At 43.7% G+C, this 71680-nt stretch overlaps 6 protein-coding genes across 6 annotated transcripts; 5 read left to right on the forward strand and 1 right to left on the reverse strand.

The window, feature by feature from the left end:
* The first annotated feature begins 5675 nt into the window (after positions 1 to 5675).
* LOC144265904 (olfactory receptor 5AR1-like) lies at positions 5676 to 7342 on the forward strand. Its single transcript, XM_077818962.1, has 2 exons — positions 5676 to 5718; positions 6333 to 7342. The coding sequence occupies exons 1-2, from the start codon at positions 5676 to 5678 to the stop codon at positions 7340 to 7342; spliced, it is 1053 nt and encodes a 350-aa protein (XP_077675088.1).
* A 10605-nt stretch (positions 7343 to 17947) lies between these two features.
* Positions 17948 to 18886, reverse strand: LOC144266362 (olfactory receptor-like protein OLF1). Its single transcript, XM_077819820.1, has one exon. The coding sequence runs from the start codon at positions 18884 to 18886 to the stop codon at positions 17948 to 17950; it is 939 nt and encodes a 312-aa protein (XP_077675946.1).
* A 10345-nt stretch (positions 18887 to 29231) lies between these two features.
* LOC144266413 (olfactory receptor 5AR1-like) lies at positions 29232 to 30170 on the forward strand. The gene has a single exon (XM_077819868.1). It carries the CDS (start codon positions 29232 to 29234, stop codon positions 30168 to 30170), a length of 939 nt encoding a protein of 312 aa, XP_077675994.1.
* A 13075-nt stretch (positions 30171 to 43245) lies between these two features.
* LOC144266625 (olfactory receptor 8U9-like) lies at positions 43246 to 44178 on the forward strand. Its single transcript, XM_077820067.1, has one exon. It carries the CDS (start codon positions 43246 to 43248, stop codon positions 44176 to 44178), a length of 933 nt encoding a protein of 310 aa, XP_077676193.1.
* A 4397-nt stretch (positions 44179 to 48575) lies between these two features.
* On the forward strand, positions 48576 to 49487 carry LOC144265905 (olfactory receptor 5AS1-like). Its single transcript, XM_077818963.1, has one exon. The coding sequence runs from the start codon at positions 48576 to 48578 to the stop codon at positions 49485 to 49487; it is 912 nt and encodes a 303-aa protein (XP_077675089.1).
* Positions 49488 to 59054: 9567 nt separating this feature from the next.
* Positions 59055 to 59993, forward strand: LOC144266804 (olfactory receptor 5W2-like). The gene has a single exon (XM_077820327.1). The coding sequence runs from the start codon at positions 59055 to 59057 to the stop codon at positions 59991 to 59993; it is 939 nt and encodes a 312-aa protein (XP_077676453.1).
* Positions 59994 to 71680: the final 11687 nt, after the last annotated feature.

Below are 71680 nucleotides of genomic sequence, written 5' to 3' on the forward strand. Positions count from 1 at the left end.
CTGTAGTTACTGGAGGAAATTAGGCAGTGAAACTTTGTACGGATGTTAAAAGAAGGTGTTATAAAAAGAAAATTCTTGGTTTCTTTGCAGCCATTCCTTTGAAGAAAGGACACATTTCTCTGGAAGAATTTCTGTAAATAATCCAGGAAAAGGTTATTTAAGTGAAATCATTTAACTGTGAACAAGTTAGTCAAATTAGCTAAAAAACACTCCTGGTGTGTACAATCTTTGTTTTATAAGTTTAAGATAAATTGGTGTTGTTTTCAAATTGTAAAACCCAAAAATACTTTTGCCAGACAAAAGAAACTAGTGTTGTATTTAGCATTTAATCCTTAAGGTGACTTAATGCTTTACACAATTTAAAATGTTTTTAAATAAAGACCAAAGTTGTGGTTCCAGCAGGACAGTCAAAGCCAGAAAAATGGAAAAAGATTTTAAATCTGTTTTGGTAACTTGTCTATAAAACAAATATAAAACAAATACAGGAAAATATGGGGAGTAATTCCTCAGTTTTGCCTGCAATCAGCAAGGGTATTTGTAAAAAAAAGTATATTTTAAGCAATACTGCCAACAGTGTGTAATCTACCGGCAACATAGTGTTGGTAAAGCTGTCAAGGTTAGGCAGGCAGCACATCCCCCTTCCTGGGGACCTTCTGTAAATATTCAAATGGATTTTATTTAAATGCCTAAATGTTGTAATTATAAGTATGTTAGTTTTAGTTCATGTATTTTCCAACTGCGTTGAGGCCTTTCCCTATAAAAAGGCAGAGGCGAAGAGTGTTGTAAAACTTTGTTTAAGGATTTTGTACCACAATTTGGCATATCTGTGAGTAGCAACAGTGATAGTGGACCCAATGTTATTGAACAAATTTTAAGAAGTTATGTGTAGCTTTACAGATCCGACACAATCTCCACTGCCCCCACCACTCGCAGTTTGCTGGGACAGTAAAACATCAAAATGGGATTCTGAAAAATAAACTGGCCAAGATCTGTGCTAAAACAAATTTAAAGTTGCCAAATGCCCTCCCATTAGCATTAATGAATATGAGGGCCACTCCCAATCGAAAGACTGGACTTAGCCCTCGTGAAATTCTAACAGGGCACCCGATGTGACTACTGGCTGTGCCCCCACTGGCCCTGGCTCAGATGGACAGTCATTTAATGGATGACACAATGCTTAATTATTGTCAGGCACTAACAAAATGTGTTAGGTCTGTTTATATACAGCAGCCTTGCCACTCGCTGAAACCAGGAGTTTCCAGGAGCTATATAGAGGTCCATCAGCAAGGAACTGCCCTGGCCCCATGCTGAAAGACCCTTATCAAGTCCTGTTAATAATCAACACCTCTGTGAAGTGCCAAGAATTGACTACCTGCCCATGTTTCTCACTGTAATGGCTCTCCGACTGATGATCAGTCTATCTTTCCTTCTGGCGTTGTTGCTCCTTCTGGACAGCAGGAGTGAAGGACCAAGTGAAAAGCTGGTACCCTCTCCCTTATCCACTGACAAAACTACTGTGCATTTGGACTTTGCTAGAAGAACCAAACCATTACAGGGTGATATGCTAGTCACCTCTCTCCTGCATAATGCCAAAGCACGGCTGTTCCAAGAAAGAAGAAGAAACACTCACTCTGCTGAAACCACCAAAGTCCAGGGATTCCTGACTACAAAGGACATTAAGAATTGGACATGATGGAAAAGACAAAGTATTATTTACTGGCAAGGATGGAGTTGTGGACACTTTGCTTGGGAATGTGGCACTACTTGGTATTTGGGGTTTCTCCTGGGGGGCCGCAAAATGTGCCGTTGAGCAAATACCCTGGGGATGGACTGTCCTCCCTATTTGCCTCCCAGACAATGGATATCCAAAATGCCTTGCTACCACAACCATGAACCCCACCATCCCTTCCTCCATTAACCTCACCACCACCCCCACAACCTACCCAAATATACACGATACCCTATATTCAAATGAAACCCAATGGTCAAAACCTTCGCATTTCAGTGATTTATGGAAATTTTGCTTGGAGAAATCATTTTTTTAAGGTTCAGAACCATTCATATGAGAGAATGATTGAGTGGAGAACAGATGGGTTGGTGGAAATAGAAATATATGATATCACTACAACTGAGCCCCAAAGTCAGAAATTAAAATTAATGGGGCCCATAGCTGGACAAAGATGATGGCCATTCCTGGAGTTTGTAGAATAATAGATAAAAAAAGGCCCTTACTGTTATTTAATCACCCAACTGGTAATTAATCAAACAAATACCCCAAAAGTTTGTTCTGCTGCTGAAAAAATTACCAGTACTGAAAATGTCCCAGTAATCAACCATTGGCCTGTGCCCTATTGTAATATACCCCATCCTAGGCTATTGATGTGATGCGTCTCAGTCTTTTCGGGAAGGTGTTTAGCCAACAGATGTGGTCTAATACTTCTCAAGGGAGAGATGTGTCAGTGTGTTGGGACACCGATGGACTGTAATTCATGCTACACTAGGGATTGTAAAATTTACACCACCCTTATCCATTTTTCAGATTACCTCTATATATCCTAATTGTTCAAAAGGAGCTGCCATTCGGTTGGCACAACAACGCACCTGGGTTTCCTCTAGAAAGAAGAGGGACTTGGCTGGACACCTATGGGATGGTGAAAATCGCGTAGCTGCAATCTGGAATATCCATAAAGGTCAGCAACACGAGGAAAAATTGGGACAGTTGGAAAAAGCCACGGACCTTATTACTGGAGCACAGCTAGCCCAGGTTCAGGCTGGTGTTAGTGAATGATACGTTATATCCACCCTTAGTTCAATGACCCAAAAGCTGTTAACAGAAATGGTACTAGGTATCACCAATGCTGGAAAGGCATTGCAGTGGGATCTGGCTTGTTCAGAGGTTCATAATTTTCTGAATGACCAGCTTAAGGCCATTCAGAAGGATCTTCAACATCAGGCATGGCCTACTGCCCTTACAAATACCTCAGGAGTTCCATGTAATCTGTGGCCATGGAGACATACTTGGAGATTTTCTGAATGGAGATGCAGACGTTCACAGTGCTCCTTCCAAGCATACGGGCCACTCGGAGGGGTCTGGGCTCCCACCTGCTGAATCCTGCTTGGTCCATGGGGAGGATGCATGTGGGATTGGACAATTCACTGAGACATTTGGGAACTTGAACTACCTGGTATGCCCAACCGATTAGTAGTCAGTGCTCCTGGAATAACGCCAGACATTTGGGAAGGGATTGGAAGCCAGTGGACACTCTGGCCATTAGAGCCCCCTCAGCTCCAGTATGCATGTAAACTAAAACCAGGAGAAGTTGTCACTGTTCATGACAACATTTGTTGGGAGGGTATGGGACACGGGACTATCCTGCCAGGATGCCTACTTTTCCAAGCTAATAATAGTTGCATGCATCTTGAAACCACCATCTTGAATGATGTACATTGTAATCTCACCACAGCCGCAGGCAATCATATAATTCATTGGCCTGCAGATAAAACTCTGCAATTAGCCCTTCGGTTCCAGATACCCTTTAACTGGACTGCTTTAGTACCTGACCAATTCCAAAATTTGCTTTCAATCCTACCAGAGGTTTAGAAAATTTCCAAATTACAGGGACAAATTCACATGCTCCAAAATATATATCAAGCCAAAAAGAATGCCTTTAATACTGCCTATAGAATGTCTACTTTGTGTACCCAGACAAATGTATTGTGTTTCGTGGCTAAAGCTATACAACAATCCCAACCACATCATATTATCCCCATGGGAATGCTGTTGCTTTTATCGCTGTTTAGCATAGGGCTATGTTCTTGTTGCTGTAAGAAATGTATTTATCATTGCCTATCCAGCCCTAGACCTGCCAACCTCAGTGCAAGGAAGCAGGTGGCACTCATGATTGTAAATGAAATGTGTGACACAGTTTGGGCAGAAGAACAGGAGGACCAAAAGGAGAAAATTAACAGGCTCATGGCTATAGAAGTATAGGCCCAATTAATGGTGCCAAAAAGGCACCAAAGGGGGGAATGTGAAGGAACATCTAGTAGGCCTAAACTAATAGGCCAAAAACTATGGTCAAACTAACTGTGTATATGAAGCATAAGGAGAGAGTGAGGAAAATTCCATTAAGGGGCAATTGTAACACCACAGCTTAAGAAACGTAACCATAACCTCTAAAAGTTTTTAAAAAACCCATTAACCGCAAAGGAAACACCAGTCAATAACAGGAAAAGCTTGTTTTGCTAAACTCCAAGTAAGGCAAACCTACTGTTAAAGCTTGCACTATCTGCCAAAAAAGGAAAATGTTGTTGAAGGAAGTGGTTTAACAAATTGTGGTTTTCAGCAATATAAGCTTCTGTATTTCTGTTTACGCCAGGGCAGCTCCAGCTGACTCTCCCTGTATGAGCATGCATGAAGAAAGGAGCCTCAGGTTTGTTCTGGTCCAAACACAACACGTGGTTAATTTCCCACCACACAGTTTAGAAACAAAATTAAGTAGAACACACATTTCTTTGTTTACGACAGAGAGGTTTGCCAGCCTCAGTTTGGAACATGTATTAATAACACGACACAATGTAATCTTCTAACTTCATAAACATTATCAACAATATTAACATTTACAATGACAGCAAGACTAGTTTTAGTTAACTCGTAGACTTATTTAGCATCTTACAGCTGAGCTCTGTGTGCAGACAATATGCATGCAATAGGGATAGTTTTGTGAACTGCAGAACTCTGTAGCATGCTGTGGTCTCCTCCTGAGCTCCTCTGGTCAACATGTGGTCTCCATCAAGCAAAATGAGTGAACCTACCTTTCCTACTTTGGGGAGAAACCTATCAACAGAAGGGCATAAGATACTCTGGTGATTGGCATCCTATAAATAGCTACATAATTTGGAGTGCCAGGACAATGAGGTGATTCTGAAACCAGGAATGCTTGTGAAGATATCAGCTATGGATGCCAATAATTAGTATGTTTCACTTGTATCTAACTTTCAGTTCCTTTGATTTCAAATGTGTTGCTAAGGCTGGCTGAAATTTTTTCTTGAGAAGTCTTTTTTGATGGGAAATTGGATTTTCAGTTCAACTACTTTTTGCATAAAATTATTTTTTTCCCTGGAAATTATGAGCTTTCCATCAAAAAAGCCAAACTTCCCTCCTCCCTAAACCATGGCTGTGGGACTTTGGTGATGTTCCAGGGCAGTTCAACAAGAGGAGAGACCATCATGCATCATGGGGGATGTAGTCCAGCATGGGAGCCTGGCCTATGGAAGAGATTGGTGGTGTGTGGTGTCTGAGCACCCCCGTGCTATATCTGAGTCAAAATATTTTAGTGAAAAGATTTTGGTCTCCAGAAGAAATACCCTTTGTGGATCAGCTCTACACAGTACTCGGCTTGCACTGAAAACAGCAGGATGAAATATACCCCTAACCTGAAACTCTGTAACTCTGGTAGTAATTGCATCATTTTATAACACAGTAGGAAGGAGTGGGACAAATTAATCCCCAGGGCACCAATTACACCAAGGTGGCTTTGGTTCACGGAATGGATTAATTAGGTGTTATGGCTGTCTGAGCTCAGGTATTCCCAATTGCTTCAGGAATCATGTGCCATAGATCACACATCTCATTATAAAATTTCCCGAATGCTCCAAACTGGTGATTTCTATCGATGGGGAAATGCCACCACATCTCTCTCTCTCTCTTCTCAGCAGGTACGTGCTATTCTCCTGAATTACAGTGACACACACACACACTCAGACACCATGGGGATCAGCAGGTATTGAATTCCAGACCTCCAGCATTTAATGCCTCAGCCCCAGCTCCTACCCCTTCAGCAAAAGGAGCAACCTCCTTGGTTGGAAAAAATAGGCAATTACATAGTCACTGAAGCCAGGGCTTCCCATGATGTCGCTGGGTTTTCATACAGGCTCCAGTAAATGCCAAAAAGGTTAATTAGCACAGTAAACAAGCTTAACCCCAAATGGACATGTCAAGCCACAGAGCTCCCCTTGCCCAAAGAGGGTGGAAAGATTGACACTCCTTTACTCTCAACCCTTTTTTAGCTAAGGAATAATCCCTTCACACTGATTTTCTCACAGCAGAGTCACAAGTCATTGTTTTCTGTTTGGATGAGTGAACAGGAGTGTTTGTGTGGGGGGCACGATTAACCTGAACTGTATTGTATTTGCACCGTGTATGTATCTTATCGAACACCTGGAATGACCAGCTGTGAACATCTGGCTCTGTGGACTAAGCCCTTCCCTGAGAGGGTACTGATGTCCATTAAGAAACTGATCTCCATTTATCTTCACTTATTTCATTACAGAGAAGGGACAGGTCTTCCGCACCATTCATCTGCCCACATCTCTGAAGCAGCCTGATCTGTGTTCAGAGGTGATAGAAAAGGAAAATCACTCAGATGTGACTGAGTTCATTCTCTCAGGACTGACAGATCATCCAGAGCTGCAGGTCCCCCTGTTTGTGGTGTTCCTACTGATTTATGGTATCACCCTGGTGGGGAATGGGGGGATGATCTTGATAATCAGGACTGACCCCCAACTCCACGCCCCCATGTACTTTTTCCTCAGGAATTTGTCTTTCTGTGACCTCTGCTTTTCCTTGACAATTTCCCCTAAGATGCTGCTGAATTTCTTAGCCGAGAGGAAAAGCATTTCTTATATTTCCTGCGCTGTGCAAATGTCTCTCTCTATCGTTTTCGCAGATGTTGAGTGCCTCTTGCTGGCTGTGATGGCATATGACCGTTATGTGGCCATCTGTAACCCACTGCTCTATACGGTCATCATGTCCAGGCAGCTTTGTAACCAGCTGGTGGCTGGGGTGTACTCTGTGGGGATTGTGGATTCAATGATATACACGTGTTGTACATTTCGGTTGTCATTCTGCAGCTCCAACATCATCAATCATTTCTTCTGTGACATCCCCCCGCTGCTGGCGCTCTCCTGTTCTGACACCCACATCAATGAGATTATGATGTTTGCTTTCACGTTGTGCTTTACAGTGAGCATCTTTGTGACCATCCTCCTCTCCTATGTCTATATCACCTCCACTATTCTGCAGATCCGCTCCGCCGAGGGCCGGCGCAAAGCCTTCTCCACCTGCTCTTTCCACTTGACCTCTGTGGTCCTGTTTTATGGCACCCAACTCTTCATGTATTTAAGTCCCACCTCCAGCTTTTCAATGGACACGGACAAAATAGTCTCAGTGTTTTACACATTGGTGATCCCCATGTTGAACCCCCTCATCTACAGCCTGAGGAATATGGAGGTGAAGGACTCCGTGAGGAGAGCAATGAATAAACTGCTAACCAATTCTTGAATCTCTTTAACTCAGTCCTGGTTTAGTGATGGGGAGTGGAAACAGGTAAATTCAATTCCCATCCCATTACAATGTAATTTAGCAGAACCTGTGGGCGTATTGTTCATTATTATATTATTAATTATTATTATTATTATTATTATTAATTTGTTTGTATACCAACAAGGCCTCTAGGCCCCAACTAAAATCAGGGCTTTGTTAGGCTATTACCCCATCAAAATTCCAGGAGGCATCTGTTGCAGATGTGTGAATATTTGTGACGGGCTTCTGTAGAACTGATCAATAAAATTGTTTTTAATTGTTCATTTTAGTAATATAACTTCAAAAATAAAGTTTTATGAATGCAACTACATTCATTCATAAAACCAGATACCCCAATAACTGGCTAATTGAGTTTCACTTTCAATCCAATTGCTGCTTATATCGCTGAAACTTACACTGTTTCAACATTGTAACGTCTTCTAACTGTTTGCCATTCCTTACACTTGTCCATATTGTAACACAAACTCCATTTTAACTTGTCCCAAACTCCATTTTAAAATGCTCACTCTCTTTTGTAAAAGTTTGCTGCAACCTTCATTTTTGCAAAACCCTGCTGTAATCTTATTGGGGAATTTAGATGTGTGAATGATGAATATATGTATGGATGATGGAATCAACCTCCAGCCCCAGCCTGTCCTGATGAAATAAAGTGTAAACGCCAATGGCTGAAGATGCAGACAACAGCCCTGACAAAGCAAGAAGAGTCCACCCTCAAAAGAAAAGAACAAAAGTACAATTGAAGAAACATCAAAGCCAGTTCCTAGGCTGAAAGTCATGTCTGCAACTGACGGGTGATCAATCACACCGAACCCAGAGGCAGCGTGACAGAACAAGACCTATAGACTCTGGATTCAAACTAAAGCCTACAAAAAGGATGGGTGAGATGGATCACTTTGGAGGGTAACATTCTGCTGCCAACATGGAAGGGCATTGGTGCATGCCCAACAGAGCCCCAGTTCTTCCTTGTGCCTGGCTTTCCTGGCCAGTTAGCCGTCAGAAGCTACAAACCCAGGCCACGAAATCAAGTTACATTCAGGACTGATAACTAACTAGCAGCTGCAGAACATTTGATGTGTGTGTTTGTAAATATATATACATAGGTATTAGATATTATTTATCGGTCAGAAATCAAATTGTGTTATAATAAAAATGGCAACTTGTCTTGTCCCCTGAAAGGATCCGGGATAGTTTTCTGCTTTGTAGTGGGTTTGGTTCTGATATGCAGTTGCAAGTATGAAGTGTGTGGTTTCCATGGCTTAACCAAAGGGAGTTTTGCATCTTCCACCCTCCTGATATTCCGCAGCCCTTTATGTCCTCTGTGGGGTTCTTGTGTAGATTTTCGCCAGGATTGTGTCCATTCTTGTGGAGGAGAAAGGTGAGTTCCATCAAAATGGCCTTTATTTTAAGTTAAGGGAGTAACAAAGCAAGTAAGAACAAGGGTAACATATCCAAAAGAGAACATGTTGTGTGTGCGTCCACTGTGAGAATCTGCAATGAACTGAATATAAAATTATATGAAAAGGGTGAGTTTTCTCTAGCACATAAATTAAAGAGAAAGAAAAAGTCATATCAGAGACTAGTTGTTTATACTACATCAGCAGGTTAGCTATGAGGTCTTACTCTTAGTTCTGCACGTAAGTCCTATGGACTCTGAAGAATAGGGATTCTGGGAACTGTACAGCTCGGGTTACGGAGAGTGAGAAATGGCTAGAGCTGGGCCAATAGTTGATTTTTGAGTTCATGGGTGGTTACAAAAAATTGAAAAACAAATTCACTTCAACCTGAACCAAATCTGAAAATTCCTCAAATGTTTGGCAAATTGAAAACATTGACAGAAATGTCCTGTGGGGTGGAAGGAACTATTTAGCATGACCAGAAATGGAACATTTCATTTCCTTCCTGGATACTTTTTGATGTAAATACAAAGACAATGTAGGGCCAGACTGACAAAATGAATGGGAATGGAAGAGACGGTAAAGGTGCTGCTTCCCCTGTAGACTTTAAATGAGTGATTAGATCACTCCTGTGGGAAGTGGGAGATCCCGGTCAATCCCCCCTCTGTCTGATGGGGAGAAACAATTTGAAAGTGGGTCTCCCACATTTCTGGACAGGATCCTGGTGACTGGGCTATGTTCTGTCCTGCATCGTTCTCAGGACTGGTCTACGCTACGTGTGTAAATTGATCTAAGTTATGCTGCTTCAAGTTGACTAATTTAGTCTGACTTACAGCAGTGTCCACATCTTGCTATGTCAACCGGAGAGTTGTATAACTGAAGTAGTGTAACACAGATCATCTGACAATGTTAGATCAGCCCTTAGGAAGATCTATGATGGAACATAGTATTGGGGGTGGGGGGGGGTGGAGTACAGACTTCAACAGGTGAGCGCTCTCCTATTGACTTAGCATGTCTTCCCCAGACCTGTTCAATCAATACCATTTCATCAATTGCAGTAGTCCCGATTGAGCCAGTTGTGTAGATATGGCCTCTGTCTCTCCTGTTGAAACTGTTGCATTGTGGATAAAACAAAGGAAGAATCACAGGGCCAGAAAGAGAGAATGACTCTACAGACAAGTAGTTTGGGGCACCGACGTGCTCAACTTCATGTCTCTGTTCCAATGTTTTTTTTAATTAGTTTTCCACCTTAGAACAACTTTGAAAGGAGAGATTGAGAGCAACCCAGACTGGAATAGTACATCACTCAGGGGCTGGGATGCTTTCTGGAAATACAGGAAAACCAAGTTTATATTTTTGCCCAGCACTGGACAGAAGGGGGAATTGAACCTGGATCTCCCACCTCACAGGTGAACAGCCTAACTATTGAGCTAAAAATTACAAAGAGAGGGAGCATCACCACCTCCTACCAGTGGCTGCTTTGCGACCGGCACCTAAATCCTCCTCCCCCACAAACATTGTTTTGGGACAAGGCTATTAGGAGACTTTCTAACACATTTGTGAATAGTTTCAGGTCAACCCCAACAGCATTGTTTTTCACAATAAATTATTCATAAATCTAATAGTGAAAAGTGCAAGGTCATGCATTTAGGGATTAATAACAAGAATTTTTGTTATAAACTGGGGAAGCATCACTTGGAAGAAACAGAAAAGGAGAAGGACCTCGTAGCATTGGTTCAACGCAGAATGACTGAGCCCACAAGGTGATATGGCTGTGAAAAAAGCTAATGCGGTCTTGGGATGCATCAGGCGAGGTATTTCCAGTAGAGATACGGAGGTGTTAGTGCCGTTATCCAAGGTACTGGTGAGACCTCCTCTCGAGTATTGTGTGCAGTTCTGGTCTCCCATGTTTAAGAAAGATGAATTCAAACTGGAACAGGTACAGAGAAATGCTACTAGGATGATCCGAGGAATGGAAAACCTGTCTTATGAAAGAAGACTCAAGGAGCTTGGCTTGTTCAGCCAAACCAAAAGAAGGCTGAGGGGAGATATGATTGCTCTCTGTAAATATATCAGAGGGATAAATACCACAGAGGGAGAAGAAGTCTTTAAGCTCACTACCAATGTGGAAACAAGAACAAATAGATAAAAACTAGCATCAGGAAGTTTAGACTTGAAATTAGACGGACGTTTCTAACCATCAGAGGAGTGAAGTTCTGGAATAGCCTTCGAGGGGAAGCAGTGGGTGCAAAAGAAATATCTGGCTTTAAGATAAGTTTATGGAAGGGATGATATGATAGGCTAGCCTAATTTTGGCAATTAATTGATCTTCAACTCTTAGTGGTAAATATGCCCAATGGCCTGTGATGGGATGTTAGATTGGGTGGGATCTGAGTTAGTACAAAGAATTCTTTCCTGGGTGCCTGGCTGATGAGTCTTGCCCACTTGCTCAGGGTTTACCTGATCACCATATTTGGGGTCGGGAAGGAATTTTCCTCCAGGGCAGATTGTCAGAGGCCCTGGGGGGTTTTCACCTTCCTCTGCAGCGTGGGGCCTGGGTCACTTGCTGGAGGATTCTCTTCACCTCAAAGACTTTCAACCGTGATTTGAGGATTTCAATAGTTCAGACAGAGGTTAGAGGTTTGTTACAGGAGCGGGTGGGTGAGATTCTTTGGCCTGTGTTGTACAGGAGGTGAGACTAGACATTGATAATGGTCCTTTCTGACCTGAAAGTCTATGATTCTATGATTAGTCAGGAAAAAAATCACCCATTTCTAGATACTTTCATGTCCCAACGCTGGGAATTTCCTTTAAGAGACTCTTGGAGAGGTGACCAGCACATGAAGTGGAATACAGTCACCTCAGTTACAGCGCAGGCAGGATGCTGTGGGCAAGCTCATGTGGGAGGAAACTGACATGCTCTGCTGTATGGTGGATCTAATGCAGGAAAGGCAGCAAGACCACAGACTGTTGCTGCAGCCCCTGAATAACAGCCCTCCCTCCTCCCCAAGTTCCATAGCCTCCTCACCCAGATGCCCAGGAACACGAGGGGAGGGGGAGGCTACAGGGACCCACACAGTCAACCCCAGAGGATTGCACAAGCAGCAGAAAAATGGCATATCCTAAATGTTGATTTGGTTTCTGTACTTGTCCTTCCCTCCTCCTCCACCCCCCTAACCCAATACCTCCCTCCCCCATCTAGCTTCTGATTTCTCTCAATGTTTTGTTCAACAAATAATGAAGAAAGGTTTTTAAACAATTGTGACTATATTTCCTTTCATATATATAGAGGGGGTGGGTAACTTTAAGAGAAACAGACACAACTCTCACACCGTACCCTGGCCAGACATGAAACTGGCTTTCAAAGCTTCTCTGATGTGCAGCACACCCTGCTGAGCTCTTCTAATCGCCCTGGTGTCTGGCTGTGCAAAACTGGCCACCAGGCGAGTTGCCTCAACCTCCCACCCTGCCATAAATGACTCCTACTTACTCTCATAGATATTGTGGAGCACACCACAAGCAGCAATTACAATTGGAATATTGGGGGTGCTGATATCTAACCGAGTCAGTAAACTGCACCAGCATGCTTTCAAATGTCAAAACGCACATTCTGCCACCATTCTGCACTTGCTCAGTCTGTAGTTGAACAGCTCCTGACTACTGTCCAGGCTGCCTGTGTACGGCTTCATGAGCCATGGCATTAAGGGGTAGGCTGGGTCCCCGAGGATAACTATGGGCATTTCAACATCCCCAACAGTAATTTTTTGGTCTGGGAAGTAAGTTACTTCCTGCAGCTGTTCAAACAGACCAGAGTTCCTGAAGATGCAAGTGCCGTGCACCTTTCCCGGTCATCCCACGTTGATGTCATTGATGCTTGCAGCACCATGGAAAAGTACCCCTTTAGGTTTATGTACTGGCCGCCCCAGTGTTCCGGGGCCAAGATAGGGATATGAGGTCCATCTATCGCCCGCCGCAGTTAGGGAACCCCAGCACATTAAAGCCATTCACAATGGTCTGCACATTTCCCAAAGTCACTACCCTTGATAGCAGCTGGTCAATGATTGTGTTGGCTACTTGCAGCACAGCAGGCCCCACAGTGGATTTCCCCACTCCAAACTCATTCCGGACTGACCGGTAGCAGTCAGGCATTGCAAGCTTCCACAGGGCTATGGCCACTCGCTTCTCAACTGTGAGGGCTGCTCTCATTTTGGTGTCTTTGCACTCAGGGCAGGGGACAGCAAGTCACAAAGTTCCATGAAAGTGGCCCTATGCATATGAAATTTTCTCAGCCACTGGGAATCATCCCATACCTGCAACACTATGTGTTCCCACAGTCTGTAGTTGTTTCCCAGGCCCAGAATTGACGTTCCACAGCATGAACCTGGCCCAAAACCACCACAATCTCCCAATCACCACATGCCGTGCTGTCTGTGTCCATGTCCTCGTCCTCATCAATATAGTAATCACGCTGTCATCGCTTCCTCACTCGGTTTTGCAGGTACTGCACATACTGCTGGATAATGCGCAAGGTATTTACAATGGTCAAAACTGCAGCGGAGATCTGATCGGGCTCCATGGCTATGGCGCCTGCATGGATAATCCTGAAAAAAGGGCGCGAAACGTAGTAGAGCAGAATGGCAGCAGAAGCTGTGCTGTTCAGTTCACGGTAGCCGAAGAACGGCGGAAAATGGTTGTCTTCTGTAGCTTTCACGGACGTGGGAGCCCAGGACAGACAACATGGAGAAGCTCAGAAGCATGGCAATAGCGGGAGAGCAGAGTTGGCGGTGCAAGCTGTGTTGCTCGGTTCATGATGGTAGAGCAGAGTTGGCAGCAGAAGCGTTTGATGAGGAAGAGAAAGAGTAGATAGTAAAGATTACATAGGAAAATGAGAGATGGATTCATAGTAGCAAGAGAGCAGCAGTGCACTGCCTGCTGAAAGCAGTATGGTGTCTGCATGCCAAGAAGGCGTGAAACAATTGTCTGCCGTAGCTTTCTGAGACACACACCCAGAAACACCCGCGAGAATGTTTTTGGCCCATCATGAACTGGGAGCTTAACCCAGTATTCCAGTGGGCGGCGGGGACTGTGGGAACTGTGGGATAGCTACCCACAGTGCACCGCTCCAACATTCTATGCTAGCCTGGGTACTGTGGACTCAATCCACTGAATTCACGCTCTTTGGCGGGGATGCAGAAGACCAAACGTATAAAATAGCTTCAGAAAATTCGAATAGAATAATTTTGAAATAATTTCATACTGTAGACATACCCTTAGTTAACAGAGACTTTCCCAGTGCCCAGTGTTCAGCCTTTCTGGTCAGTCTGCAACTTCGGCAGTTCTAGCTTCTTCTGGTCTTCACTCTTACTTATTTTTCTTATTTTTCCATCCCTATTTCCCTTACCTGAAAGAAGCAAACAAAAAATAACAAACCGGTAACCACTTTGTCTGTTCTTCACCCACCACACCCAAAACTCACTTAAAATCACTACCAATTTCTCAAACAATCAGCAGTGCACAGATCCTGCTCCACAAAAGCTTACATACTCTTGTGGGTGGAAACCCCTTCCCCCAGAAGAGAGATGGGGTGCAATGTCACACTCTGTTTCACAGACTATAAATTATAGGAAACAAATAAAATAAACAGAAGAATCGGGAGGGAGCTGACATGTTCAGAGATATTTTGGAGCAGCATCTGTAGAGATGCTGCAGAGATCTTCTGTGTTAACCACCAGTTTGGGGAGTATCCTCCTTTTTGCAGCCTGCCCTGACCTTGGCATTTTTACTGACGACTGACCCAGGTACTTCCGAGTCACAGGAGGCAGGGAAGCCAGGAGGAGGAGTGATGAGCATGACTTCCAGATGAAGAAGGGGCACAGTGTTTCCTGGGCACAGATCTGGAGTGACAAACTCCAGAGTTTCTGAACAGAAAGAAGGGGGTACCACTTAGGAGAAGGGGGCACTAACATGCCCTGGAGCACTGATAATACCATCCAAGCCCGCACACCTGTGCGGGATAATTTCCGCTACCATAGTGAAGAAGGGAAGAGTCATCACTGGGCCAACCAGGGATCTCCTTGCGGGGAGCTGATTACTACAGAGTCCTTGTGCATCTGCAGCTGTGCATCACTGCATGGGCCCATCCCTGTGGTAGCCTCATGCTTTCATGCCAATCGAACACTCCTGCCTCTCGGAGAAGTGGATTAACTACATCGATGGAAAAAAACCCTTCCATCAATGTGGGACGCATCTACACTATGGCGCTGCTGCACATCATAGCTGTGTCAATGTAAAGGCCTAAGTATAGACATTCCCTGACTCAGTGTGGGATATTTCCCCCTTCCTATAAAAGCTATTTTTCCATCCTTATCCTGTCACTCTTCTCCCTCCCTTGATAAAGCTCTTTCCTTCTTTTGATAGGTAAATATTTTCAGAAAAGTTAAAATTTCTCTTCTCAGAATAATTCCTTCCTTTCCCTCCCATGAATGGCGTAATTCTTTCATTAACCGAGTTACTGCCTCTCGGAGACATGGATTAACTACATTGAAGGAAAAACCCTTCCATCAATGTGGAAAGCATCTACACTCTGGCTCTCCTGCACACCATATGTGAGCCAAGTAATGGCTTTAGTATAGACATTCTCTGAATCGATGGGGGAGTTTCCCCTGTCCTATCAAAGCTATTTTTCTCTCCTCTTCCAGTTACTCTTCTCCCTCCCTTGGTAAAGCTCTTTCCTTCTTCTGTTAAGTAAATATGTTCAGAAACATTGAATTTTTCTCCTCTAAGGATAATTCCTTCCTTCCCCTCCCATGGATGGCTCACTGTCATTTCAATTAAAGGCTGAAATGCTCTGAAACTGACTTGTTTGCCTATCACTTCCTTGTACCTCTTTGTTTTTCCTCCCTTCCCTTAAAATGAGTTGAGTACATGCTCAGAACCCTAAAATCAGCCTAAGAGTCGAATCTTTCCCTGTTTGCTAGCCACACCAGCATTATCCTTCATACTTCTGGAGCTGCTTCCATGCATGGCAGAGGTTAAATTTGGCTTTGATGACTTTGATATTTACTCCCTGGAGCATCTTTGCTCCCAGGACAACAGGTGTGCACAGCAAAGGCAATTAATGTTGTTGTTGTATCTTTCCCTGTGGAAATGGAAAATAAAGAGCCAGAGCATCAGCTGGCCTGAATTGCTGTCTCTCCCATGAGGTCTTTTTAATATGATACAAAACTGAGTTAAAAGTATTCCACTTTATTTGTTGGTCACCTGTCCAAATGTCTCTTTAAGTAATTTCCCAGCACTGGGACACAAAGGTGTCTATAAATGGGTGAAATTTCTTCTGGACTAATAATTTATTGTCGAAAACAATACCGTTTGGATTGACCTGAAACTATTCACAAATGTGTTACAAATACTCCTAATAGCTTTGTCCCAAAACAATGTGTGTGTGCGGGGGTAGGATTTAGGTGTCAGTCGCAACGCAGTCACCGTAGGGGGCGGTAGTGGTCCTTCCCTTTGGAATTTTTAGCCCAATAGTTGGGGTGGTCACCTGTGAGGTGGGAGATCCAGGTTCAATCCCCCCCTCTGTCCAGTGCTGGGCAAAGTTCTGTGTGGCATGGCACTCTATATGCTTTATGAAAATATGCTCATGAATGTGATGTAACTGAAATATGCTTTATGCTAAGTGCCCCATGTAACATATCATTATAAAGGTTATAATCCATTAAGTGTGTTCATCCTGTTTGTTCACATAGATTATTTTTATATCTGGAATTAGGAGAATAAGGTATAAATTTGTATTACTGATGTAGACATTTTAAGTGGAGGCCATTAAGGGTGCTTCAGAATCAATGAACTGTGAATGGCTCTGTTTACCTGCAAGCCTTCCTGTGTACCTGTGGGCCAACCCAAGAAGAATGGAGACTGGGGTCTTACAGTGACATGTGACCATGTCACCTGATACTGAAATCCATTTTGAAGCTGGTACTTTTCCAGAGGGGGGTGGAATTCCAAAAAAGGATTCCTGCCTTAGGGAAGTTCTATTCAAGTGTGGAAGGCAAACAATGAGTGTCTTCAGCTGGCTTCCCCACCCCACGGAGATACCTGCAAGCACCTGGAAACAAAAGGACTGTAACCACAGGAACATGTGAGAACAGGCTGGACCCAAGTCAGAAAAGGCATCTGACCAGAGAATGATTTTACCTCAAGTAACAATTGGGATAGGAAGTTAACATTTGTAACTGTTTTCTGAGTGTATTAAGTTTATCCTTGCATGTTTTGTTTTATTTTGCTTTGTGACTAATTTTGTTCTCTCTGTTATTTCTTAAAGCCCCTTAAATCCTACTTTTTATACTGAATACAATCACTTTTATTTATTTATAAATTCAGTGCAAGTATTTGTAACCTGGGGGGCAAACAGATGCACATATCTCTCTTGCAGTGATATAGAGGGCAAACATTTATCATTTTACCCTGTATAACCTTTATACAGAGTAAAATGGATTAGTTTGGGGTTTAGATCCCATTGGGAGCTGGGTGTCTGCATGCTGGAGTCAGGTATCCTGCTGACCTGGTTTCAGTCTAGATCTGCAGTTTTGGGGGTGTGGCCCAGACCCTCAGTCTGTGTTGCACCAGGCTAGCATGTCTGGCTCAAAAACTCAGGGTTCTGGGGGACCAGGCTGTAAGGGAAAATGGGCTCATAGGTAATTTCAGCACATGAGGTGACATTCCCAATGAGGGTCTCTGTGACCGAATCTGTCACACTCTGGACTTGGGTTTCCTTCATTTCCAGAAAGCATCCCAGCCCCTGAGCTCTTGGTGCTATTCCAGTCTGGGCTGCTCTCGCCTTTCAAAGTTGTTCAGCTGTGGATAACTAATTAAATAACCCTTGGAAAAGAGACTTGCAATTGAGCATCTCACACTCTAGGTGGATGCCCCTAACACCAGCTTATAAAATCATTCTCTCTTTCTGGCCCTGTGAGTCTCCTTGTGTTCTATCCACTGATTTCAGCTGTGGTCTGCGGACCTTGTTGGAATATAAACAAATTAAGAATAAAAACAATACCATAATGAACAGTACTACCACGGGCTCTGCAAAATTATATTACAATTGTCTTTGAATTGAATTCACCTGTTTCCACTCCCCATCACTAAACCAGTACACAGTTAAACAGATTCAAGAATTGGTTAGGAGTTTGTTCATTGCTTTTCTTAGGGAATCCTTCACCTCCGTGTTTCTCAGGCTGTAGATGAGGGGGTTCAACATTGGGATCACCAGCATGTAAAACACTGAGGCCACTTTGTCTGTGTTCATTGAATAGCTGGAGGTGGGACGTAAATATATGAAGAGGAGGGTGCCAAAATACAGGGCAACAGAGGTCAAGTGGAAAGTGCAGGTGGAGAAAGCTTTGCGTCGACCCTCAGCGGAGTGGATCTTCAGGATGGTGGAGATGATATAGACAAAGGAGAGGAGGACAGTCAGAAAGCTGATCACTTGAATGCAGCATGTAAAAGCAAAGATCAAAATCTCATTGATGTGGGTATCAGAACAGGAGAGCGCCAACAATGGTGGGATGTCACAGAAGAAATGATTGATGATGTTGGAGCTGCAGAATGACAGCCGAAATGTACAACACGTGTTTATCATTGAATCCACCACCCCCACAGCGTACACCCCAGCCACCAGCTGGTTACAAAGCTGCCTGGACATAGTGACTGTATAGAGCAGTGGGTTACAGATGGCCACATAACGGTCATACTCCATCACAGCCAGCAAAAGGCACTCAACATCTGCAAAAATGATGCAGAGATACAGTTGCACAGCGCAGGCAGTGTAAGAAATGTTTTTACTCTCGGCTAAGAAATTCAACAGCATCTTAGGGGAAATTATCAAGGAAAAGCAGAGGTCACAGAAAGACAAATTCCTGAGGAAAATGTACATGGGGGTGTGGAGTCGGGGATCAATTGTGATTAACAAGATCATCCCACCATTCCCCACCAGGGTGACACCATAAATCAGTAGGAACACCGCAAACAGGGGGACCTGTAGCTCCGGACGATCTGTCAGTCCTGAGAGAATGAACTCAGTCACCTCCGAGTGATTTCCCTCTTCCATCACCTCTGAACAGAGATCAGGCAGCTACAGAGATGTGGGCAGGTGGATGGTGAGAAAAACCTGTCCCTTCTCTGTAATGAGGTAAGTGAAGATAAATGGAGAACAGTTTCTTAATGGACATCAGTACCAGCTCCAGGAAGGGCTTAGTCCACAGAGCCAGATGTTCACAGAGGGTCATTCCAGGTGTTCGATAAAATGCACACGCTGTGCAAACACAGTGACATGCAGGTTAATTATGCCCCCCACACAAATACTGCTGTTCACTCACTGGAACAGAAAACAATGACTTGTGACTCTGCTGTTGGAGAATCAGTCTAAAGAGATTATTCCTTATCTAAAGAAGGGGTGAGAGTAAAGGAGTGTCAATCTTTCCACCCTCTTTGGGCAAGGGGAGCTATGTGGCTTAGCATGTCAGTTTGGGTTTGTCATAAATATAAAGGGAAGGGTAAACCCCTTTAAAATCCCTTATGGCCAGAGGAAAATCCTCTCACCAGGGTTAAGAAGCTAAAGGTAACCTCGCTGGCACCTGACCAAAATGACAAATAAGGAGACAAGATACTTTCAAAAGCCGGGAGGACGGAGAAAAACAAAGCGTCTGTGTCTGTGTTTAACCTAAGCTGGTAAAAGTAAGCTTAGGAGGTTTTCATGCAGTTCCCCACATCTGTACCCTAGAGTTCAGAGTGGGGAAGGAACCTTGACATGATGTGGGGACCTGCATGAAAACCTCCTAAGCTTACTTTTACCAGCTTAGGTTAAAACTTCCCCAAGGTACACATCAATTTTACCCTTTGCCCTCGGATTTCCACTGCCACCACCAAACTTTATCTGGGTTTACTGGGAAACTTAGTTTGGACACGTCTTTCCACCCAAAATCCTCCCAACCCTTGTACCCCACTTCCTGGGGAAGGTTTGGTGAAAAATCCTCACCAATTTGCATAGGTGACCACAGACCCAAACCCTTGGATCTGAGAACAATGAAAAAGCATTCCGTTTTCTTGCAAGAAGATTTTTAATAGAAGTAAAGGAATCACCTCTGTAAAATCAGGATGGTGAATACCTTACAGGGTAATTAGATTCAAAACATAGAGAATCCCTCTAGGCAAAACTTTAAGTTACAAAAAGACACACAGACTGGAATATTCATTCTATTCAGCACAGCTATTTTCTCAGCCATTTAAAGAAATCATAATCTAACACATACCTAGCTAGATTACTTACTAAAAGTTCTAAGACTCCATTCCTGTTCTTTCTCCTGCAAAAGCAGCATACAGACAGACATAGACCCTTTGTTTTTCTCTGTCCTCCCAGCTTTTGAAAGTATGTTGTCTCCTCATTGGTCATTTTGGTCAGGTTCCAGTGAGGTTACCTTTAGCTTCTTGACCCTTTACATGTGAGAGGATTTTTCCTCTGGCCAGGAGGGATTTTAAAGGGGTTTACCCTTCCCTTTATATTTATGACAGGGTTAAAGTTGTTTACTGCGCTAATTAGTCTTTTTGGTATTTACTCGAGCCTGTATGAAAACCCAAAGACAGAATGGGAAGCCCTGGCTTCAGTGACGAGGTAATTGCCTATTTTTTTCCAAACAAGGAGGTTCCTCCTTTAGCTGAAGGGGTCGGAGTTGGGGCTGAGGCTTTCGGTGCTGGAGGTGTGGAATTCAATAGCTGCTGATCCCCATGGTATCTGCGTGTGTGTGTGACTGTAATTCCGGACAATAGCACGTACCTGCTGATAAGAGACAGAGAGATGTGGTGTCATTTACTCCTCGACAGAAACTGCCTCTTTGGACCATTTGGGAAGTTTTATACTGAGATGTGTGATCTATGGGACATGATTCCTGAAGCAACTGGGAATACCTGAGCTCAGAGAGCCAAAACACGTAATTAATGAATTCAGTAAACTAAAGCCATCCTCGGTGTAATTGGTGCCCTGGGGATTAATTTGACCTACTTTTTCTTACTGTGTTATTAAATGATGCAGTTTCTACCAGAGTTACAGAGTATGAGGTTTGGGGTATATTTCATCCTGCTGTTTTCAATGCAAGCTGGGTAGTGCGTAGAGCTGATCCATAAAGGAGCTTTTTTTTTTCTGGAGACCAAAATCTTTTTGCTAAAAACTTAATATTTCAACTCAGATATACCATTGGGTACGTCAGATATCACACACCACCAATCTCTTGCATGGGCCAGGCTCCCAGACTGGACTACATCCCCCATGATGCATGATGGTCTCTCCTCTTGCTGAACGGCTCTGGAAGATCATCAGAATCCCACAGCCATGATTTAAAGAGGAGGGAAGATTGGCTTTTTGGATGGAAAGCTGATCATTTCCAGGAAAAAAAGTAATTTCATGGAAAAAATAGTTGAATTGAAAATCCAATTTCCCATCAAAATCTTCTCAAGAAAAGTTTTCAACCAGCCTTAGCAACACATTTGGAATCAAAGGAACTGAAAGTTAGATTCAGGTGAAACATACTAATTATTTGCAGCCATAACTGATATCTTCACTGCCATTCCTGGTTTCAGAATCACCTCATTGTCCAGGCCCCACTACATGAAATGTAAAACCTGTAAGATATGTAAGAGTACTCCAGATTATCGAGCTATTTATGGCATGCCAATCAACATGGTATCTTACGTCCTTCCATTTCTAGGTTACTCCCCAAAGTAGGAAAGATAGGTTCATTCATTTGGCTTGATGGAGACCACATGATGATCAGAGGAGTTCAGGAGGACACCACAACATGCTCCGGACTTCTGCAGTTCACAAAACTATCCCTCTTGCATGCATATTATCTGCACACAGAGCTCAGTTTAAGATGATAAGTCAAATAAAAATAGTCATGCTCTCATCACAAATATTTATACATTTTCTTTTATAATGTATGTGAAGATATAAGATTACACTGCATCATATTATTCATACATGTTCCAAACTGAGGCTGGCAAACTTGTCTGTCTTAAACAAACAAACGTGTGATCTGCTTAATTTTGTATCTAAACAGTAACCAGAGTCATTAAGCAGGAAGGGAAACAAAGGTAGCCCAAAAAGGTGAGGAAAAAGCAGAAGGGAACATCCTTCTACATAGAGTTTTTCTCTTCCGGGAAACAGGTGGAAATGTTTGTGTTAGGAGAAAAACTTGATGTTCCAAGTCAGCTATATTCTTTAGTATAATCCACTGGGAAAGGGGTTACAAAGAATGTACACAAAGTCCTGCTTCCCTGAACACCACTAGAAACAACCAACAACCAGCAATCTCTGTATTCAGAAACTCCAAAGTCTGTCACTCCAGGTCTGTGCCCAGGAAACGCTCTGCCCCTACTTCCTCTAGGAGTCATGCTCATAACTCCTCCTCCTGCCTTTCTGCCTCCTGTGACCCGGAGGTGCCTGGGGCAGCCCTCACTGAAAACGCCATGGTCAGGGCAGACTGCAAAAAGGAGGATGCTCCCCAAACTGGTGGTTAACACTCAATATCTCTGCAGCATCTCTGCAGATGCTGCCACAAAGTATCTCCGAGCAGGCCAGTTCCCTTCTGATTCTTTTGTTAATTTTATTTATTTCCTGTAATTTATAGTCCGTGAAACAGAATGTGACATTGCACCCCATAATTCTCTATAGAATTAGGCTCATGGCTGTAAATATGACATAACTGGAATATGTTTTATGCTAGATAGGCTATGTTACATATCTCGTCAAATCTTATGATCTACTGCTTGCATGCATGTATAATTTTTTAATCAAAGTTATGAATATTGGCTATTTACTTGTTTGAGATTAAGTAGCCTCAGTGAAGCAGTTGGTCAGCTTCTTGAGAAAAGACTATTCTCTGTAAGTGCCCAATCAAGAAACACTTAAGCTAACAATGACCTTTGAGAGATGCCAGTCCACATGTCAGCTTTCCGGGGAATGTGGCTTCGGCCTGTAAGTAACTGAGTCGTGCATGGACATGTGACTTGCCATGTGACTCCAAAACTCCATCTTGGAGCTGGATTCTGCAGAGGAGAAGGGAAGGGGTTTCCACCCATGAGAGAGAGAGAGTATATAACCCCTTGTGGAAATCCCTCCATTTTGTCTTCAGCTGTCACAAAAGGTAGTCTTTTTGGTCCAAGGAGATGCCTGAAAAAAACTGGAAAAAAGGACAGTAACTACAGGGGTGTGATTGATTGCTGGACCCAGACAAGGAGGAAGTGTAGTCTGTAAGAGAGGCTTATTGCAACATCTTTGAGGGTGACATTTACCTGCATTTAGTTTTTTACTGTATTAGGTTTAGACTGACGTGTTTTATTTTATTTTGTCTGGTAATTCATTTTCTTCTGTCTGTTATTACTTGGAACCACTTCAATTCTACTTTCTGTATTTAATAAAATCACTTTTTACTTATTAATTAACCTAGAGTATTTATTAACACCTGTCAGGGATGGTCTAGATAATACTCAGTTCTGGTGTGAGTGCAGGGGAGGGGAATAGATGACCTCTCATTTCCCTTCCAGTCCTATGAGTCTATGATCGCACAAGAAACCCTGCACTGGGAGGAGGGGAGACGCCTTCCAGAGCACTGGGCAGTGTAAGGGACACACATCTGCCAACACTTGATATTCAGCTTCACTGTAACCCCCACAACACGCACACACAGAGTGCCTGATGAACACCAAACACACACACATACAACATGACACTGAGCTCAATCAGAATACAGAATAATCTCTACTGGGAAGCTAGGATAGCTGCAATATTTCCAACTTGCCTGAACAAAGAGAAGAGAAGCAGATTCTGCTGCCCTGGCAAGGAGATAGGACTGGAATTCCCTACTGGTCTTTTCCATTGGTAGCTTCTCTGAGGCCTGGTTTATGCTTAAAAATTAGATCAACCGATCTCCGTCGCACAGGGCTGAGAAACGTTTCGTACCATGTTCAATGAAGTTAGGTTGTACTGACCCTCAGTGTAATTCTTCCTTTGACCTACCTATTGTCTCTCGGGGACATGGATTCACTACATGGAAGGAAAAACCATTCCATGACTGTGGAAAGCATCTACACTGTGGAGCTGCTGCACACCATAGCTGAGTCAATGTAACGGCCTTAGTATCAACATTCCCTGACTTGATGGGGGATTTCCCCCTTCCCATTAAAGCGATTTTTCTCTCCTTTTCTATCATTCTTCTCCCTCCCTTATAAAGCTCTTTCCTTCTTTTGATGGGTAAATCTGTTCAGAAATTTTTACTCTCAGCATAATTCCTTCCTTCCCCTCCCATGAATGTCATTTCAATTAAAGGCTGAAATCCTCTGAAACTGACTTGTTTGCCCATGACTTGGTGGTACCTCTTTCTTTTTCCTCCCTTCACTTACAATCAGTTAAGAGGGATGGAAGCAGTACCTGCTCAGAACCGTAAATTCAGAGTCAAATCTTTCCCTGTTTGCTAACCACACCGATGTTACCCTTAATACCTCTGGAACTACTTCCTTGGCAGGAGAGGTTAAATTTGGCTTTGATGACTTTCAGATTTGATCCCTGGAGCATCTTTGCTCCCAGAAAAACAGGTGTGCACAGCACATGCAATTAATGTTGTTGCCATGTCTTTCCTTGTGGAAATGGAACACAGACGGGCAGATCATCAGCTGGCCTGGATCACTGTCTCTCCCGTGAGGTCATTTTAGCATGAAAAAACCTGAATTGACTGTATTCAACTTTATTTGTTGTTCACCTCTCCAAACATCTCTTTAAGTAATTTCCCAGGGTTGGGACAAAAGGTGTCTAGAAAGGAGTGAATTTATTCTGGACTAATCATTTAGTGTCAAAACCAATACTGTTTGGATTGACCTGAAACTCTTTACAAATGTGTTACAAATATGCCTAATAGCTTTGTGCCAAAACACTGTGTGTGTGCTGGGGGAAGATTTAGATGCCGGTCACAAAGCAGCCACTGCAGGAGGCGGTGGTGGGCCTTCTCTTTGGAATTTTTAGCCCAAGAGTTGGGGTGTTCACCTCTGAGGTGGGAGATCCAGGTTCAATTTCCCCTTCTGTCCAGTGCTGGGCAAAGCTCTGTGTGACATTGCACTCCATATGCTTTCTGAAAATATGCTTCTGACCAGTTGGGAAATCTAGTCCTATCTCCCTGCCAGGGCAGCAGAATCCCCTTCAATTCTTTTTGTTCAGGCAAGTTGGAAATATTGCAGCTGTCCCAGCTTCCCAGTAGAGATTATTCTGCATTCTCATTGAGCTCAGTGTCAGGCTGTGTGTGTGTCTTTGGTGCACAGTTGGCATTGAGTGTGTTGTATGCAGTGGGCAATGTGTGTGTTCTGTGTAGTGGGCACTCTCTGTGTGTGTTTACTGGTCATTATGTGTGTGTGTGTGCTTGGTGTGCAGTGAGCATTATGTGTGTTCATGTGTTGGGGGGTACAGTGGAGATGAATGTCAAATAGAGGCAGGTGCGTTTCCCTTGCCCTTCCCAGTGCTCAGACTGGCGTCCCCCTTCCTCCCAGTGCAAGGCTTCTTGTAAGATCATAGAATCATAGGACTGGAAGGGACCCGAGAGGTCATCTAGTCCACTTCCTTGCACTCATGGCAGTGATAAATATTATCTAGACCATCCCTGACTGGTGTTTGTCTAACCTGCTCTTAAAAATCTCCAATGGTGAAGATTCTACAACCTTCTTAGGCAAGTTATTCCAGTGCATAGCCACCCTCACTGTTGGGATGTTTTTCCTAATGTCCAACCTAAACCGTCGTTTCTGCAATTGAAGTCCATCGGTTCTTGTCCTATCCTGTCCCCCCACCCCAACACTTTGCTTTGAGTTTTATTCCTAAACTCTGTTTCACAGATTACAAATAATAGGAAATAAATAAAATTAAGAAAAGAATAATCGGGACAGAGCTGGGATGCTCGGAGATATTTTGCTACATCTTCGCAGATCTTCAGTGTTAACCTACTTGTTTGGGGAATATCCTCCTTTTAGCAGCCTGGCCTGCCCTTGGCATTTTCAATGAGGACTGCCCCAGCCACCTCCGGATCACAGGAAGGAGAAAGCCAGAAGGAGGATTATGATCATGAGTTTTAGAGGAAGTAGGGGCATAGTGTTTCCTGTGCACAGACCTGGAGTGATGGACTTGGGAGTTTCTGAATACAGAGATTGTTGGCTGTAGGTTTTTTCTACAGGTATTCAGGGAATCAGGACTTTGTGTACACTCTTTGTAACCCCTCTTCCAAAGATTATAGCAAAGAATATAGCTTACTTGGATCATCAATTTTTCCTCCTAATACAATCGAATCCTGCAATGCCTCAAAGGTTGGCACCACTTAGGAGAAGGGGGCACCGGTACGCTCCAGAGCACGGATAATACCAGGAAAGCCTGAACACACATAGGGGATAATTTCTGCTACCATAGTGAAGAAGGGAAGAATCATCTCTGGGCCTGTCAGAGATCTCCTTGTGGGGAGGTGACGACCACATTGTCCTTGTGCATCTTCAGCCACGGATCAGTAAATGGGCCCATTCATTGGGGGACCTCACCCTTTCATGTCAATCAAACACTATTGTCATCAACCCAGACTAATCAGCAGTTGTGTCACAACCTTGCAATGTCTTGCTGAAGTGGCTTCTACCTAGGCCACTCTCAAACAACCATCTAGCATGCAAATCACACCCTGAGCGTGTGTGTGTAACTACAACCTGGCCAGGAATAGTTGGGTTATGCTCAGGCTCTCACCACCCTTGGTTATACTGTAGGGTGACCCCAACACGCTCCCTAGTCTTTGATTTCCCTCCAGAAATGGATGTCCTGTGCTGCCCAGTCCTCTTTTGGACAATACAAGCTACATTGTCCATTATTTCTTTAATAGCACTAACATGCATACAACTTAGCTTCTCAGACACTTCTATTTAAATGCACTGGACCAGATAAAACAATAAAACGATCTTAATTGACTACAAAGATAGATCTTAAGTGAGTGCAAGTAAGGAAGCATAGAAGTCAGACATGGTTACAAGAAAACTAAAGGTATAATGAAACTTGTGCTTAAATTAACAAATGATGTGAAATTCAAAGCAAAACTTTCCTCTCCACATGCTTTCAGCAGTCTTGCTGACCAGACTTCTTAGGTCAGGACCCCTCCCCCAATCCAATGGCTGATTCCTTTATCCCTTTATTCAGACACAGTGAATCAATGGGGAGGGAGAGAGAGAGAGAGAGAGAGAGAGAGAGAGAGAGAGAGAGCAGGGCTTTGGGATGCCTGCCCCTTCTTTTTATAGTCCTACCCACCCTTTGAGAAACATTTCCACCTGGTTACCAGAAGACAAAATGTCTATGTAGAAGGATATTCCCTGCCGCTTTTTCCTCACCTTTTTAGGCTACCTTTGTTTCCCTTCCTGCTTGACGACTCTTGTTTTACTGTTTAGATACAAAATTAAGCAGAGCACATGTTTCTTTGTTTAAGACAGACCACTTTGCCAGCCTTAGTTTGCAATATGTATTAACTACATGATACAGTGTCATATTATAACTTCACATACATTATCAAAAAATCGGTGTTAATATTTGTGGTGAGAGCATGACTATTTCTAGATGACTCAGATTTATTTGGCATATTAAAGCAGAGCTTTGTGTGCAGATAATATGCATGCATGAGGGATAGTATGTGAACTGAAGAAGTCCATAGCATGGTGTGGTTTCCTCTTGAGCTCCTCAGGTCACCATGTGGTCTCCACCAGGCAAAAATGAGTGAATCTATCTTTCCTATTTTGGAGAGTAACCTAGAAGGAAAGGACATAGAATACCATGGTGATTGGCATTCTATACATAGATGGATAATCTGGAGTACTCTTACTTGTTTTACAGTGTTTTACAGTGGTTTTACATTTGACCTATTTGGGCCAGGACAGTGAGGTGATTCTGAAATTTGGAATGACTGAGAAGATATCAGCTACACTTGCAAAGAATTAGGACTTTTCTATTCCTTGATTCCAAATTTCTTCCTAAGGCTGTTTGAAATTTTTTCTTGAGATTTTTTATGATGGGTAATTGGATTTTCCTTTTAACTATTTTTTCCATGAAATTATCTTTTCCCTGGAAACTATCAGCATTCTATAAAAACACCAAACACCCCTCTTCCCTAAACCATGGCTGTGGGACTCTGGTGAAGTTCCAGAGCATTTCAGAAAGAGGAGAGACCATCATGCATCATGGGGGATGTAGTCCAACCTGTGAGCCAGGAACATGGAAGAGATTGGTGCTGTGTGGTGTCTGATGCACCCCTATAGTATTTCCGAGCAAAAAGATTTTGGTCTCCACAAAAAAAACCAAAAAAACCCCCAAAAAACAACCTTTTGTGGATCAGCTCTACACAGTATTTGGCTTGCACTCAAAAAATCAGGACGAAATATACCACTAACCTCATACTCTGTAACTCTGGTAGAAATTGCATCATTTAATAACACAGTAGGGAAGAATAGGACAAATTAATCCCCAGGGCACCAATTACACCAAGGTGGCTTTGGTTCACTGAATGCGTTAATTAGGTGTTATGGCTGTCTGAGCTCAGTTATTCCCAGTTGCTTCAGGAATCATGTCCCACAGATCAGACATCTCAATATAAAATTTTCCGAATGCTCCTAATTGGCAGTTTCTTTCGATGAGGAAATGCCACCACATCTCTATCTCTCTTCTCAGCAGGTACGTGCTATTGTCCCGAATTACAGTCACACACACACACAGACACCATGGGGATCAGCAGGTATTAAATTCCAGACCACCAGCACTAAAAGCATCAGGCACAACTCCGACCCCTTCAGCTAAAGGAGCAACCTCCTGGATTGGAAAAAAATAAGCAATTACCAAGTCACTGAAACCAGGGCTTCCCATGATATCTCTGGGTTTTCATACAGGCTACAGTAAATGCCAAAAAGCTAAATTAGGACAGTAAGCAACTTCACCCCAAACTGACATGCCAAGCCACAGAGATCCCCTTGCCCAAAGAGGGTGGAAATATTGAAACTCTTTTACTCTCACCCCTTCTTTAGCTAAGGAATAATCCCTTCAGACTGATTCTCTCACAGCAGAGTCACAAGTCATTGTTTTGTGTTTGGATTAGTGAACAGGAGTGTGTGTGTGGTAGGACATGATTAACCTGTGTGTCATTGTATTTCCACAGTGTTTGCATCTTATCGAACACCTGGAATGACCAGCTGAGAACATCTGGCTCTGTGGACTAAGCCCTTCCCGGAGTGGGTACTGATGTCCATTGAGAAACTGATCTCCATTTATCTTCACTTACTTCATTGCAGAGAAGGGGCAGGTTTTCTGCGCCATTCACCTGCCCACATCTCTGTAGCAGCCTGATCTCTGTTGAGAGGAGATGGAAAAGGGAAATCACTCGGAGGTGACTGAGTTCATTCTCTCAGGACTGACAGATCGTCCAGAGCTGCAGGTTCCACTGTTTGGGCTGTTCCTACTGATATATGTTATCACCCTGGTGGGGAATGGGGGGATGATCTTGATAATCACGATTGACCCCCAACTCCACACCCCCATGTACTTTTTCCTCAGAAATTTGTCTTTCTGTGACCTCTGCCTTTCCTCGACAATTTCCCCCAAGATGCTGCTGAATTTATTAGCTGAGAGGAAAAGCATTTCTTTTACTGCCTGTGCTGTGCAAATGTCTCTCTCTATCGCTTTTGCAGATTCTGAGGGCTTCTTGCTGACTGTCATGGCGTATGACCGTTATGTGGCCATCTGTAACCCACTGCTCTATACAGTCACCATGTCCAGGCAGCTTTGTAAACAGCTGGTGGCTGGGGTGTACTCTGTGGGGTTTGTGGATTCAATGATATTCACGTGTTTTACATTTCGGCTGTCATTGTGCAGCTCCAACATTATCAATCATTTCTTCTGTGACACCCCCCCACTGCTGGTGCTCTCCTGTTCTGATACCCGCATCAATGAGATTATGATGTTTGTTTTCACGTTATGCATTACCGGGAGCATCTTTGTGACAATCCTCCTCTCCTATGTCTATATCACCTCCACCATCCTGCAAATACGCTCCGCTGAGGGCCGGCGCAAAGCCTTCTCCACCTGCTCTTTCCACTTGACCTCTGTGGTCCTGTTTTATGGCACCCAACTCTTCATGTATTTACGTCCCACCTCCAGCTATTCCATGGACACGGACAAAATAGTCTCAGTGTTTTACTCGCTGGTGATCCCCATGTTGAACCCCCTCATCTACAGCCTGAGGAACACGGAGGTGAAGGACGCCCTAAGGAGAGCAATGAATAAACTGCTAACGAATTCTTGAATCTCTTTAACTCAGTCCTGGTTTAGTGATGGGGTGTGGAAACAGTTGAATTCAATTCCCATCCCATTGCAATGTAATTTCGCAGAGCCCCTGGGAGTATTGTTCATTATTATATTGTTATTATTAATAATTTGTTTGTATTCCAATGAGGCCTGCAGGCCCCAACTAAAATCAGGGCTTTATTAGGCTATTACCCCATCAAAATTCCAGGAGGCACCTGTTTCAGATGTGTGAATATTTGTGACGTGCTTCAAAAATATAGAAGTATTTCTATTGGGGAAGAAGATGGGGCCATCTAATCTTTCTCCTTCTGCTTTGTAGTGGGTTTGGTTTTTGTTATGCAGTTGGAAGTATGAAGTGTGTGGTTTCCATGGCTGAACTAAAGGGAGTTTTGCACACCCTCCTGATATTCTGCAGCCCTTTATGTTCTCTGTGGGGTTGTTGTGTAGATTTTCACCTGGTTTGTATTCATGCATGTGAAGGAGAAAAGTGATTTCCATCAAAATGGCCTTTATTTTAAGCTTAGGGAGAAACAAAATAAGTAAAAACAAGGGTAACATATCCAAAAGACAACATGGTGTGTGTGCATCCTCTGTGAGAATCTGCACTGAACTGAATACAAAATAATATGGAAAGGGTGAGTTTTCTCCAGCACATAAATTAAACAGAAAGAAAAAGTCATATCAGACACTAGATGTTCATATCACATCAGCAGGTTAGCTATGAGGTCTTACTCTTAGTTCTTAGTCCTATGGACTCTGAAGAAGAGGGATTCTGGGAATTGTACAGCTCAGGTTACGGAGATTGAGAAATGAATAGAGCTGAGCCAATAGCTGATTTTTGAGTTCATGGGTGTTTCAAAAAAATTGAAAAACAAATTCAGTTCAACCTGAACCAAATCTGAAAATTCCTTAAATGTTTGGCAAATTAAAAATATTGACAGAAATGTCCTGTGGGGTGGAAGGAACTATTTAGCATGACCAGAAATGGAACATTTCATTTCCTTCCTGGATACTTTTTGATGTACATGCAAAGACAATGTTGGGACACACTTAAAAAAATGGATGGGAATGGAAGAGGCGGGAATGGTGCTGCTTCCCTTGTAGACTGTAACCCAGTGATTAGATCACTCCCATGGGAAGTGGGAGATCCAGGTAAATCCCCAATCTGTCTGACGGGGAGAAACAATTTGAAAGTGGGTCTCACACATTGCTGGACAGTATCCTGGCTACTGGGCTATGTTCTGTCCTGCATCGTTCTCAGGCTTGGTGTACGCTATTGCTGTAAATTGATCTAAGTTAAGCTACTTCAAGTTGACTAAGTTAGTCTGACTTATAGTGGTGTCCACACCGTGCTAAGTCAACCAGAGAGTTACGTAACTGAAGTAGTGTAAAACAGATCATCCCACAGAGTAGGTGTAAACCAGCCCTGAGAAAGATCTATTGTGGAACATAGTGTCTGAGTGAGGTGGAGTCCAGACTTCAACAGGCGAGAGCTCTCCCATCGATTTAGCATGTCTTCCCCAGACCTACTCAATCAAGACCATTTCATCTATCGCAGTAGTCCTGATTTAGCCAGTTGTGTAGATATGGCCTCAGTCTCTCCTGTTGAAGCTGTTGCATTGTGGATAAAACACGGGGAAGAATCACAGGGCCAGAAAGAGAGATTGACTCTATAGACAAGTGGTTCGGGACACCGACATGCTCATCTTCATGTTTCTGTTCCAATGATTTTTTAATTAGTTTTCCACAATAGAACAACTTTGAAAGGAGAGATTGAGAGCATCCCAGACTGGAATAAGAAAAGGAGTACTTGTGGCACCTTAGAGACTAACCAATTTATTTGAGCATGAGCTTTCGTGAGCTACAGCTCACTTCATCAGATCTGTATCTGATGAAGTGAGCTGTAGCTCACGAAAGCTCATGCTCAAATAAATTGGTTAGTCTCTAAGGTGCCACAAGTACTCCTTTTCTTTTTGCGAATACAGACTAACACGGCTGTTACTCTGAAACCAGACTGGAATGTCACATCCCTCAGGGGCTGGGATGATTTCTGGAAATACAAGAAAGCCAAGTGCACATCTTTGCCCAGCACTGGACAGAATGGAGAATTGAACCTGGATCTCCCACTTCATAACTGAACAGCCTAACTATTAAGCTAAAAATTACAAAGAGAGGGAGCATCAGCACCTCCTACCGGTGGCTGCTTTGTGACCGGTACCTAAATCCTCCTACCCACACACATTGTTTTGGGACAAGACTATGAGGAGACTTAGTAACACATTTGTGAATAGTTTCAGGTCAACCCTCAACGGCATTGTTTTTTCCAATAAATTATTAATAAATTTAATAGTGAACAGTGCAAGGTCATGCATTTAGGGATTAATAACAAGAATTTTTGTTATAAACTGGGGACACATCACTTGGAAGTAACAGAGGAGAAGGACCTCGTAGTAGTGGTTGACCGCAGGATGACTATGAGCCACCAATGTGATATGTCTGTGAAAAAAAGCTAATGAGGTCTTGGGATGCATCAGGTGAGGTATTTCCAGTAGAGATAAGGAGGTGTTAGTATCATTATCCAAGGCACTAATGAGACCTCCTCTGGAATATTGTGTGCAGTTCTTGTCTCCTATGTTTAAGAAAGATGAATTCAAACTGGAACAGGTACAGAAAAGGGTTACAAACATGGTCCGAGAAATGGAAAACCTGTCTTATGAAAGGAGACTCAAGGAGTTTGGCTTGTTTAGCCTAACCAAAAGAAGGCTGAGGGGAGATATGATTACTTTCTATACATGTATCAAAGGGATAAATACCACGGAGGGTGAAGAATTATTTAAGCTCACTACCAATGTGGACACAAGAACAAATGGATATAAAGTGGCCATCAGGAAGTTTTGACTACAAATTAGATGGAGGTTTCTAACCATCAGAGGAGTGACGTTCTGGAACAGCCTTCTAAGGGAAGCAGTGGGGGCAAAAGACTTATCTGGATTTAAGATTAAACTCAGTAAGTTTACATAGGAGATTATATGATGTGATAGCCTAATTTTGGCAATTAATTGATCTTCAACTATTAGCGGTAGATATGCTGAATGGCCTGTGATGGGATGTTAGATGGGGTGGGATCTCAGTTACTACAGAGAATTCTTTCCTGGGTGCCTGGCTGGTGAGTCTTGCCCACGTGCTTAGGGTTTAGCTGATCTCCATATTTGTAGTTGAGAAGGAATTTTCCTCCAGGGCAGATTGTCAGAGGGGGTTTTCACCTTCCTCTGCAGCGTGGGTCACAGGTCACTTGCTGGAGAATTCTCTGCAACTCAAAGTCTTTCAACCACAATTTGAGGACTTCAATAGCTCAGGCAGAGGTCAGAGGTTTGTTACAGGAGTGGCTGGGTGAGATTCTGTGGCCTGTATTGTACAGGAGGTGAGACTAGACAATCATAATGGTCCCTTCTGACTTTAAAGCCTATGATTCTATGATTAGTCTGGAGGAAATTCACCCATTTCTAGATACTTTCATGTTCCAATGCTGGAAGATTACTTAAAAAGACTTTTGGAGAGGTGACCAACACATGAAGTGGAATACGGTCACCTCAGTTTCGTATCATATTAAAAAGACATCATGGGAGAGAGAGCAATCCAGACCAGCTTATGCTCTGTGTTCCATTTCACAAGGAAGGCAACAACATTATTTGCATGTGCTGTGCACAGCTGTAGTCCTGGAAGCAAAGATGTTACAGGGAGCAAATCTCAAAGTCATCCCAGAAAGCAGCTCCAGAGGTATTAAGGGTAATGATGGTGTTGTTAGCAAACAGGTAAAATTTGACTCTTAGCCTGATTTTTACAGTTCTGAGAAGGTATAGCTTCTGCCCCAAACTCACTGTATGTGAAGGGAGGAAAAACAAAGAGGTACCACCAAGTCATGGGCAAACAAGTCAGTTTCAGAGCATTTCAGCCTTTAATTGAAATGACAGTAGGCCATTCATGGGAAGGGAAGTAAGGAATAATCCTGAGGGGAGAAAATTTAACTTTTCTGAACATATTTACCAATCAAAAGAAGGAAAGAATTTTATCAAGGGAGGGAGAAGAGTGACAGGAAAAGGAGAGAAAAATCACTTCAATAGGAAGGTGGAAAGCTCCCACATCCATTCAGGGAATTTGTATACTAAGGCCATTACATTGACTTAGCTATGATGGTCGGCAGTACCACAGCGTAGATGCTTTCCACATTGATGGAAGGGGTTTTTCCATCGATGTAGTTAATCCAGGTCTCCGAGAGGCAGTAGCTACATCAATGGAACAATTACACTGAGGTTCAGTACAAGCTAACTGCCTCGCACAGGGTATGAAAAGATTCCTCCCCCACCCCCCCGTGCGACAGAGCTCTGTTGATCTAATTTTTAAGCATAAACCAGTCCTCAGAGAAGCTGCTGATGGAAAAGACCAGTTGGGAAATCTAGTCCTATCTCCCTGCCAGGGCAGCAGAATCCCCTTCGGTTCTTTTTGTTCAGGCTCATTGGAAATATTCCAGCTGTCCCAGCTTCCTCGTAGAGATTCTTCTGTATTCTGATTGAGCTCAGTGTCAGGCTGTGTGTGTGTAGTGGGTATTCTGTGTGCGTATGTGTGTGTGTTTGGTGTGCAGTGGGTACAGTATGTGTGTGTTTGGTGTGCATTGGGCACTATGTGTGTGCATGTGGTGGGGGTACCCTGGAGCTTAATGTCAAGTGGAGGCAAGTGTGTGTCCCTTGCCCTGCCCAGTGCTCAGGCTGGCGTCCCCCCTCGCCCCAGTGCAGGGCTCCTTGTGAGATCACAGAATCATAGGACTGGAAGGGACCTTGGGAGGTCATCTCGTCCACTCCCCTGCACTCATGGCAGTTCTAAGTATTATCTAGACAATCCCTGACAGGTGTTTGTCTCACCTGCTGTTAAAAATCTCCAACGGTGCAGATTCCAAAACCGTCCTGGGCAAGTTATTCCAGTATTTACCCAGTCTCACTGTTGGGATGTCTTTCGTAATGTCCAATCTAAACCACCCTCGCTTCAGTCGAAGTCCATAGGTTATGTATGGAGGGCGTGCAGTATCTGAAAGGTGATGAAATATTCAGCAATATCACTGGACTCATCATACTGCGGATATAGTCACTCCTATTTGGGTATTTTTGGGGAAGTGGGGCCAGCTCCTGGAGGGTTTTGTCTCTTCCACTCCATAACAGCCAGTTCATGCTTCTGGGCCTCAATCTGGGCCTGTATTTCTCTGTCTCTTAACTCCAGGACTCATTGTAACTGGCTTCCTCAGCTTCCAGAGTCCTTCTGTGCAAAGTTGCTTCTGCCTCTTTGAGCTTCAGTGGAAACTCCTGGTCCTTAGCCTTCTCTTCTGTTTGCCATCTGGCCAGCTCTAGTTTAGTGGCTGCCTCACTGGTAGTCATTTCTCTGCTTTTTTCTGCTGGGCCATGCCCCTCTGCAGTTCACTGAAACTAAGATTCACTTAGCTCAGGGGCTTCTTTGTTAACAGAGGCTTTTCCAGCACCCAGTGTTCAGTCTTTCTGGGCATTTTGCAACTTGTGCACTTCTAGCTTCTTCTGATCTTCACTCTTACTTATTTTGCTTATGTTTCTGTCCCTATTTCCCTTACCAGAAATAAGCAAACAGAAAATAACAAACCAGTAACCACTTTGTCTGTTCTCCAACTACCACACCCAAAATTGACTTAAAATCTCTACTAATGTCTCAAAGCAATCAGCTGTGCACAGATCCTGCTCCACAGGAGCTTATATACTCTCCCTCTTGTGGGTGAAAACCCCTTCACCAAGAAGAGTGAAGGGGTACAACCTCACACTCTGTTTCACGGCCTATAAATGATAGGAAATAAATAAAATTAACAGAAGAATCTGAAGGGAGCTCACCTGCTCTGAGATATTTTGTAGCAGCATCTGCAGAGATGCTGCAGAGATCTTCAGTGTTAACCACCAGTTTGAGGAATATGCTCCTTTTGGCAGCCTGCCCTGACTTTGTCATTTTCACTGATGACTGCCCCAGGCACCTCTGGGTCACAGGAGGCAGAGAAACCAGGAGGAGGCGTTATGAGCATGACTCCTAGATGAAGTAGGGCACAGTGTTTCCCGGGCACAGACCTGGAGTGACAGACTTTGGCGTTTCTGAATACAGAGAAGGGGGTACAACTCAGAGAAGGGGGTACCAATATTCCCTGGAGCACTGATAATACTAGCCAAGCCTATACAACCGAGGGGGTTAATTTCTGCTACCATAGTGAAGAAGAGAAGAGTCATCACTGGGCCTGCCATGGATCTCCTTGGGGGGAGGAGATGACCACAATGTCCTTGTGCATCTGCAGCCATGGATCAATGCATGGGCCCATCCCTGTGGTGACTTCAAAGGTGTGCTGCTGACTGACAGGAGTGTTTAAATGACATGAAAGGGTGGTGTTACTGGGATATTTTCTAGGTTGTTGGCTGTGACATACCAGGGTCCAACCCAGTCTGATCAGCAGTTGTGTCACACCTGCCTGCAACCTCTGAAATGTTATTTTTATATGGATATCCGGAATAACATTCTTTAATGGAGTTCTTTGGATTGATAAGATCCCCCCAGTTACCAACAGGTCAGCTGGGTGGGTGCTCCCCTCCAGAGATCTTACCCCCAGTCTTCCCTTAAAACCTGATTCATAGGAGAGGGGTCTGGCCTTTTAAATGCAGATTTTTCACCCTCCTGCTGGAAAAAAGCCTCCCTTCAAGAGGTGGGCAGACTCTCTAATCCTCCCTCAGCTTCCATCTGGACTTCCCGCTCTGGGCTCCCCTCTGGTTCTGCCATTTTCCATGGTAACAAATCCTTCTCCTGGATTGGGAAACCACAGAAAACAGACCACAGAAAACTCTGCACCCATGTCCCTTAATCCCAGGGGTACTTTCCCATTCAGTTTAACAGCACTCATGTGCTCACTGCTTGGTTGGGCAGAAGCCACCTTAACAAATCCTGAGTGGAAAGAGGCAGCAGCCTGGCTCTGAGAAGCAGCAGCTTCATGTGTTACCCGCTGCCTGTTCCCTCTCAGCAAAGGACATTTATTCCTCAGGTGCTCAGTGGACTCACAATCCGAGCACCTCTTGGGATCCTCTGCGCATACAGGAGACTTGGGATAAGTAACGGGGAATGGGGAGATGAACACCCAGCCTCCTTTTTCCCTGGCGTAAAATGGAGATTTTGCTTCCCCCCAACCCTGTGCCCCTCTGCCCCTGGTTTCTGTTTAACTGCAGCTTGCGATGGCTCAAAAGTGTCTGCAAACTCAGCCAATCCACCCACTGCATCCATTTTTTTGTCCCACAAATGCTGTTTTACATCATCACTGCACATATTCAGGAATTGTTCCTGAGTAACCAAATCACACATTTCTTCCAAGCTTGCAATGCCTTTTCCCCTCACCCACTTATCGAACAAATCTCTCATTTCATTTACATAAACCACATTACTCTATCTAGATCCCCGCTTAAGACTCCTGAATTTAACCATGAAGGTTTCAGATGTAATCTGAAAAAATTTCAAATCGAGTTTCTTAAATTTACCATAGTTTGAAGCATCATCAATACGCATGTGATTGAATATGTCCAGAGCTCTTCCAGTCAATTTTACGACCAATGTGGTTATTTTTTGATTGTCAGGAATTGTATGGAGGGTGCACAAACGTGATGAAATATTCGGCAATATCACTGGACTTATCATACTGCGGACTTTGTTTCTCCCATTTGTCTATTTTGGGGAAGAGGGGGCAGCTGCTGGTGGGCTTTGTCTATTTCACTCCATAATAGCCAGTTTATGCTTCTGGCCCTCAATCTGGGCCTGTATTTCTCTGTCTCTTAACTCCAGGGATCATTTGTCCCTGGTTACCTCTGCTTCCCTATCCCTTTTGTGGACAGCTTCTTCCCTGGCTGCCTCTGCCTCTTTCAGCTTCAGTTGAAACTCCAGGTCCTTTGCCTTCTCTTCGGCTTCCAGTCAGGCCAGCTCTACTTTAGCAGCTGCCGCACTGGTAGTCATTTTCCTGCTTTCTTGTGCTGGGCCACACCCCCTCTGCTGTTCACTGAAACTGAGATTCACTCAGTTCAGGGGCTTCTTAGTTAACAGAGACTTTCCCAGTACCCAGTTTTCCACCTTTCTAGCTTCTTTTGATCTTCACTCTTACTTACTTTGCTTATTTTTCCTTTCCTATTTACCTTTCCTGAAATAAGCAATCAGAAAATAACAAACCAGTCACCACTTTGTCTGTTTTTCACCCACCACTCAAAAACTCACTTAAAATCACCCCTCGTGTCTCAAAACAATCAGCTGTGAACAGATCCTGCTCCACTACACCAGTGTGACGGATTGGCTCCCAGAAGCCCCTTTGGGACTTCAGTACCTTACCTTGTTTGATCCAAACACACTTGCCTGCTGCAAACCCCCATACAAGTCTCAACCACGTCCCCCACAAGCTGCAGGCTTCACTGAAAACAGCTTAATAAGTGCTCCTGTCTCCAGCACTCAGAAACCCAGCTCCCAATGGGGTCCAAACCCCAAATAAATCAGTTTTACTCTTTATAAAGCTTATAAAGGGTAAACTTATAAATTGTTCCCCCTCTATAACACTGATAGAGCGATATGCACAGCTGTTCCCCCCACCCCCGTCCCCACCCAGGTATTAATACATACTCTGGGCTAATTAATAAGTAAAACATGATTTTATTAAATACAAAAAGTAGAATTTAAGTGGTTCCAAGTAATAACAGACAGTACAAAGTGAATTACCAAACAAAATAAAATAAAACATGTAAGTCAAAGCCTAATAGAGTGAAAACTGAACGCAGGTAAATCTCACCCTCAAAGATGTTGCAATAAGCCTCTTTTACAGACTAGACTTCCTCATAGTGTGGTTTCAGCAAACACTCACACCCCTGTAGTTACTGTCCTTTGTTCCAGTTTCTTTCAAGCATCTCCGTGGGGTGGAGGGGCTACCTTTTGTGCCAGCTGAAGAAAAAATGGAGGAGTTTCCCCAGGGGCTTATATAGTCTCTGTCTTGTGGGTGGAACCCCCTTCCCCTCTCCTATGCAGAATCCAGCTAAAATTGGAGTTTTGGAGTCACATGGGCAAGTCACATGTCCATGCGTGACTCAGTTCCTTACAGGCCGATGCCAAATTCCCAGGAAAACTCAAATGTGGATTGGCGTCTCTCAAAGTTCATTTTTAGCTGCAGTGTTTCTTGATTGGGCACTTACAGAGAATAGTCTTTTCTCAAGTATCTGACCAACTGCTTCACTGAGGGTACTTAAATCAAACAAGTACAGAGCCAATATTCATAACTTTGAATACAAAAATGTTACATGCACGCAAACAGGATGGATATATCCAGCAGATCATAACCTTTGCAGGGATATGTTACATGGCCTATCTATCATAAAACATATTCCAGTTCTGTCATGTGTACAGCCATGAGCCTATTTCCATAAAGAATTATGGGGTGCAATATCACACTCTGTTTCACGGACTAAAAGTTATAGGAAATAAATAAAATTAACAAAAGAATCAGAAGGGACCTGGCCTACTCAGAGATACTTTGTGGCAGCATCTGCAGAGGTGCTGCAGAGATCTTGAGCGTTAACTACTAGCTTGGGGAATATCCTCCTTTTTGCATCCTGCCCTGACCTTGGCATTTTCAGTGAGGACTGCCCCAGGAACCTCCGGGTCACAGGACGCACAGAAACCAGGAGGAGGAGTTCTGAGCATTACTCTTAGAGGAAATAGGGGCACAGTGTTTCCTGGGCTCAGACCAGGGGTGACAGACTTTGTATACAGAGATTGCTGGTTGTTGTTTCTAGTGGTGTTCAGGGAAGCAGGACTTTGTGTAAATTCTTTGTAACCCCTCGTCCACAGATTATCCCAAAGAATATAGCTGACTTGGATCATCAATTTTTCCTCTGAATACAATCAACCCTGCAATGCCTCACAGGTTGGGACCACTTAGGAGAAGGGGGAACCAACATTCCCTCAAGCACTGATAATACCAGCCAAACCTGCACACCCTTGGGGGATAATTTCTGCTACCATAGTGAAGAAGGGAAGAGTCATTACTGGTCCTGCCTTGGATCTCCTTGTGGAAAGGTGATGACCACAACACCCTTGTGCATCTGCAGCCATGGATCAGTGCATGGGACCATCCCTTGGGGGACCTACACTTTCATGTCAATTGAACACTGCTGTCAGTCAGCACCACACCTTTGGTGTTCCTGGGATATTTTCGAGGTTGGTGGCTGTGACATACCAGGGTCCAACTCAGACTAATCAGCAGCTGTGTCACACCTGCCTGCAACCTTGCAATGCCTTGATGAAGTGGCTTCCACCTGGGCCACTCACAAACAACCGTCAAGCATGGAAATAGCACCCAAGGCATTTGTGTGTAATTGCAGCCTGGCCAGGAATAGTTGGGTTACACTCAGGCTCTCACCACCCTTGGTTATACTGCAGGGTGACCCCAACACATTCCCCACTCTTTGATTTCCCTCCCGAAATGTACATCCTGTACTACCCAATCCTCTCCTGGACAGTACAAGGTACATTGTCCACTATTTCTTTAATAACACTAACATGCCTGCAACTTGGCTTCTCAGACACTTCTATTTAAACACACTGGATCAGATAAAACAATAAAAAAACAAAGTTTATTGACTACAAAGATAGATTTTAAGTGAGTGGAAATAAGGAGTCATAGAAGTCAGACATGGTTTCAAGAAAAATAAAGCTAGAATGCAACTTGTGCCTAAGTTAACAAATGATGTGAAATTCAAAGCAAAAGTTTCCTCACTACATGCTCTCAGCAGTCTCACTGACCAAACATCTTAAGTCAGGAGCCATCCCCAAGTCCAATGGCTGCTTCCTTTGTCCCTTCAGATGCAGTGAATCAATAGGCAGAGAGAGACAGAGAGAGAGAGAGAGAGAGAGGTGCCCTGGGATGTCTGCGCCTTCTTTTAAGAGTCCTATTCCCCCTTTGAGAAACATTCCCACCTGTTTACCACAAGACAAAGGGTCTATGTAGAAGGATGTTCCCTGTTGCTTTTTTCTCACCTATTTAGATACAAAATTAAGTAGAACACACATTTCTTTGTTTAAGACAGAACAGTTTGCCAGCCTCCGTTTGGAACATGTATTAATAACATGATACTGTGTAATGTTATAACTTCACATACATGATGAAAATATTATTAATATTTATGAGGAGAGCATGACTATTTTTAGCTGACTCATAGATTTATTTAGCACTTTATAGCTGAGCTCTGTGTGCAGATAATATGTGTGCAAGATGGACAGTTTTATGAACTGCACAAATCGGTAGCATGCTGTGGCCTCCCCCTGAGCTTCTCTGGTCATAATGTGGTCAGCATCAAGCAAAATGAGCGAACCTATCTTTCCTACTTTGGGGAGTAACCTAGCAAGGGAAGAACATAGGATATCATGGTGATTGGCATGTTATAAATAGCTCGATAATCTGGAGTACTCTTACATGTCTTACAGGTTTTTCATTCCACCTACTGGTGCCAGGACAATGAGGTTACTCTGAAACCAGGAATAACTGAGACGATATCAGCTACACCTGCAAACAATTAGTACATTTCACCTGTATCTAACTTTCAGTTCCTTTGATTCCAAATTTGTTACTATGGCTGGTTGAAAATTTTTCTTGAGAAGTTTTTTTGATAGGAAATTGGATTTTCCATTTAACTATTATTTCCAAGAAGTTATCTTTTCCCCAGAAATTATGAGCTTTCCATCAAAATACCAAACACCTCTCCTCCCTAACCATGGCTGTGGGACTCTGGTGATGTTCCAGGGCAGTTCAGCAAGAGGAGAGACCATCATGCATCATGGGGAATGTAATCCAGCCTGGGAGGCTGGCCCATGGAAGAGATTGGTGGTGTGTGGTATTTGAGGCACCCCCATGGTATTTCCTAGTCAAACTATTAAGATTTTAGTAAAAAGATTTTGGTCTTCACAAAAAAAAAAAACAAAAAAACCTTTGTGAATCAGCTCTACGCAGTAGCCAGTTTGAAGTGAAAACAGCAGTTTGAAATATACCCCTAACCTCCTACACTGTAAATCTGGTAGTAACTGCATCATTTAATAAACCAGTAGAAAGAGTCGGTCAAATTAATCCCCAGGGCACCAATTACACAGAGGGTGGCTTTGGTTTACTGAGTTCATTAATTACATGTTATGGCTCTCTGAGCTCAGGTATTCCCAGTTGCTTCAGGAATTATGTATCATCGATCACACAACTTCATATAAAGCTTCCCAAATGGTTCAAACTGGCAGTTTCTGTCAATGATGAAACACCACCACAGCTCTCTCTCTCTTCTCAGTAGGTACGTGCTATTCTCCTGAATTACAGACACGCACACACGCAGACCACCATGGGGATCAGCAGGTATTGAATTCCAGACCTCCTGCACCGAAAGCCTCAGCCTCAACTCCGAACCCTTCAGCTAAAGGAGCGACCTCCTGGGTTGGAAAAAATAGGCAATTACCTAGTCACTGAAGCCAGGGTTTCCTATGATGTCTCTGGGTTTTCATACAGGCTCCAGTAAATGCCAAAAAGCTTAATTAGCACAGTAAGCAACTTCACCCCAAACGGACATGCCAAGCCACAGAGCTCCCCTTCCCCAAAGAGGGTGGAAAGATTGACACTCCTTTACTCTCACCCCTTCTTTAGCTAAGGAATAATCCCTTCAGACTGATTCTCTCACAGCAGAGTCACAAGTTACTGTTTTCTGTTCTGAGTAGTGAACAGGAGTGTTTGTGTGTGGGACACAATTAATCTGTGTGTCATTGTGTTTGCACTGCGTGTGCATTTTATCGAACACCTGCAATGACCATCTGTGAATATCTGGCTCTGTGGACTAAGCCCTTCCCGGAGCAGGTACTGATGTCCATTAAGAAACTGATCTCCATTTATCCTCTCTTACCTCATTACAGAGAAGGGAAAAGTTTTCTGCACCCTCCACCTGCCCACATCTCTGTAGCTGCCTGATCTATGTTCAGAGGAGATGGGAAATCACTCGGAGGTGACTGAATTCATTCTGTCAGGATTGACAGATCGTCCAGAGCTGCAGGTCCCCCTGTTTGGGGTGTTCCTACTGATTTATGGTATCATCCTGCTGGGGAATGGGGGGATGATCTTGTTAATCTGGATTGATCCCCGACTACACACCCCCATGTACTTTTTCCTCAGGAATTTGTCTTTCTGTGACCTCTGCATTTCCTTGATAATTTCCCCTAAGATGCTGCTGAATTTCTTAGCCGAGAGGAAAAGCGTTTCTTACACTGCCTGCGCTGTGCAAATGTCTCTCTCTATCGCCTTTGGAGATGCTGAGTGCCTCTTGCTGGCTGTGATGGCGTATGACCGTTATGTGGCCATCTGTAACCCGCTGCTCTATACGGTCACCATGTCTAGGCAGCTTTGTAACCAGCTGGTGGCTGGGGTGTACGCTGTGGGGGTGGTGGATTCAGTGATACAAACATGTTTTACATTTCAGCTGTCATTCTGCAGCTCCAACATCATCAATCATTTCTTCTGTGACATCCTCCCACTGTTGGCGCTCTCCTGTTCTGACACGCACATCAATGAGATTGTGATGTTTGCTCTGACGAGCTGCATTACAGTGAGCAGCTTTGTGACTGTCCTCCTCTCCTATATCTATATCATCTCCACCATCCTGCAGATCTGCTCTGCTGAGGGCCGGCGCAAAACCTTCTCCACCTGCTCTTTCCACTTAACCGCTGTGGTCCTGTCTTTTGGCACCCTATTCTTCATGTATTTGCGTCCCACCTCCAGCTATTCCACGGACAGAGATAAAGTGGCCTCAGTGTTTTACACGCTGGTGATCCCCATGTTGAACCCCCTCATCTACAGCCTGAGGAACATGGAGGTGAAGGACGCCCTGAGGAAAGCAATGAATAAACTCCTTACCAATTCTTAAAGCTCTTTAACTCTGTATTGGTTTAGTTATTGGGAGTGGAAACATGTGAATTCAACTCCCAGCCCATTACAACGTAATTTTGCAGAACCCATGTGATTATTTTCAGAGTAACAGCCGTGTTAGTCTGTCTTTGCAAAAAGAAAAGGAGTACTTGTGGCACCTTAGAGACTAAGCAATTTATTTGAGCATGAGCTTTCGTGAGCTACAGCTCACTTCATCGGATGCATACCGTGGAAACTGCAGAAGACATTATATACACACAGAGACCATGAAACAATACCTCCTCCCACCCCACTGTCCTGCTGGTAATAGCTTATCTAAAGTGATCATCAAGTTGGGCCATTTCCAGCACAAATCCAGGTTTTCTCACCCTCCGCCCCCCCCCTCCACAAACTCACTCTCCTGCTGGTAATAGCCCATCCAAAGTGACCACTCTCTTCACAATGTGTATGATAATCAAGGTGAGTCATTTCCAGCACAAATCCAGGTTCTCTCACTCCCATCACACATATTGATCCCCATCTTTTCCAATTGAACTAAGAATTCCCCGTGTCGCACCGTATCAAACGCGTTACTGAAATCTAGGTAAATTTGATCCACTGTGTTTCTTTTGTCTAAAACATCTGTTACTTTCTCAAAGAAGGAGATCAGGTTGGTTTGGCACGATCTACCTTTTGTAAAACCATGTTGTATCTTGTCCCATTTACCATTGACCTCAATGTCCTTAACTACTTTCTCCTTCAAAATTTTTACCAAGACCTTCCATACTATAGATGTCAAACTAACAGGCCTGTAGTTACACAGATCACTTTTTTTTCCTTTCTTCAAAATAGGAACTATGTTAGCAATTCTCCAATCATACGGGACAACCCCTGAGTTTTCCGATTCATTAAAAATTCTTGCTAATGGGGTTGCAATTTCATGTGCCGATTTCGTTAATATTCTTGGATGAAGATTATCTGGGCCCCCGATTTAGTCCCATTAAGCTGTTTGAGTTTCGACCGATTACAAGTCAGCCACTGCAGGAGGCGGTGATGGTCCTTCCCTTTGTAATTTTTCGCCCAATAGTTGGGGTATTCACCTGTGAGGTGGGAAATCTAGGTTCAATTCCCCCTTCTGTCCAGTGCTGGGCAAAGTTCTGTTTGACATTGCACTCCATACGCTTTATGAAAATATGCTTCTGAATAAGAAATAACTGGAATACGCTTTATGCTAAGTGCCCCATGTAACATGCCATTAAAAAGCTTATAATCTATGAAGTGTGTTCATCCTATTTGTTTACATGGGTTATTTTTATGTCTGGAATTAGGAGAATAAGATATTAACTTGTATTTCTGATTCAGACATATTAAGTGGAGGCCATTAAAGGTACTTCAGAATCAATGAACTGTGAATGGCTTTGTTTAGCTGCAAGCCTTCCTGTCTACCTGTGGGACAGAACAGGAAGCATGTAGACTGGGGTCTTATAGTGACATGTGACCATGTCACCAGATACTGAGCTCCATCTTGAAGCTGGTACTTTTCCTGACGGGGGTGGAATTCCAAACAAAGGTTTCCCACCTTGGGGAAGTTCTATATAAAGTGGGATAGAAAAAATGTGGAAATTCAGATGGCTTAAGAGATGGCCTCCCCACCCCACAGAGATACCTGCAAGCACCTAGAAACATAAGGAATGTAACCACAGGGGTGGGTAAGAACAGGCTGGACCCAGGTCAGAAAAGGCAACTGGTCTGAAAAGGATTTTACCTGAAATAACAGCTGGGTTGAGAAGTTAACTGATTTCTGAGTGTATTAAGCTTCTCCTTGCACGTTTTACTTTGTGATTTACTTTGTTCTATCTGTTACGACTTAAAATCACTTAAATCCTACTTTTTATACTTAATAAAATCACTTCTGTTTATTTATAAATTCAGTATGAGTAATTGTTACCTTGAGGGGCAAACAGCTATGCCTATCTTTCTTGCAGAGATACAGGGGGTGAAGATATCTTATTTTACTCTTTATATGCTTTATACAGAGTAAAATTGATTTATTTGGGGTTTAGATCCCTTTGTGAGCTGGGTGTCTGCGTGCTGGAGAAAGGTATCCTGCTGAGCTAGTTTCAGTCTAGATCTGCAGTTTTGGGGGTGTGGCCTGGACCCTTCGTCTGTGTTGCAGCAGACTGGTGTGTCTGGCTCAACAGGCAGGGTTCTGGAGGCCCAGGCTGGCAGGAAAAACAGCACATCAGATGACAGGAGGGAGGGAGGGGGGTGGCATGATTGGAGATACTTTGTTGCAACATCTGCAGAGCTGCTGCAGAGATCTTCATTGTTAACCACCAGTGACCAACACATGAAGGGGAACACAGTCACCTCAGTTTCATATTATATTCAAAAGGCCTCATGGGAGAGACAGCGATCGAGACCAGCTGATTCTCTGGCCTTCTGTGTTCCATTTCCACAAGGAAAGACACGACAACAACATTAATTGCATCTGCTGTGCACACCTGATATCCTGGGAGCAAAGGTGATCCAGGGAGCAAATCTCAAAGTCATCCCAGGAAGCAGCTCCAGAGGTATAAAGGGTGACTTTGGTTTGGTTAGCAAACAGGGAAAGATTCAAAACTGATTTTATGGTACTGATTTTAGGGTTCTGAGCAGGTACTGCTTCCATCCTCATTGTAAGTGAAGGAAGGAAAAACAAAGAGATACCACCAAATCATGGACAAACAAGTCAGTTTCAGCGGGCAGAGAGAGAGAGAGAACGGTGCCTTGGGATATCTGCCCCTTCTTTTTATAGTGCTATCCCCACTTTGAGAAACATTTCCACCTGTTTACCAGAAGAGGAAAAAACTCTATGTACAAGGATGTTTCCTGCTGCTTTTTCCTTACCTTTTTGGGCTACCTTTGTTTCCCTTCCTGATTAATGACTCTGTTTACTGCTTAGATATGAAATTAAGCAGAGCACACATTTCTTTGTTTAAGAGAGAGCAGTTTGCCAGCCTCAGTTTGGAACATGTATGAATAACATGATGCAGTGTAATCTTATATCTTCACATATATTATAAAAAAAATGTATTAATATTTGTGATGAGAGCATGACTATTTCTAGTTGACTCATAGATTTATCTATCATCTTAAACTGAGTTCTGTGTGCAGATAATATACATGCAAGAGGGATAGTTTTGTGAATTGCAGAGGTCCGTAGCATGCTGTGGCCTCCCCCTGATCTCCTGTGGTCAACATGTCGTATCCATCAAGCAAAATGAGTGAACCTACCTTTCCCACTTTGGGGAGTAATCTACCAAGGGAAGGACATAGGGCAGCATGGTGATTGGCATGCTATAAATATCTAGATAATCTGGAGTACTCTTACATGTCCTGCAGGTTTCATATTCCACTTATTGTCTGGTATTATCAGCACTCCAGCACATATCGGTGCCCCCTTCTCCTAAGTGGTGCCAACCTGTGAGGCATTGCACGGTCAATTGTATTAGGAGGAAAAATTGATGATCCAAGTCAGCTATATTTTTTGGTATAATCCTTGGAGGAGGGGTTACAAAGAATGGATGCAGAATCCTTCTTCCCTGAACACCAGTAGAAACAATCAACAACCAGCAACTTCTGTATTCATAAACTCCAGAGTCTGTCACTCCGGGTCTGTGCTCAGGAAACACTATGCCCCAACTTCCTCTAGGAGTCATGCTCATAATTCCTCCTCCTGGCTTTTTGCCGCTTGTGACCCGGAGGTGCTTGGGGCAGTCCTCACTGATAATTCCAAGGTCAGGGCAGGCTGCAAAAAGATGAATATTCCCCAAACTGGTGGTTAACACGGAAGATCTCTGCAGCATCTCTGCAGAAGCTGCTGCAAAATATCTCCGAGCAGGCCAGCTCTTCCCCTATTAGTCTGTTCTTAATTTTATTTATTTCCTATAATTTATAGTCAGTGAAACAGAGTTTAGGAATAAAACTGCAAAGCAAAGTGTCTGGGGGGGACAAGATAGGACAAGAATGGATGGACTTCAATTGCAGAAAGGGCGATTTAAGTTGGACATTAGGAAAAACATTCCAACAGTGAGGGTGGCTGTGAACTAGAATAACTTGTCTAGGAAGGTTGCGGAATCTCCACCATTGGAGATTTTTAAGAGCAGGTCGGATAAACACCTGTCAGGGATGGTCTAGAGAATACTTAGCAATGCCTTGAGTACAGGGGAGTGGAATAGATGACCTCTCGAGGTCCCTTCGAACCTTATTATTCTATGATCTTACAAGGAGCCCCGCACTGGGAGGAGAGGGGACGCCAGCCTGAGCCATGGGCAGGGCAAGGGACACGCACCTGCCTCTGCTTGACATTCAGCTCCACTGTACCCATCAACACATTCACACACATACTGCCCACCAAGCACACACACACACATAATGCCCACTAAACACACACACACAGTGCCAACTGCACACCAAACAGTCCCCCTGTTTGAACTGTTCCTACTGCTCTATGGTATCACCCTACTGGGGAATGGGAGGATGATCTTGTTAATTACAATTGACCCCCGACTCCACACCCCCATGTACTTTTTCCTCAGAAATTTGTCTTTCTGTGACCTCTGCCTTTCCTTGACAATTTCCCCGAAGATGCTGCTGAATTTATTAGCTGAGAGGAAAAGCATTTCTTTTACCGCCTGCGCTGTGCAAATGTCTCTCTCTATCACTTTTGCAGATTCTCAGGGCTTGTTGCTGACTGTCAGGGCGTATGACCGTTATGTGGCCATCTGTAACCCGCTGCTCTATACAGTCACCATGTCCAGGCAGCTTTGTAAACAGCTGGTGGCTGGGGTGTACGCTGTGGGGTTGGTGGATTCAATGATATTCACGTGTTGCACATTTCAGCTGTCATTCTGCAGCTCCAAGATCATCAATCATTTCTTCTGTGAATTCCCCCCGCTGCTGGCGCTCTCCTGTTCTGACACCCGCATCTATGAGATTGTGATGTTTGCTTTCACGTTGTGCATTACCGGGAGCAGATTTGTGGCTATCCTCCTCTCCTATGTCTATATCACCTCCACTATCCTGCAGATCAGCTCTGCTGCGGGCCGTCGCAAAGCCTTCTCCACCTGCATTTTCCACTTGACCGCTGTGGTCCTGTTTTATGGCACCCTCCTCTTCATGTATTTACGTCCCAACTCCAGCTATTCCATGGACACAGATAAAATGGCCTCAGTGTCTTACACACTGGTGATCCCCATGTTCAACCCCCTCATCTACAGCCTGATGAACATAGAGGTGAAGGACGCCCTGAGGAAAGAAATGAATAAACTCCTAACCAATTCTTGAATCTGTTTAACTCTGTACTGGTTTACTGATGGGGAGTGGAAACAGGTGAATTCAATTCTCCGCCAATTGAAATATAATTTTGCAGAGCCCGTGGTAGTATTGTTTATTATTATTAATTTTTATATTCCAACAAGGTCTGCAGACCCCATCTGAAATCAGTGGACAAAACACAGGAAGACTCACAGGGGAAGAAAGAGAGAATGATTTTAGAAGCTGGTGCTAGGGGCATCTACCTAGAGAGTGAGTCGCTCAATTTCATGTCTCTGTTTCATGGGTTATTTAATTAGTTATCCACAGTTGAACAACTTTGAAAGGCAAGAGCAGCCCAGACTGTAATAGAACATCGCTCCAGGGGCTGAGATGCTTTCTGGAAATGCAGGAAACCCAAGTCCAGAGTGTGACGGTTTTGGTCACAGAGACCCTCATGGTGACTGTCATCTAAAGTGCTGAAATTACATCTGAGCTCATTTTCCCTGACTGCTTAGGCCCCCAGAACCCTGCCTTGTTGAGCCAGACATGCGAGCCAGCTGCAACCAAGACTGAGGTTGCAAAAACTGCAGATCTAGATTGAAACCACCTCAGCAGGACACCTGTCTCCAGCACACAGACACGCAGCTACCAGTGGAATCTAAACCCCAAATAAATCCATTTTACTCTGTATAAAGGTTATACAGGGTAAAATGATAAATGTTTGCCCTCTATATCACTGCAAGAGACATATGCACAGCTGTTTGCCCCCAGATAACAATTACTTGCACTAAATTTACAAATATACAAAAGTGATTTTATTATGCATAAAAAGTAGGATTTAAGAAGTTTTAAGAAATAACAAAGCAAACAAAATAAGTCACAAAGCAAAATAAAACAAAACACGCAAGGCTAAGCTTAATACTCTCAGAAATCCATGACAAATGTTAACTTCTCATCCCAGTTGTTACTTGCGGTAAAATCCTTCTAAGATCAGATGTCTTTTCTGACCTGGGTGTAGCCTGTTCTTACCCACTCCTGTGGTTACAGTCCTTTTGTTTCCAGGTACTTGCAGGTATCTCCATGGGATGGGGAGGTCATGACTTAAGCCAGCTGAAGACACTCATTGTTTGCTTCTCCACTTGAGTAGAACTTCCCTAAGGCAGGAATCCTTTTTTTGGAATTCCACTCCCCTCTGGAAAAGTACCAGCTTCAAGATGGAGGTCAGTATCTGGTGACATGGTCTTGGGTTGTCCCACAGGTACACAGGAAGGTAAACAGAGCCATTCACCATTCATTGATTCTGAAGCACCTTTAATGGCCTCCACTTAAAATGTCGACATCAGTAATACAAGTTTATACCGTATTCTCCTAACTCCAGACATAAAAATAATCCATGTAAAAATAAGATGAACACACTTAGTAGATTATAAGATTTATAATGATATGTTACATGGGGCATTTAGCATGAAGTATATTTCAGTTATGTCTTATTCATAAGCATATTTTTATAAAGCATATGGAGTGCAATGTCACACAGAGCTTTGCCCAGCACTGGACAGAAGGGGGAATTGAACCCGAATCTCCCACCTCACAGGTGAACACCCCAACTCTTGGGCTAAAAATTACAAAGGGAAAGACCACTACCACCTCCTATCGTGGCTATGTTGCGATCGGCACCTAAATCCTCCCGCTGCACACACACAGTGTTCTGGGACAAAGCTATTAGGAGTATTTGTAACACATTTGTGAAGAGTTTCAGGTGAATCCAAACAGTATTGTTTTTGACAATAAATGATTAGTCCAGAAGAAATTCACCCATTTCCAGACACTGTTGTGTCCCAACGCTGGGAAATTACTTGAAGAGACATTTGGAGAGGTGACCAACTTAACAAAAGAAGGAAAGAGCTTTACCAAGGGAGGGAGAAGAGTGACATGAAAAGGAGAGAGAGAAATAGCTTTAAGAGGAAGGGCGAAAACTCCCCAATCGATTCAGGGAATATCTATACTAAGGCCACTACATTGATTCAGCTGTGCTGTGCAGAAGTGCCATAATGTAGATGCTTTCCACATTGATGGAAGGGTTTTTCCATCGATGTAGTTAATCCACATCTCCAAGAGGCACTAGTTAGGTCAATGGAAGAATAACACTGAGGGTCAGTACAAACTAACTTGTGAAAAGTTTCCCCGCCCTGTGCAACAGAGCTCTGTTGATCTAATTTTTAAGCATAAACCAGGACTCAGAGAAGCTGCTGATGGAAAAGACCAGTTGGGAAATCTAGTCATATCTCCCTGCCAGGGCAGCAGAATCCCCTTTGGTTCTTTTTGTTCAGGCTAGTTGGAAATATTGCAGCTGTCCCAGCTTCCCCGTAGAGATTATTCTGCATTCTGATTGAGCTCAGTGTCAGGCTGTGTGTGTGTAGTGAGCATTCTGTCCATGTGTGTGTGCGTGTTTGGTGTGCATAAGGCACTATGTGTGTACATGTGGTGGAGGGTACAGTGGAGCTGAATGTCAAGTGTAAGCAGATGTGTGTCCCTTGCCCTGCCCAAGATTCAGATTAAAAAGTGTTCCTGTTTCTAACTCTCAGATGCCCAGCTCCCAAAGGGATCCAAACCAGAAATAAATCAGTTTTACTCTGTATGAACCTTATACAGGGGAAACTCATAATTTGTTCACCCTCTATAACACTGATAGATAGTTATGCACAGCTGTATGCCCCCCCCCAGGTATTAATACATTCTCTGGATTAATTAATAAGTACAACGTGATTTTATTGAATACAGAAAGTAGGATTTAAGTTGTTCCAAGTAATAACAGACAGAACAAAGTAAATGACCAAACAAAATAAAACACGCAAGTCTAAGCCTAATACAGTAAATACTAAATGGAGGTAAATCTCACCCTCAGAGATGTTCCAATAAGCCTCTTTTACTGATTAGACTTCCTCCTAGTCTGGGTTGAGCAATCACTCACACCCCTGTAGTTACTGTCCTTTGTTCCAGTTTCTTTCAGGGATCTCCTTGGGGTGGAGAGGCTCTCTCTTGTGCTAGATGAAGACAAAATGGAGGGGTTTCCCCAGGGGCTTATATAGTCTCTCTCTTGTGGGTGGAAACCCCTTCCCCTCTCCTATGGAGAATCCAGCTCCAAGATGGGATTTTGGAGTCACATGGGCAAGTCACATGTCTACACACAACTCAGTTCCTTACATGCCGACGCCACATTCCCAGGAAAGCTCACATGTGGTTGGCGTCTCTCAAAGTTCATTGTTAGCTTAAATGTTTCTTGATTGGACACTTATGGACAACAGTCTTTTCTCAAGAGGCTGTCCAACTGCTTCACTGAGGCTACTTAAAATCAAACAAGTACATAACAAGTATTCATAACTTTGAATAAAAAATGTTACATGCATGCAAACAGGATGAATATATCCAGTAGATTATAACATTTGCAGAGATATGTTACATGGCATATGTCAAGGTTCCTTCCCCACTCTGAACTCTAGGGTATACATGAGGGGACCTGCATGAAAAACCCCCTCAGCTTATTTTTACCAGCTTAGGTTAAAACTTGCCCAAGGTACAAACTATTTTACCTTTTGTCCCTGGACTTTATTGCTGCCGCCACCAAGCGTCTAACAAACCCTTGGATCTTAAGAACAATGAAAAAGCAATCAGGTTCTTAAAAGAAGAATTTTAATTGAAGAGAAAGTAAAAGAATCAGCTCTGTAAAATCAGGGTGGTAAACACCTTACAGGGTAATCAGATTCAAAACATAGAGAATCCTTCAAGACTAAACCTTAAGTTACAAAAACACACAAAAACAGGAATATCCATTCCATTCAGCACAACTTATTTTATCAGCCATTTAAACAAAACAGAATCTAACGCATATCTAACTAGATTGCTTATTAACCCTTTTCAGGAGTTCTGACTTGCATTCCTGCTCTGGTCCCGGCAAAAGCATCACACAGACAGAGAGAAACCTTTCTTTTCAACCCCCGCCCAGCTTTGAAAGTATCTTGTCTCCTCATTGGTCATTTTGGTCAGGTGCCAGCGAGGTAGTCTAAGCTTCTTAACCCTTTACAGGTGAAAGGGTTTTTCCTCTGGCCAGGAGGGATTTAAAGGTGGTTACCCTTCCCTTTATATTTATGACAGCACATCTAGCATAACCCACATTCCAGTTATGTCATATTTACACTCATAAGCATATTTCTAGAAAGCATTATGGGGTGCATCATCACACCCTCCTCCTGAACTTACTGCCAGAGACTTGGACACTGTCCATGGTGGAGGCAGGTCATGTAAAATCCCTGTTTGTTTCTGTTCACACCCCCTTTTAGTACCTCTAAACCGTATGATGTCATTCATAGGTGTTCTATCAGGGTTTGGGGATCTTGGTCCCCGGAAGACTGAAAACAGGTTGGGATGTAGTATTGCTAACAGAATGCAGGCAGCAATATCTGTTAAAGTGTAGGTGTCTTGGCATTTAGCCACCAATGCCATGAGGCAGTGTGCCTCAGTTTCCCCTTCCATACAGCAGCATAGGCCTGTTATGCTTTTGCTGCTTTGCCAAGCTTCCAGCCTCTTTACAGGTATAAGCTGAAAAGCAACATGATTGTGGGACTGTCTTATCCTCCCTAGCATGAACAAAAGTTGTTTCCACAAAGCAGGTGTGTCCCACATTTTTCAAGGGTTTACCGAGAGTATTAACTCCTTTGTCTTGACCCATAGATGAAGTAGCAAAAGACCCAAGATTATAAGGAAATCTTCGGTGGACAGGCTTTGTTCACACAATTTAGCTTGTTTAGTGTCTATTGCATTTCCCAATTCCTTTGTGTACCTTGGTAGGTGTTCTTATGCAGATTCTTCTGCCTCTTTGGAGAAGGCTTTTAATTCAGACATGTGTTTGAGGCTTTGGCAAGGAAAGGGGGCACTGCAACCATGTCTGCCCTCGGCCACTCCCTCTTGTGAAGCTTCCCAAGTGCAGAGATTTTCTCCCCCCAGCCTTGAAAAGACAGTGTTATTTTTTATAAGGGTATCAGGAATAACATTCTTTAATGGAGTGCTTTGGATCAGTACGATCCCCTCAGTTACCAACAGGTCAGTTGGGTAGACTCTCCCCTCCAGGAGATCTGACCCACAGTCTTCCCTTAAAACCTGATTCACAGGATAGGGGTTTGTCATTTTAAATACAGATTTTTCATCCTCCTCCTGGGAAAATACCTCCCTACAAAAGGTGGGCAGCCTCTCCGATTCCCACTCACCTTCCATCTGGACTTCCCTCTCTGGGCCAGACACTCCTGTGCCCAACAAAAGTAAAGGTGATTCTCTTCTGGCTGTGAACTAACAGCTACCAGCTAGGACAGACCATTATCTGACCAGCAAAACCCCCCTCTTTCCTTCAGGTTGGGCTTGCTACAAGCTATAAAGTCCCTGGGGTGTGTTCCCACCAAAGCAGTTACCAGGACCCCAACTTCCACCTTTGGCGTACATATTTCTGTGCACCCCAGAGCAGGGCCTATCCCCTGCCAACCTGCAACTTCCTAGCAGTCATCAGCTGGGACAGCCTCCTTGTTACAGCTGGAACATTCCCCTCCAGCAGGCAGATGATCACAGGACAGGAGCTGGCTTTGTCCAGCCTCTCCCGCAGGGATTTGCCTTGAGCCCTGGAGCTACAGTAACTGGTTACAGCCATTCCTGCCCCGAAGGCTGAAAGCTTCGCTGCTACAGAAGAATTTAAGAGACTCTCTCCTATTCCCCCACTAGCCCATGTGACTTCACACACGCACCCAGCCCCGGTGCTTTGAGCACAAGATTCCTTCTCACTGTTAACCAAGCCTGGGACGGATTCTGCCACATCAAAGAAATCATTCCCCAGTTGAAATGGTTCAAAATTGTGTGCCACTGTGGTAACAGTCAGCTCAGCCTGCAAATCACCAGTTTCCATGTGGACTTTAGCTAAAGGGGCAAGGACTTTGTCACCTCCCACCAGTTCTAATTCTGCCATTTTCCCTGGCAACAAATCCCTCTCCTGTATCAGGTCCCTCCTGACCACAGAAATCTCTGCATCCGTGTCCCTCAATCCCAGGAGAACTTTCCCATTGAATTTAACACCATGCATGTGCTCACTGCTTGGTTGAGTAGAAGCCCCCTTTACAAATCCTGGGTGGAAAGAGGCAGCAGCCTGGCTCTGAGAAGCAGCAGCTTTGTGTGTTACCTGCTGCCTGTTCAGACTCAGCAAAGGACATTTATTCCTCAGGTGCTCAGTGGACTCACAATGCGAGCACCTCTTGGGCTCCTCTGCATGTACAGGAGACTTGGGACGAGTAACAGGGGAACGGGGAGATGGACACCCAGCCTCCTTTAGCCTAGGGTAAAACGGTGATTCTGCTTCCCCCAACCCTGTGTCCCTCTGCCCCTGGTTTTTGTTTAGTTGCAGCTTGTGATGGCTCAAAAGAGTCTGCAAACTCAGCCAATCCACCCACTGCATCCACCTTTTTGTCCCACAAGACCTGTTTCTTAAATTTACCACAGTTTGAAGCATCATCAATACCCATCTTATTGAATATGTCCAGAGCTCTTCCCGTCAATTTTACGACCAATGTGGTCATTTTTTGATTGTCAGGAATTGTATAGAGGATGCACAAACGTGATGAAATATTCGGCAATATCACTGGACTCATCATATCATGGATATTGTTGCTCCCATTTGTGTATTTTGGGGATGTGGGGCCTGATGCTGGTGGGTTTTGTCTCTTCCACTCCATAACAACCACTTCATGCTTCTGGGCCTCAATCTGGGCCTGTATTTCTCTGTCTCTTAACTCCAGGGATCATTTGTCCCTGGCTGCCTCTGCTTCCCTAGCCCTTTTGTATGCAGCTTCTTCCATGGCTGCCTCTGCCTCTTTGAGCTTCAATTGAAACTCCAGGACCTTTGCCTTCTCTTCTGTTTCCAGTCTGGCCAGCTCTACCTTAGCAGCTGCCGCACTGGTAGTCATTTTTCTGCTTTCTTGTGCTGGGCCACACCCCCTCTGCAGATCACTGAAGCTGAGATGCACTCAGCTCAGGGGCTTCTTAGTTAACATAGACTTTCCCGTTGCCCAGTGTTCAGGCTTTCTGGGCAGTTTGCAACTTCCGCAGTTCTAGCTTCTTTTGATCTTCACTCTTACTTATCTTACTTATTTTTCTGTCCCTATTTCCCTTACCTGAAATAAGCAAACAGAAAATAACAAACCAGTAACCACTTTGTCTGTTCTCCACCCACCACACCCAAAACTAATGCAAAATCACAAGCAGTGTATCAAAGAAATCAGTTGTGCACAGATCCTGCTTGACTACACCACTGTGAGGTGTTGGGTCTCAGAAACCCCTTTGGGACTGCCACCCGAACTGCTGAGTGTCCCTCTGAACCTGTTTCCTCTGAAAGCTTGGGACTTAACTACCTTATCTTGTTTGAGCCAGACACACTTGCCTGCTGCAAGCCCAGATCCAAGTCTCAACCACATCCCCCACAAGCTGCAGGCTTCACTGAAAACAGCTTAAGAAATGCTCCTGTCTCCAGCACTCAGATACCCAGTTCCCAATGGGGTCCAAACCCCAAATAAATCTGTTCTACTCTGTACAAAGCTTATACAGGGTAAACTCATAAACTGTTTGCCTTTTATAACACTGATAGAGAGATACACTCTGCTGTTTGCCCCCTTCCTCCCCACCCCCCGCCGGGTATTAATACATACTCAGGGTTAATTAATAAGTAAAAAGTGATTTTATTAAATACAAAAAGTAGGATTTAAGAGGTTCCAAGTAATAACAGACAGAACAAAATGAATTACCAAATAAAATACAACAAAACACATAACTCTAAACCTAATACAGTAAAAAACTAAATGCAGGTAAATCTCAATCACACCCCTGTAGTTACTGTCCTTTGTTCCAGTTTCTTTCAGGCATCTCCTTGGGGTAGAAAGACTACCTTCTGTGACAGCTGAAGACAAAATTGAAGGATTTCCCCAAGGGTTTATACAGTCTCTCTCTTGTGAGTGGAAACCCCCTCCCCTCACCTAGGGAGAATCCAGCTCCAAGATGGAGTTTTGGAGTCACATGGGCAAGTCACATGTCCATGCATCACTCAGTTCCTTATAGGCGGATGCCACATTCCCAGGAAAGCTCAGATGTGGATTGGTGTCTCTCAAAGTTCATCGTTTGTTTAAGTGTTTCTTTATTGGGCACTTACAGAGAATAGTCTTTTCTTGAGAAGTTTTTTTGATGGGAAATTTGATTTTCCATTCAACTCTTTTTTCCATGAAGTTATCTTTTCCCTGAAAATTATAAGATTTCCATCAAGATGCCAAACTCTCCTTCTCCCTGAACCATGTCTGTGGGACTCTGGTGATGTTCCAGGGCAGTTCAGCAAGAGAAGAGAACATCATGCATCATGGGGGATGTAGTCCAGCCTGGAAGCCTGGCCCATGGAAGAGATTGGTGGTGTGTGGTATCTGAGGCACCCCCATGGTATTTCCGAGCTGAAATGTTAAGTTTTACCAAAAAAAATTTGGTCTTCAAAAGAAAAAAACAAACCCTGTGTGGATCAGCTCTACGCAGTACCCAGTTGTCACTGAAAACAGCAGGATGAAATGTACCCCAAACATCATATTCTGTAACTGTGGTAGAAATTGCATCATTTAATAACACAGTGAGAAAGAGTAGGTTGAATTAATCCCCAGGACACCAATTACACTGAGGGTGGCTTTAGTTCACTGAATGCATTAATTAGGTTTTATGGCTATCTGAGGTCAGTTATTCCCAGTTGTTGAAGGAATCATGTCCCACAGATCACAAATCTCCATATAAACCTTCCCAAATGCTCCAAACTTGCAGATTTTGTCAATGGGGAAACACCACCACATCTCTTTCTCTCTTCTCAGCAGGCACGTGCTCTGGTCCTGAATTACAGTCACACATGCCCACACGCAGACACCATGGTGATCAACAGGTATTAAATTCCAGACCTCCAGCACTAAAAGCTTTAGTCCCAACTCCTACCCCTTCAGCTAAAGAATGACCTGCTGGGTTGGAAAAAATAGGCTATTACATAGTCACTGAAGCCAGGGCTTCCCATTATGTCTCTGGGTTTTCATACAGGCTCAAGTAAATGCCAAAAAGGTTAATTAGCGCACTGAGCAACTTTAACCCAAACGGAGAAGCCAAGCCATAGAGCTCCCCTTGCTCAAAGCGGATGGAAAGATTGACACTCCTTTACTCTCACCCCTTCTTCAGCTAACAAATAATCTCTTCAGACAGAGACGATTTTCGCCCTGGTTCTCTCACAGCAGAGTCACAAGTCACTACTTGTTGCTCGGAGTAGTGAACAGGAGTGTTTGTGCGGAGGGCATGATTAACCTGCATGTCGTATTTGCACAGCATGTGCATTTTATCGAACACCTGGTATGACCAGCTGTGATCAGTACCAGCGGGTACTGATGACCATTGAGAAACTGATCTCCATTTATCTTCACTTACTTCATTACAGAGAAGGGACAGGTTTTCTGCACCATCCACCTGTCCACATCTCTGTAGCAGCCTGATCTCTGTGCGGAGGAGATGGAAGAGGGAAATCACTCAGAGGTGACTGAATTCATTCTCTCAGGACTGACAGATCATCCGGAGCTGCAGGTTCCTCTGTTTCTGGTGTTTCTACTGATTTATAGTATCACCCTGCTGGGGAATGGGGGGATGATCTTGTTAATCTCAATTGATCCCCGACTCCATACTCCCATGTACTTTTTCCTGAGTAATTTGTCTTTCTGTGACCTCTGCATTTCCTTAATAATTTCCCCTAAGATGCTGCTGAATTTATTAGCTGAGAGGAAAAGCATTTCTTACACTGCCTGCTCTGTGCAAATGTATCTCTCTATCGTTTTTTCAGATGTTGAGTGCCTCTTGCTGGCTGTTATGGCATATGACCGTTTTGTGGCCATCTGTAACCCGCTGCTCTATACAGTCACCATGTCCAGGCACCTTTGTAAACAGCTGGTGGCTGGGGTGTATGCTGTGGGGGTGGTAGATTCAATGATACACACGTGTTGTACATTTCAGCTGTCATTCTGCAGCTCCAACATCATCAATCATTTATTTTGTGACGTTCCCCCAATGTTGGCGCTCTCCTGCTCTGACACCCACATCAATGAGATTGTGATGTTTGCTTTCATGAGCTGCATTACAGGGAGCAGCTTTGTGACTGTCCTAGTCTCCTATGTCTATATCATCTCCACCATCCTTCGGATCTGCTCTGCTGAGAGCCAGCGCAAAGCCTTCTCCACCTGCACTTTCCACTTAACCGCTGTGGTCCTGTTTTTTGGCACCTTCCTCTCCATGTATTTGCGTCCCACCTCCAGCTATTCCATGGACAGAGACAAAGTGACCTCAGTGTTTTACATGCTGGTGATCCCCATGTTGAACCCCTTCATCTACAGCCTGAGAAACACAGAGGTGAAGGATGCCCTGAGGAACTCAATGAAGAAACTCCTAACCAATTCTTGAATCTGTTTAACTCTGTATTGGTTTCATGGTGGGGAGTGGAAACATGTGAATTCATTTCCCAGCCCATTACAAAGAAATTTCGCAGAGCCCATGGGAGTATTGTTCATTATTGTCTTGTTATTACTTTGTTTGTATCCCAACAAGGTCTGCTGGCCGCAACTGAGTTCAGTGGATGAAACATGGGAAGCATAATAGAGCCAAAGAGAGAGAATGATTTTATAAGCTAGGGTCTGGTGGCTAGGGACACCCACCTAGAGCGTGAAAAGTTCAACTTTATGTCTCAGGACATTGGGTGGCAGTTCGAAAGGGGCTTCTGTGACCCAACCCATCACACAGAGTTTAGGAATAAAATTAGGAATAAAATTGCAAAAGTAAGAGAGAGAGATGGGGGAGACAGAGAGAGAGTGTGAGCGTGTGTGTGTGTGCGTGTGTGCAGGGGGAGGATAGCTCAGTGGTTTGAGCATTGACCTTGTAAACCCCGGGTTGTGAGTTCAATCCCTGAGGGGGCCATTTAGGGACTGGGGAAAAATTGGGGATTGGTCCTGCTTTAAGCTGCGGTTTGGACGAGATGACATTCTGAGGTCCCTTCCAACCCTGATATTCTATGATAGCTAGAAACAGTGAATTTCTTCTGGACTAATCATTTATTGTTAAAAACAATACCGTTTGGATTGACCTGAAACTCTTCACAAATGTGTTAAAAATACGCTGAATAGCTTTGTCCCAAAACAATGTGTGTGTTGGGGGTGTGGGGAGGATTTTCATAAAGGTCGCAGCACAGTCACTGTAGGAGGCAGTGGTGGTCCTTCCCTTTGTAATTTTCACCCCCAATATTTGGGGTATTCACCTGTGAGGTGGGAGATCCGGGTTCAATTCCCCCTTCTGTCCAGTGCTGGGCAAAACTCTCTGTGACATTGCACTCCATATGCTTTATGAAAATATTCTTATGAATATGGCATCACTGGAATATGCTTTATGCTAAGTGCCCCTTGTAACATGTCATCATAAAGCCTATAATCTACTAAGTGCGTTCATCCTATTTGTTTATATGGATTATTTTTATGTCTGGAATTAGAAGAATAGGATATTAACTTGTATTACTGATTTAGACATATTAAGTGGAGACCATTAAAGGTGCTTCAGAATCAATGGACTGTAAATTACTCTTTTTACCTGCAAGCCTTCCTGTGCACCTGTGGGATAATCCAGGAAGAATGGAGATTGGGGTCTTACAGTGACATGTGACCATGTCACAAGAAACTGAGCTCCATCTTGAAGCTGGTACTTTTCCTGAGTGATATGGAATTCCAAACAAGGGATTCTCACCTTGGGGAAGTTCTATATAAAATGGGGAAGCAAACAATGAGTGTTTTCAGCTGGTTTAAGAGATGGCCTCCCCACCCCACAAGAATACCTGCAATCACCTAGAAACATAAGGACTGTAACCACAGGGGTGGGTGAGAGCAGGCTGGACCTAGGTCAGAAAAGGCATCTTTACCTGAAATAACATCTGGGGTGAGAAGTGAACTGATTTCTGAATGTATTAAGCTTAGCCTTGCATGTTTTACTTTGTGATTTACTTTGTTCTATCTGTTATGACTTAAACCCACTTAAATCTGACTTTTTATACTTAATAAAATCACTATTGTTTATTTATAAACTCAGTGTGAGTAATTGTTACCTTGTGGGCAAACAGCTGTGCATATCTTTCTTACAGTGATACAGGGGGCAAACGTATTATTTTACCCTGTATAAGCTTTATGCAGAGTAAAATGGATTTATTTGGGGTTTAGCGCCGTTTGAGAGCTGGTTGTCTGCCTGCTGTTGACAGGTATCCTGCTGAGCTGGTTTCAGTCTACATATGCAGTTTTGGGAGTGTGTCCCAGACCCTTGGTCTGTGTTGCAGCTGGCTAGCATGTCTGGCTCAACAAAGCAGGGTTCTGGAGGCCCAGGCTGGCAGGAAAAACAGCACATGAGATGACAGGAGGGAGGGAGGGAGGGGGGTGGCATGCTTGGAGACTTTCTTGCAACATCTGTGGAGATGCTGTAGAAATCTTCAGTGTTAACCACCAGTGACCAAGAAATGAAGGGGAGTACAGTAACCTCAGTTTCATATTATATTCAAAAGGCCTCGTGGGAGAGACAGAGATCGAGACCAGCTGATTCTCTGGTCCTCTGTGTTCCATTTCCACAAGGAAGGACATGGCAACTTGTCGTCCTGGGAGCAAAAATGCCCCAGGGAGCAAATCTCAAAGTCATCCCAGGAAGCAGCTCCAGAGGTATTAAGGGTAACGTTGGTGTTGTTAGCAAACAGGGAAAGATTCAGCTCTGATTTTACAGTTCTGATTTTAGGGTTCTGAGAAGGTACTGCTTCCGTCCTCAACTCATTGTAAGTGAAGGGTGGGAAAACAAAGAGGTACCACCAAGTCATGAGCAAATAAGCCAATTTCAGAACACTTCAGCCTTTAATTGAAATGAGACTGAGCCATTCATGGGAGGGGAAGGAAGAAATTATTCTGAGAGGAGAAAGTTCAACTTTTCTGAACATATTTACCTATTGAAAGAAGGAAATAGGTGAATTCAATTCCCAGCCCATTATGAAGTAATTTCGTAGAGCCCGTGGGAGTATTGTTCTTTACTGTATTTTTATTATTATTATTATAAGAACAAGCTCTGCAGGCCCCAACTGAGATCAGTGGGGAAAACATGGGAAGCATCACAGGGCCAGAGGGAAAGAATGATTTTATAAGCTGGTGCCTAGGGGCATTCAGCCAGAGGGTGAAATGTTCACCTTCACATCTCAGGACATCAGGTGGAAGTTCCAAAGGGGTTTCTGTGACCCAAACAGTTACAAAGAGTTTTAGGAATAAAATTAGGAATAAAATTGCAAAAGTGTGTGTGTGTGTGTGTGTATGGAGGGCAGTGGGAGGATAGCACAAGAGCCAATGGACTTCAATCACAGCAGGCTGGTTTAGGTTGGGCGTTAGGAAAAACATCCCGACAATGAGGGTGGCTGTGCACTGGAATAACTTGCCTAGGAAGGTTGTGGAATCTCCACCATTGGAGATTTTTAAGAGCAAGTTAGACAAACATCTGTCAGGGATGGTCTAGATAATATTCAGTTGTGCTGTGAGTCCAGGGGAGGGGAATAGATGACCTCTCGAGGTCCCTTCCAGTTCTATGATTCTATGATCGCACAAGGAGCCCTGCACTGGGAGGAGGGGGGACGCCAGCCAGAGCACTGGACAGGGCAAGGGACACACACCTGTCCACACTTGATATTCAGCTCCACTGTACCCCCACCACATGCGCACACAGAGTGCCCAATGCACACCAAATGCACACACACACAGAAGGGGCACTACAGACACACACAATGCCCACTACACACACAGAGAGTTCAAATACATACAACACAGAGTGTCCACTGCATACAACACATACAGTACTAACTGCACAGCAAACACACACACACAGCCTGACACTGAGCTCAGTCAGAATGCAGAATAATCTCTACTGGGAAGCTGGGACAGCTGGAATATTTCCAACTCTCCTGAACAAAAAGAAACAAAGGGGATTCTGCTGCCCTGGCAGAGAGATAGGACTACATTTCCCAACTGGTCTTTTCCCTCGACATCTTTTCTGAGGCTTGGTTTAGGCTTAAAAAATAGATCAACAGAGCTCCATCACATAGGGCAGGGAAACTTTTCACATCCTGTGCGAGGCAGTTAGCTTCTACTGACCCTCAGTGCAATTCTTCCATTGACCTAGCTATTGTTTCTCGGAGACATGGATTAACTACATCAAAGGAAAAACCCTTCCATCAACGTGGAAAGCATCTACACTCTGGCGCTGCTGCACACCATAGCTGAGTCAATGTAACGGCCTTAGTATAGACATTATCTGACTTGATGGGGGAATTTTCCCCCTTCCCATTAAAGTGAATTTAATTTTAAATTAAATTTAAATTTAAATTTTTCTCTCCTTTTCCATCGTTCTTCTCCCTCCCTTGGTAAAGCTCTTTCCTTCTTTTGATAGGTAAATATGTTCAGAAATTTTTACTCTCAGCATCGTTCCTTTCTTCCCCTCCCATGAATGTCATTTCAATTAAAGGCTGAAATGCTCTGAAACTGACTTCTTTGTCCATTACTTGGTGGTACCTCTTTGTTTCTCCTCCCTTCACTTACAATGAGTTGAGAAGGACGGAAGCAGTACCTGATCAGAACCCTAAAATCAGACATAGAGTCGAGTCTTTCCCTGTTTGCTTACCGCACCAACGTTACCCTTAATACCACTGGAGCTGCTTCCTTGGCCAGAAGAGGTTAAATTTACTTTGATGACTTTGAGATTTTCTCCCTGAACTATCTTTGTTCCCAGGACAAGAGGTGTGCACAGCACATGCAATTAATGTTGTTACAGTGTCTTTCCTTCTGGAAATGGAACACAGAGGGCCAGAAAATCAGCTGGTCTGGATCACTGTCTCTCCCGTGAGGTCATTTTAATATGGTACAAAACTGAGGTGACTGTATTCCACTTTATTTGTTGGTCACCTCTCCAAATGTCTCTTTAAGTAATTTCACAGCATTGGGACACAAAAGGTGTCTAGAAATGAGTGAATTTCTTCTGGACTAATCATTTATTGTCAAAAATAATACCGTTTGGATTGACCTGAAACTCTTCACAAATGTGTTACAAATACACCTAATAGCTTTGTCCCAAAACAATGTGTGTGCGGGGGGGAGGATTTAGATCCTGGTCAGAATGCAGCCACTGCAGGAGGCTGTGGTGGGCCTTCCCTTTGGAATTTTTATCTCAAGAGTTGGGGTGTTCACCTGTGAGGTGGGAGATCCAGGTTCAATTCCTGCTTCTGTCCAGTGCTGGGCAAAGATCTGTCTGACATTGCACTCTATATGCTTTATGAAAATATGCATATGAATATGACATCACTGGAATATTCTTTATGCTAAGTGCCCCTTGTAAATGTCATTATAAAGCCTATAATCTACTAAGTGTGTTCATCCTATTTGTTTACATGGATTATTTTTATGTCTCGAATTAGGAGAATAGGATATTAACTTGTATTACTGATTTAGACATATTAAGTGGAAGCCTTTAAAGGTGCTTCAGAATCAATGAACTGTGAATGGCTTTGTTCACCTGCAAGCCTTTCTCTGTACATGTGGGACAAACCAGGAAGAATGGAGATTGGGGTCTTACAGTGACATGTGACCATGTCACCAGATACTGAGCTCCTTGTGAAGCTGGTACTTTTCCTGAGGGGGGTGGAATTCCAAACAAAGTTTTCTCATCTTGGGGAAGTTCCGTATAAAGTGGGGAAGCAAACAATGAGTGTCTTCAGCTAGCTTAAGGTATCCCCACAGTCATACCTGCAAGCACCAGGAAACATAAGGACTGTAACCACAGGGGTGGGTGAGAACATGCTAGACCCAGGAAAGAAAAGGCTTCTGGTCTGAGAAGGATTTTACCTTAAATAACAACTATGGTGAGAAGTTAACATTTGTAACTGATTTCTGACTCTATTAAGCTTAACCTTGTGCATTTTACTTTGTGATTTACTTTGTTCTATCTGTTACAAGGTAAAATCATGTAAATCCTACTTTTGTACTTAATAAAATCACTTTTATTTATTTATAAACTCAATGTGAGTAATTTTTATCTGGGGGGCAAACAGCTGTGCATATCTTTCTTGAAGTGATATAGGGGGCAAACATGTATCATTTTACCCTGTATAAGTTTTATACAGAGTAAAATGGATTTATTTGGAGTTTAGAGCCCATTAAGAGCTGGGTATCGGCGTGCTCAACACACGTATCCTACTGACGTTTTTTTCAATCTAGATCTGTAGCTTTGGGAGCGTGACCCGGACCTGGGGTCTGTGTTGCAGCAGACCTTTGCATCTGGCTCAACAAGGCAGGATTCTGGAGGCTGAGGATGGCAGGGAAAATTGGCTCACAGGTAATTAGAGCCCATCAGCTGACAGTCCCAAAGGGGCTCTCTGTGACTGAACCTGACACACTATGCACTTGGGTTTCCTGCATTTCCAAAAAACATCACAGCCCCTGAGTCATGTGCTGTTCCAGTCTGGGTTTCTCTCAATCTCTCCTTTCAAAGTTGTTCTACTGTGGATAACTAATTTAATAACCATTAAACAGCTTTATACAGAGTAAAATGGATTTATTTGGGGTTTAGATCCCTTTGGGAGCTGGATGTCTGCATACTGGAGACAGGTATCCTGCTGAGGTGGTTTCAGACTAGATCTGCAGTTTTGGGGTGTGTCCCGGACCCTTGGTCTGTGTTGCAGCTGGCTAGCATGTCTGGCTCAACAAGGCAGGGTTCTGGAGGCCCAGGCTGACAGGGAAAACAGCACACCAGATGACAGGATGGAGGGAGGGGGGTGACATGCTTGAAGATACTTTGTTGAAGCAGCTGCAGAGATGCTGCAGAGATCTTCAGTGGTAACCATCAATGACCAACACATGAAGGGGAATACAGTCACCTCAGTTTTGTATAATATTGAAAAAGCGTCACGGGAGAGACCAGGTGATTCGCTGTCCCTGTGTGTTCCATTTCCAGAAGGAAAGACATGGCAACAACATTAATTGCATGTGCTGTGCACACCGGTTGTCCTGGGAGCAAAGATGCTCCAGGGAGCAAATCTCAAAGTCATCCCAGGAAGCAGGTCCAGAGGTACTAAGGAAAACATTGGTGTGGTTTGCAAACAGGGATAGATTCAACTCTGATTTTACGGTTCTGATTTCAGGGTTCTGAGCAGGTACTGCTTCTGTCCTCAACTCATTGTAAGTGAAGGGAGGGAATACAAAGAGGTACCACCAATTCATGGGCAAATAAGTCAGTTTCAGAGCATTTCAGCCTTTAATTGAAATGAGAGTGAGCCGTTCATGGGAGGGAAACAAAGGAATTATTCTAAGAGGAGAAATGTCAACTTTTCTGAACATATTTACGAAAGAAAAGAAGGAAAGAGCTTTACAAGGGAGGGAGAAGACTGATTGGAAAAGGAGAGAAAAATAGCTTTAAGAGGAAGGGGGAAAACTCCCCCATCAATTCAGGGAATGTCTATACTAAGGCCATTACATCGATTCAGCTATGGTGTGCAGCAGTGCTGTAGTGTAGATGCTTTCCACACTGATGGAAGGGTTTTTCCTTCGATATAGTTAATCCATGTCTCTGAGAGGCGGGAGCTAGGTCAATGGAAGAATTACACTGAGGGTCAGTACAAGCTAACTGCCTCGGACAGGATGAGAAAAATTTCCCTGCCCTGTGATACAGAGCTCTGTTCATCAAATTTTTAAGCATAAACCAGGCTTCAGAGAAGCTGCCGATGGAAAAGACCAGTTGGGAAATCTAGTCCTATCTCCCTGCTATTTCAGCAGTATCCTCTTCGGTTCTTTTTGTTCAGGCTCGTTGGAAATATTCCAGCTGTCCCAGCTTCCCAGTCGAGATTTTTCTGCATTCTGACTGAGCTCACTGTCAGGCTGTGTGTGTGTCTTTGGTGTACAGTTGTAACTGTGTGTGTTGTATGAAGTAGGCATTGTGTGTGTTGTGTGTAGTGCGCACTCTCTGTGTGTGTTTACTGGGCATTATGTGTGTGTTTGCTTGGTGTGCAGTGGGCACTATGTGTGAGCATGTGTTGGGGGGTACAGTGGAGCTGAATGTCAAGTGGAGGCAGGTACATTTCCCTTTCCCTGCCCACAGCTCACTCTGGTGACCCCCTCCTCCCAGTGCAGGGCTCCTTGTAAGATCATGGAATCATAGGACAGGAAGGGACCTCGAGAGGCCATCTATTCCCCTCCTATGCACTCATGGCAGTGCTATGTATTACCTAGACCATCCCTAACAGGTGTTTGTCTAAAATACTTTTAAAATCTCCAATGGGGGAGCTTTCACAACCTTCCTAGGCAAGTTATTCCAGTGCTTAGCCACCCTCACTGTTGGGATGTTTTTCCTAATGTCCAACCTAAACCGCCCTTTCTGCAATTGAAATCCGTCGGTTCTTGTCCTATCCTGTCCCCCCCAGAGATGTTACTTTGCTGTTTTATTCCTAAAGTCTGTTTCACGGATTATAAATGATAGGAAATAAATAAAATTAAGAGAAGAATAATCGGGACAGAGCTGGGATGCTCGGAGACATTTTGCAGCATCTTCTGCAGAGCTTTCTTTAATAGCACTAATATGCCTGCCAGTTAGCTTCTCAGACACTTCTATTTAAACACAATGGATTCGATCAAACAAAACAACAAAGTTTATTGACCACAAAGATAGATTTTCAGTGAGTGAAAATAAGGAGTCATAGAAGTCAGACGTGGTTTCAAGAAAAATTAAGCTAGAATGCAACTTGTGGCTAAGTTAACAAATGATGTGAAATTCAAAGCAGAAGTTTCCTCACAACATGCTTTCAACAGTCTTACTGACTTCTTAGGTCAGGACCCCTCCCCCAGTCCTATGGCTGCTTCCTTTCTCCTTTCAGATGCACTGAATCAATGGGCAGAGAGAGAGAGGTGCCTTGGGATGTCTGCCCCTTCTTCTTATAGTCCTATCCCTCCTTGAGAAACATTTCCAGCTGGTTTCCAGAAGACAAAATGTCTGCGTAGAAGGATGTTCCCTGCTGCTTTTTCCTCACCTTTTTAAGCTACCTTTCTTTCCGTTCCTGCTTGATGACTCTGGTCACTGTTTAGATACAAAATTAAGCAGAGCACTCGTTTCTTTGTTTAAGACAGACCAATTTTCCAGCCTCAGTTTGGAACATGTATTTATAACAAGTTACAGTGTAATCTTATAACTTCACATACTTTATCAAAAAAATTATATTAATATTTGTGGTGAGAGCACGACTATTTCTATTTGACTCATAGATTTATTTAGCATATAAAAGTTGAGCTCTGTTTGCAGATAATATGCATGGAAGAGGGATAGTTTTGTGAACTGCAGAAGTTCATAGCATGCCACAAATTCTGTTTTACATCATCACTGCACATATTCAGGAATTGTTCCTGAGTAACCAAATCACACATTTCTTCCAAGCTTGTAATGCCTTCTCCCCGTCACCCACTTATCTAACAAATCTCTCATTTCATTTACATAAGCCATATTACTCAATCAAGATCCCCACTTAAGACTCCTGAATTTAACCCTGTAGGTTTCATGTGTAATATGAAACTGTTTCAAAACCAGTTCCTTAAATTTACCATAGTTGAAGCATCATCAAAAAGAATCATCAATAGTAATCTTAATGAATATGTCCAGAGCTCTTTCAGTCAATTTTGTGACCAATGTGGTCATATTTTGATTGTCAGGAATTGTATGGAGGGCGCACAGTCTCCCTTCAAGAGGTGGGCAGACTCTCCGATCCCCCCTCAGCTTCCATCTGGACTTCCCTCTCTGGGCTCCCCTCTGGTTCTGACATTTTCCAAGGAAACAAATCCTTCTCCTGGATCAGGTCCCTCCTGACCACAGAAAACTCTGCACCCGTGTCCCTTAATCCCAGGGGTACTTTCCCATTCAGTTTAACAGCATGCATATGCTCACTGCATGGTTGTATAGAAGCCACCTTAACAAATCCTGTGTTGAAAGAGGCAGCAGCCTGGCTGATAGAGAGATATGTACAGCTGTTTGCCTTCCACCGCCCCCTCCCCCAGTATTAATACATAATCTGGGTTAATTAATAAGTAAAACATGATTTTATTAAATACAAAAAGTAGAATTTAAGTGGTTCCAAGTAATAACAGACAGAACAAAGTGAATTACCAAACAAAATAAAATAAAACATGTAAGTCTAAGCCTAATACAGTGAAAACTAAATGCAGCTAAATCTCACCCTCAAAGATGTTGTAATAAGCCTCTTTTACAGACTAGACTTCCTCCTAGTGTGGGTCCAGCAATCACTCACACCCCTCTAGTTACTGTCCTTAGTTCCAGTTTTTTTCAGGCATCTCCTTGGGGTGGAGGGGCTATCTTTTGTGCCAGTGGAGACAAAATGGAGGGGTTTCCAGAGGGGTTTATATAGTCTCTCTCTTGTGGAAGGAAACCCGTTCCCCTCTCGTATGCAGAATCCAGCTCCAAGATGGAGTTTTGGAGTCACATGGGCAAGTCACATGTCCATGCATGACTCAGTTCCTTACACAAGAACGCTACATTCCCAGGAAAGCTCAGATGTGGATTGGCGTCTCTCAAAGTTCATTTTTAGCTTAAGTGTTTCTTGATTGGGCATTTCCAGAGAATAATCTTTTCTCAAGAAGCTGTCCAACTGCTTTACTGAGGCTACTTAAAATCAAACAAGTACATAACAAGTATTCATAACTTCGAATACATCCATGCAAACAGAATGAATATATCCAGTAGATCTTAGCCTTTGCAGAGATATGTTACATGGCCTATCTACCAAAAAACATATTCCAGTTCTGTCATATGTACAGCTATGAGCCTATTTCTAGAAAGAATTATGGGGTGCAATGTAGCACTCTATTTCACAGACTATAAGTTATAGGAAATAAATATAATTAACAAAAGAATGAGAAGGGAGCTGGCCTGCTCAGAGATACTTTGTTCCAACATCTGCAGAGATGCTGCAGAGATCTTGAGTGTTAACCACCAGTTTGAGGAATATTCTCCTTTTTGCAGCTTACCCTGACCTTGGCATTTTCAGTGAGGACTGCCCCAGGCAAATGTGGGTCACCGGAGGCACAGAAACCAGGAGGAGGAGTTATGAGCATGACTGTTAGAGGAAGTAGGAGCATAGTGTTTCCTGGGCACAGACTGGGGTGACAGACTTTGGATGCAGAGATTGCTGGTTTTTGGTTGTTTCTAGTGGTGTTCAGGGAAGCAGGACTTTGTATACAGTCTTTGTAACCCCTCCCCCACAGATTATACAAAAGAATATAGCTGACTTGGATCATCAATTTTTCCTCCGAATACAATTGACCCAGCAATGCCTCACAGGTTGGGACCACTTAGGGGAAGGCGGCACCAACATTTCCTGGAGCACTTATAATGCCAGCCAAGCCTGCACACCCTTGTGGGATAATTTCTAAAACCATAGTGAAGAAGGGAACAGTCATTACTGGGCCTGCCTTGGAGCTCCTTGTGGAGAGGTGACGACCACAATGTCCTTGTGCATCTGCAGCCATGGATCAGTGCATGGGACCATCCCTTGGGGGACCTACACTTTCATGTCAATTGAACACTGCTGTCAGTCAGCACCGCACCTTTCGTGTTACTGGGATATTTTCTAGGTTGGTGGCTGTGACATACCAGGGTCCAACTCGGACTAATCAGCAGCTGTGTCACACCTTCCTGTAACCTTGCAATGCCTTGCTGAAGTGGCTTCCACCTGGGCCACTCACAAACAACCGTCAAGCATGGAAATCACACCCAAGGCATGTGTGTGTAACGACAACCTGGCCAGGAATAGTTGGGTTACACTAAGGGTATGTCTACACTATGGAATTAGGTCGAATTTATAGAAGTCGTTTTTTTTAGAAATCGGTTTTATATATTCAAGTGTTTGTGTCCCCACAGAAAATGCTCTAAGTGCATTAAGTGTATTAACTCGGCGGAGCGCTTCCACAGTACCGAGGCAAGCGTCGACTTCCGGAGTGTTGCACTGTGGGTAGCTATCCCACAGTTCCCGCAGTCTCTGCTGCCCATTGGAA

The sequence above is a fragment of the Eretmochelys imbricata genome, chromosome 6, assembly GCF_965152235.1.
Source record: "Eretmochelys imbricata isolate rEreImb1 chromosome 6, rEreImb1.hap1, whole genome shotgun sequence".
In the NCBI taxonomy this organism is placed as follows: domain Eukaryota; kingdom Metazoa; phylum Chordata; order Testudines; family Cheloniidae; genus Eretmochelys; species Eretmochelys imbricata.

Bases quoted from the DNA above. Each gene is read 5' to 3' on its own strand.
- LOC144265905 (XM_077818963.1), top strand. From the start codon at position 48,576: ATGCCCACTAAACACACACACACAGTGCCAACTGCACACCAAACAGTC.
- LOC144266362 (XM_077819820.1), bottom strand. From the start codon at position 18,886: ATGGAAGAGGGAAATCACTCGGAGGTGACTGAGTTCATTCTCTCAGGA.
- LOC144266804 (XM_077820327.1), top strand. From the start codon at position 59,055: ATGGAAGAGGGAAATCACTCAGAGGTGACTGAATTCATTCTCTCAGGA.
- LOC144266625 (XM_077820067.1), top strand. From the start codon at position 43,246: ATGGGAAATCACTCGGAGGTGACTGAATTCATTCTGTCAGGATTGACA.
- LOC144265904 (XM_077818962.1), top strand. From the start codon at position 5,676: ATGGGGAAATGCCACCACATCTCTCTCTCTCTCTTCTCAGCAG. The intron at 5,719-6,332 runs GTACGTGCTATT...ATTTCATTACAG, and splicing joins TCTCTCTCTCTTCTCAGCAG to AGAAGGGACAGGTCTTCCGC.
- LOC144266413 (XM_077819868.1), top strand. From the start codon at position 29,232: ATGGAAAAGGGAAATCACTCGGAGGTGACTGAGTTCATTCTCTCAGGA.